Below are 72,089 nucleotides of genomic sequence, written 5' to 3'. Positions count from 1 at the left end.
TTGGTTGGTAATTGAAGTGGTAAAAGACTCTATTGGATGGGCTCGTCAACTCAAGCTACATATTAGTGGGTGCAAAAATAATACCCCCAGCTCAAGTTACGTTACTAATACCAATGGTACGTGGGTCCATTTACTCACTGATGGTAAGGTGGTCTGAGATACGGGCAATGCTACTACAGGAGGCATGGTACAAGATCAGTTTAAAAATTGGATACTAGGATTCAATTGTTACTTGGGTAATTTTTCCCCGTTTAAGGCTGAAGTATAGGGTACCCTAGATGGGATCCTTATTTTACTGAATAAAGGGTACAAACGGACTATAATTTAGACTGATAATCTTGAGATAATTCAGGCCTTGACTGATTTTAGATTAAACGATCTAGGTATTACTGTGCTTAAAAGGGCCCAACGTGTTATGAGAGTTGAAAGGCAATAAAGGATCAAACATATGCTGAGAGAAATCAAGTCTACAAGTTTTTAATGAAGTTTCTAAAAAAAATTTAGAATTTTTTATAAAAGAATAAAAGAGTAGTGCTTTTATGCAATTAATTTGATGTAACTTATCTTTTCTTTAAAAAAAAAATTGCAAATCACCAAAGACTAAAAGCACGAATTAATAATAGTTTTCAAAAGTATCATCCTATTGGTCCACTATTAATTTTTAAATATCTAAGTCTAATTGCGATTTCTTTTGAGCACCAATCTCTTCTCTCTTCTCTCTTCTCTCTATATTCTAATCCTAAATTGAAATAGCATCTCTCAATCAATTGGGGGAATTGGACAAAATTGCAATTGCATCGAGATTTTAAACCTAATGAAATTTTTTAACTTATTTTGGGGGAAAATCAAAAGGTAACATGAAAGGGACCACCAAATGAAAATTTATTATTTTTAGGAAAAAAGAAGAATCCCATTTCCCGGAACTATTATTATTCACAGAAATATGAATTCCTCCATTGGAAACAACCCCCTAAAATCCTGTCCACCACCCAAAATAAATCACCAAGGAAACTGGAAACTAGCTTCCGCCACCCTTAACACAGAGACCCAAATTCACAAAATAAGCTTTGTCATTTCCAGTTATGCCTTTTAATGCAAGCTGACAGAAGTTGTTGAAATTAGGGCCTCATGTTGAGCTCCCACTCTCTCTCTCACCGCCCTATTATTGCACCTTCTCTCTTCAAATTTCGGGTTCCCAACCGCCCCCCTACCTTTTCTTTATCGCGGATCTTTGAACGCAAACCCAGGCTCACCAAGAGCGTAAGTACAAATGCTCATGCATTTTTGCTCTTTTCATTTTTATGTTAAACTTTACCTCTGACAATCTGAAGCTGAAAAATGGGCTGCCGAGAAAATGGAGGAAATTTTAATTAAAACAAAATTGGAAATTTTAATCTCTCTACGCCTGTGTTGGTTAGTTAAACTTTTACCTAAATGGATATTTTTTTAATATTGGTTTTTGACCCTGAGCTGAATTGTAGTTAGTTTAGTTCTGCCTGGTTGCTGAGAAAAAGGAGGAAGAAAGAGTAAACTATGTATCTGGAAACTTGATCAGGCCATTTAAACCACAAAGTAGCTTTTGTTAACATGTTGGGTTTTTCTTTTTTGGTCGTTCAATTGAATATCTCCTTATTCCGGTTATGTTAATGAAATTATGTTAACTATAATATTGGTTCATAGTCATTTATGGTTAATGGTTTTGTTTTTAAATCGCAGAAATGGAAAATTTCATGCTTTAGACATGAGGGGTTTTCCCCAGAGAATCCAAAACCTGAATACATTGAACATTTTCTGCCTGAAGAATTAGTGCAAACTGAGTTATATAAGTCAAGTGCTCACAGAAGAGATTGGAAATCTACTCTTAAAGAGGTGATGTGTTCCTTTAATGTGGTTAAATTCAATGCATGGCCTACCTTCAGTTTAATCTGTATGCCCACTACTACTCTTTGGTCGATCACTGACTCTATAGCAACAAGCCCGCTGAGGCTGGACGATGGATTTATTAACCAAACTTCAATCTGAGATAGAATTTATAGGAGAATCAAGGTGTTGCTCGTTTGTTATAGGTGAACTTATTTGCAATTGTTGAGAAAATGTTATATGGCATATTTTACTAAATGCCATCTGACTCTTACCACAATACAGACTAGGTGGTTCTAGATCAAAGGTGTAGAAATAGATTCAAGGGATAAAAAATTTGAGCTTTGAAGTGCAGAGTTTGTCAATTGTGTAAACATGTTTGCTAATTTCTTTACATTTTTGTTCTCCATTCTTTCTTTTTTAACAATATGGGGAAAAATGATGAAATTATCTGGTTATAGTGCAGGCTGCTGATGCTGTCTCGAGGACTGTTGGTAGTGGGTGGACTGTACCATGGACAGCAGAGACTATTCTGCAGGTTAGTTTGTTTTACTTGGTACTCTGTAGAAATACATTTGGCATCTGCAACTGCCTTCTTAGCTTTTGTAGATGTTAAGTATGGTTTGTCTGTTAATTAGACAGAAAGATACAGCTAAGAAAGTTGAGACTTTGTCTTACATTCTTCCTAGTTTGTCACTGGTTGTAGTTTCAATATTTTCTGCTAGATAGCATGAACAAATCTTTGTTTATTGTTTCATAGCTGGCACTTGACAGTTTTTTTTTTTTTTTCTGTCCATGAGATAAGTATTGAAAATGAATTTCAGTAAATAAGTGGAACAATTTTTTATAATAGATTAAAATCATCATATCTGAAGCTAGATGTTAATGAATAAGACTAGAAACTGTAATAAATGAGGGGACTGAAGGAATGAAAGGTTGTTGTATGCCAATCTCATTGAAACTTGGATGAAGTATAAATGTGTCAATCAGTTGCATGATAATATTTTTTGTGGTTATGCAGGTTATGCTTCTTTGGGTAGCTGCATTTTGGTTCATTGGGTCTTGGATGATTCCTTTTGCAGCTCACATGGCAGGCTTCAGCAAGGAATCTCTAACATTCAAAGGACAAGCCTTGTTCAGCCTTGTGACTGATGTAACTGAAGGCATTGCTGGGATTGCAATACTACATCGGTGTCTGTCTCACTTTCATCCCCTTCCATCAGATTGGTTTAGATTTAGCTTAAGAGGGAAGTGGCTCTTTGATGTTGCTCTAGGATGCCTCATGTTCCCTTTCGTCAACCAATTATCTCAGTTCAATCTGACCTTGTTGCCCCTTATGCCTTCTACACCTGTAACCCTTTCAAGTGTTGAACAATCAATTTTAGCAAGAGATCCAGTAGCCATGGCACTATATGCGATAGTTGTTTCGATTTGTGCTCCTCTGTGGGAGGAGATAGTTTTTCGAGGTTTCCTTCTCCCTTCCTTGACCAGATACATGCCTGTATGGAGTGCAATACTGGTAAGTTCAGTTGCCTTTGCTCTGGCACATTTTAATGTACAGAGAATGTTGCCGCTTATTTTCCTAGGAATGGTGATGGGTGTTGTTTTTGCACGGTCAAGGAATCTATTGCCATCTATGCTTCTGCACAGCCTCTGGAACGGCTTTGTGTTCTTGGATTTAATGAGATAATCAATCTTGTCTTCTCATGTTAGCTTTGGCTGATCCAGTGCTAGTGAAGCACATGCGTCAGGCCAATTTTCTGGGGTATGCTTGTTACAGTATATTCTTGATTGAATAAATGTCTAGGAATTTACAGGTCTCCAACTGAATGGTACAAGCAACACGAATGCGATTCAGTTGATCCAACGTGGCTCCAGAGAACTGCTCCACTGTTTCTGTTTGTCCACTATACCGGGGACAGTAAAAGCAACCAAACGGAATGAAGATTACATGTCCATTTTGGCCAAAGGCAGCCTTCAATCTTGGAATTGTAAAACTGCAAGTTTGAATTGTTAGATGAGGACTCTCTCTTTCTTTATGGTAGATAATAATTCTTGCTTTTCCATTTGTTGCTAGGGTGTTTGAAAATTCATTCTATTTTTGTATAGACCAATGCTACTAAACCATCAATCAGATGATTTTAACAAAAAGGTCTTAAATCTTTAATTATGTCCAATAAAAACAAAAAGGGTCTCCTCTTTTCTCCTCTTTTAGTGAAAGATTAAAATAATTATTTAAAAAAAAAAAATCTTCAGGTACAGGGAATGCATGTATTTTCGCCTTGGAAATAATAGTGCGTGTACCTTCCATTTATCAATATCTCGACGGTGATTCCAGTTTCAGGCCCCAGCATTCTCTCTTTTTTTTTTAATTAATTATAAAATGCTTTTGATAAGGTTTTAATTTTTCGGTTGCATTTCATTCAAAATTTGATCCTTCCCGTTGTCAGTAATCATCATCCGCACAAAAAGCCATAAAGACCAATTACAGAGGATGCATGCAGTGCATCAAATGAGTCCTAGATTCAGGTGAAGTTGCTCTCAAATATATTCAATATTAATGGAACAACTGGAGTAACATTGATCCATTTCTTAAGCGCACGGTAGGGCAGTTGACAAAATCACATAGGTTGCACCAAACAAGCATGTTATATTTAGTGACACGAGAGCAAAGGAGCTAGTGATGCTTGTTCTCGTAAGGCCCGAAGAACTTAAAGGTGAAACTGTAAAGCCTTGCAGAAAAATAAATGTTAGTTGAAGGAAGACTATGCTAGTCAATGTCAATCGCCTAAGATGCTGGACCAAGCTTCGCTGATATGTCTACCTATCAAGACTTGCAAAATTGGCTGGAAGAATATGTGAATCCTTCAACTATTATCCATCTTTGTTTATATGGTCAAGAGTAGAGTAGGAGCACGATGCCAAGCGAGGAGAAGTACTTCTGTTCTTGTGATAATTTTTTATTACTCAACTCTCTTACAGTTGGACTTGGAGCTGCACCAACCATTTTGTAGTTTCACGCAGGATTTCCTACCATAAGCTAGTTGCAATTCTAACGCAAACCAAGATTTTACTCGTCTTTCCAAGAAAATTCCTAAGATAACAAATACTATAGGATGCACATCAGATATCTAGCAATAGGCTGCAGTTATATGTCAACAGTTAACATATGCAACAAACATACAGCAAAGTGAATCATTCAGAAAGGTATCCAGAATAATTTGAGAGAACCTTCAACCCAATGTACAATACACTACTTCACAACATGCAATATAATAACATATTGCTACATAACATATGGACCCATAAAAGGCCACAATGTATGTAGTAAAAACAAGATCTAAAAAGAGATCACATATTCATCAAATTATGAACAGTGACTATGAAAATAAAGGTATGAAAGCAGGCCTCTAGCTAATACTGGATACAATATTACTACCTTCACAAACACAGCTAGCAGATGTATGTCAGGACCTAGCAACACCAACATCTTCACCAGTAATCTAATCTTTCTTCTTCTCCTTCAATGGTCTCTTGGGAATCTTACTCAGTACTTTTGCATCAAACACTGCATACTGCTTCTTGATCTCATGCCATGCTTTCTCGGCCAATGGGTCCACCTTGTCTTCATACTTCTCATACAGAACAGGCACGGTGTGCAGTAGTACGAATACTATTTTGCAAGACCATTAAAATAAAATAAGGAAACCAAAATGTATTTAAGGGGAAGGAAGCAAAGCGTTAGAAGGTAAGTCATATACCTATGTAGAACAGTGTCAAGAAGTTGCACCAACTTCCCACAATAGACGAGACCCACAAGCCAACGATCACCTGACCAATCATAGTGCCGAATCCAATATGATGGTCAAATGCATGGTAAAATGCTAGAACATCTTTAAATAGATAAAAAGCTCAGGTAAAATTAAACTATGTAACTATTGCATCAGTATCTCAATCATAAGTCGAAGGAATAACTGCAAATAATCAACAAGAAAGCTATTCATAACAATAAAACAAGTAAAGAAAAAGAAACATACAGAGAGGAACTTCTTAAGATCTCTTCCTGATGCAATATCCCGCAGGACGGCGAAACCCCTGTTAATCTCAAACCTAAGCGCTTGGGCAAACTCTAAAACTGGGTCCTTGGGTATTTGAACTTCAGGGATGCGAGGTGGAGACCTATTCAAAACAATTTAACATCATCTCAAGCAATGAGAAACCAGTATACAAATACAGTCACTAAATTAAAGAAAAAATTCAAGAGCTTACTTGTGGATGAAAGTAGCAGCATTTGACCACAAGAAGAGTAATGCAAGAGCAAGTATCAACAAGTGACAGACTAGTGTGAGAAGGTGGTATTCGAGCAATTCAAACAAAACCCATATCACAGTTGCAACACCTAGTGTTCCTGCCGAAATCTTTTTGTTCCTCCACAGGAAAATATCAGCCTCTATTACACATACACCCAATTATAAGTATGCATTATAAACAATTATTGCCAGCCAGAAGGTAGTAGTTACTGATGACAATCAATTAAAAGTTATCAAATTGTTATCAGGGAATATTATTGATAATCAACTAACTACAAAATTATTGATGAAATAAGATAATCTCAGACATTGTTCCTTCTCATAAAGCAAAAAAGTAAACTTCAGTACAACAATTCACATCAAATCGATTAAAGATCCAAAAATTTACTTTCTTCTATAGTCAATCAGATACCAACAGATCAAAAACCTTAATTCAACTCGAACAACATCAGTTAATCAAAACCTCCATCTAAATGAGCAAGAAAATAACTCTTTACGATCACCAACAATTTTTTTTTTTTTTTTGAAAACGGATTCACGGATGCAAAACGAAAACCGAAACTTCAAAAAAAAACCCAGACTTATAAGAAGCTAAAAAACGAAGTGAACAAATTTAAGAAATGAAGAAAAGGGTTTTGTAACATACGTTTGCCTCCACCGAAAACGTCGTGAACGGGCCTTTCTCTTCCAAACAGACGAAAGACTTTGGCCTTCATGGAGGATTCTGATGGCTTGTCGTCATCGGAATCCGAGGAGGAGGAAGATAAATCATGGCCTTTGTTCTTCTCTGATATCTTCTCCAACAACGATTCCTCGTGCTTGTCTTCGTGATCAGACATTATTTTCCCACAGTATTTCTATAAGCCTAACTAAGAGTTTGAAGATCGAAAAGGAAACTCGAGAAACGGAAATTACAGTGTTCTACTTCTACTTGTGCTATTCTGTTCTACTTTTTTAAACTCCAATTCCTTTTGAGGCTAAATAGATGGTCTACAAATTAGATTTAATCTAGACCGCTTAATGTTGCGGTTTTGATCTGGACTGTTCATAGGTTTGGATTTCCGAAGCTGTAAGTTTGGAGCAAAACCGGAACCCGATGTGGAGCAGGCGTATGTAAAATGATCATACAGTAGGTTTTACAGATTCGAGGTTAACGGGCGTTAGATCTTGATGGGGACATTCATGACTAAAACGTGGAATTTTATAAACCGTCAGATTTGTTTATATTTCTTGATGTTGGAGGTAATGCGTAAGTCCTTAATTATTATATTAAATTAGTTTTATTATTTTAATTGGGAAATTAGAAGAATGATATTAATAAAAATATTAAAAGACATGATGAATTTGTAGACAAAAATAAAATATTTGAATTTTTTTGTAGACCTCATTGAAGGGACCCGCTTATAATTAAATGATTGATTTGTGGTCAATACTAAAGGAAGTCTAACTTGAAAATTATGAGTCCCTTTTCAATGTGTGATGTGTCTCTTCTAGATTTAACAAAGAAAAATAAAATAAATAGACATAATCTAGAAAGATGTTTCTAGGAAAAGGTTCATCAATATACAAATACAACTAATACCGCCTTCTCGAGTATAAAAATAAGAAAAGTTTAATTAACATGATATTGAATATATATTTACATGTTTTAAAGGAAGGTGCAGGACATGTGTCTTATTCCTTATCATTTATTACTACTCACACTTGTAATCTGATAATGCATACATCTGACAAAATGTGGGTGAAATTTGAAGCTCGATTTGCAACTAGAGGAATTTAGGCTGTGGAAGCATGCATTGTAAATTTTTGGGACTTCTTGTTAGTGGTTAAGACAATTATCTGACAGCCACAAAGGGAGTTTCCTCGTAGGGCCACAAGAGGAACAAATAAGAATATCCCAACAAATCCGTGAAAGATGTAGCCATAAAAAGCATCACAAATTCAAAAACAAACAGCAAATTCTGTCATATAACCCTTTTGAAGATTGAAATGTCTTCAGGATGGGAAGATTATTACTTATGTTGACAGATGTTGATGACCCTACATCCAGTTCCGTTCCTATGTGACCAATTCATTCAATCACGGTTAAGAACCGGCATTCAACAAATCTAAGATTTGAACCCCACAGATCCAGGAGCTAACCAGTAAACATGTATGTCTCATTGACTAGCATAGTCATAAATCAGCTCATCGAGGGAACTGTTTTGTCATGAATTAACCATAATGACCATCCTCTAGTCATAGAGGGCAACCTTTCAAGGCTTGTTAGGAATATGAAGGGCTTTGCTAATGCTATCCCTCACCCTCAGCTTCCAAAATGGCAAAACCCCAACCAAACCAAGACATATTCCCTTTTCTTCACAAGTTCAAATTATCAACATCTCTTCACAAGTTGTGTTGCGGTAGGCAGTTAAACATATAAAGGCTACCCTTTTCTTCACCCATAGACTTCCTTTTCTTCCATCTTTAGGTTTTATAATACAGAGAAAAAGAAGTATAAAGTATTGGATGACCCTACAATACGAATAAAGAAAAAAAAAACACCAATTGCTGGACAAAAGTAGAGTAGGGGTAGGAATACGTACCTCATTTGGTGCTGTAAAGATTAAAAAAAAAAGCAATCCAGAAAGAAAATATATAGCCTCCTCTAAGTGGCTTCATGATATCAGCTTGCACGCTTTCAATCAACAAAATACGGACTTGAGCTTCAAATGCTATGGTCTGCAGTCTACAATCGAAATAAGGGCACACTGCTATCATAGAAGCCAATGGCATATTGCTTTGGTTGTAAAAAGAGAACATTCCAAACTTCAACGAATATGCCTTATCTGCTTACACTTGGAAAAATTAAAAATTAAGTTCTGCAGCGCTCGTCTAGTAGTTGTGAGAAATGCCACTGTGGCCCAGTTATTGGCAAATAAAGCAGCAAGCAGGGCCAAGAATATTTTTATACTTAAAAGAAATAAGGAGAATTTTAGAACTTAAAAACAACCCAGATTGCTAGGGCCTGGGGCAATGTACTAACATTTGGATTGGGCTTAGGGAGAAACTGGTTTAAAAAGCCCAATAAACCTGAAAAGGAGAAGCAATAAAAAAGAAAAAAAAAAGTAAAGGAGCTAGAAATGGGATATGATTAAGCCTTAAACTTGAAAAGGAACAATTGTTGTTTACCACAAGAAAATGGATAAGTGATGGGCCATCCTTCATCTTCAAAAGGAGAGGAAATGGAAACAAAAATATGTAAATTCCCAATACTGATTACCCTCATAATTTTAGAGGCATTGATGTTTCTCTTTTATAGACTAGTTAACTTGTTTATGCATATCTAGTTTTCATCTTTTTTTCATCTTTTTTGTATCTTTGGATTGGGCTTATGAAGTTGAAATGTTTTTGGTTGGGTTGATTCTTAATAGTGAAGAGATAGATGTTAACACTTTGGAATGGTAATTTTTTAGTATGTCTATGCTTTGGCCATTTTGGTTGATGGTTTGATCATGAATAGGTGGTTAATGTTATGTGTTCTTCTTAGCTTGGTTGTTTGAAGGAATAACCTTTGATCATGGTGCCTTTGAAGGATATATTGGTTAAATATAGGATGAATGAAATTTTGGCATGTAATTGATGATTTGAATGTGTTTTTGAACCTAGGAAATGATCTAGATATGGCATGTCTTGTTGTGCAAGGAATGGTGCATGAAATTGCTTGTTTTAAGAGTAAAAAATGGTGCACACTGCCAGAGACACAGGCCGTCACACAGCCGTGTGTATTTATTGTTTTTAGGTGTAGTATTCACATAGCCTAGCACATGGTCATGTGATCCAAAACAGTTTGTCATGTAATGACCCAAAATTCACGAGCATCGAAAAAGTACATTATCGGGCCTCCCTCTTAGCAAAATGGGTTCGCAAATATTTATTAGGAATATTTTTTAGGCTAGTTGTGTGTTTAAATATGCTTTAATTAAGTGAATTTAGCCTAATTAAGAGAAATTAGGAAAAATGACTAAATTAAATAAGGGGTAAAAGTTGAATTATAGATTAATAGAAAGTAAAAAGGACTAAAATGGCAAATAAGCCATTTAGCATAAGTTGAGGCGGCAAGCATGTTAAAAATCTAAGATATTTTAGATTTTAATCATGTAAATATATATAATTTAATTATAAAATATATTATTAAATTAATTAATTATAAATATCATATTATGAATTAAATTAAATTAAAGCCAAGTGTATGATGATAAAAATATACAAATGTAATAATAATATGCATACATTTGTAAGATATTTATTTAATTATTTTTATTTAAGTAAATAGATATTTATTATTTATCACTATTATTATTCTATCAAATTACAATTTATATTACTAAATTATGATTATTATTATTATTATTATTATTATTATTATTAAAATAAATTAAAATAAAGACAAATGTATGGTGATTAAATTATATAAGAATAATGCATATATTTAGACATTTGTAATATATTTATTTAATTATTTTTATTTAAGTAAAAAGAATTTTATTATATTAAAATATTAAATTATATAAAATAAATAAAATAAGGACAATTGGATGGTGATGATAATAGGCAAGTGTAAAATATATGTGCATCCAATTTTAATATATATATTTGTTATTAAATAAAATATTTATTATAATAATTATTATTATTATTAAGTTAATAAAGTAAAAGAATAAAATAAATGAAATAAATAAAGAAAACAAAAGAAAGAAAGAACAACAGAAGCATTTCGAAATAGAGGAAAGAAAAGAAAGAAAGAAAATAAAAGGAGAAACTAGGGTTTGGGAGCTTAAAGCTTTAATTGCTAGCAAAGAACCCGAAGCATCGGCATCGAAAGAAAAGGGAAAAGTTATCGAGGAGTAATCAAACAAATCCAGGTTTGTATTACTATAATTCAAATTAATTTTTATTAAATGTTTTAAATAAATTTTATATTTAATAAATGAGTATAAGGTAAGTATTAATATTTGAGTTGAATGGGAATTGGATTGGATGGTAAATTTGTATGTATAATTGAATTGTATATTGATTTGAATGTGAAATTGAAACTAAATAGTGATCTTAAATTTGGTATGAAAGTGAAAACTTAATTGAGAATTGGAATACCCTATGAACTAGTTGGGCTAAGTCGGATATAGTTGGCATGCCATAGGATTTGGAAGAGTACGGGATTTATCGGCTTTGCCGATCAGGCACTTTATGTGTCGTATATCAGGCACCTCGTGTGTCATTTCAGGCACTTATGTGTCGTATACTAATCAGGTACTATGTACCGTCTTAGGCACAATGTGCCGTACTGGTGTGTTTGGGTTGGAATCCATGTATCCGTCAAAGTCCAGGTTTGTTAATAGGGTGAATAACCAAAATGGGAAAAATTAAATAAATTTGATTGATTGTACTATTGAAAATGTGAGAAAGTTGAATTGTGGATTGAAATTGAGATTGGAAATGAAAGGCATGAACTAAATGTTCATGTAGTGATTGAAATTGAGACATATGATATGTGAATGAAATTGAAGAATAGCTAAAAAAAATTATATTGTTATTGTTAATTAATGAAAGTTTAAGAATGAATTGATATTTGAAAAATTGGGTAGTTATATGCTTGATAATTATATTCCATTATTATTATTATTTGAATTATAGTAATACTACTGAGTATAAAGTACTCAGTGTACGGTTGTTTTCGTGCGCAGGTCAATAGGATTCCAGAATCCCGGTCCAGCATCCAAACGATCCTAACTCTAGCACAAAAATTTTGGTGATGTTTTCTTCCTTAAATGAAAGTGGTATGTACATAGGTGTTGTAATGGTCACTTTAAAATATTTTATTATTTTGGTTGTAATAAATGATATTTGGTGTTTTGGTACTAAGTTAAATGAAATGGTTTGACAAATTTGGTAAGTCTGGTATTAAACTTGGGAAGAAAAATGAATAAAGCTAGTTAGTAAAATTTTATATGATTTTATGAATGTAATTTGATTATATGGTTAAGTCAAAGTTATAGGCATAATTTAGGTATATTTAGTGTGCAAATGTAATGGTTGAAAGATTTGTTTTGGATTGGTATCAGTTTGAAACTTGCAAAGAAGGTTAGATATTTATAAAGGGGTTATATTGAGTTTTAAAAAAAAAATTACGAAAAGTTTCCAGAGTACCCGAACAAGTCTCGATTCGATTCTAACGTGTGATTTGGACCTCGAGGGTCCATTATAGGGACTTTATGATTAAATCAAGATATGTATGTCATTTATTTCGAATTAATTGTAAATTATCTGATATGTTCTGTAATGCCTCGTAACCTTGTTCAGGCGACGGTCTAGGGTTAAGGGGTGTTACATGTCACATGGCCTGCGACACGATCGTGTGGCCCTATTTCGAATACTCACACGAGTTGGAACACAGTCGTGTGTCCTGACTTTGAATGTTCACACGGTCTAGGCTATGTCACATGGCTTGGCCACAGGCTGTGTGTAACCCCTGTGTTGCAATTTTCAAGTTTTTCTAAAATTTTCTAATTTGTATTGATTTGATCCCAGACTGTTCTCAAACTGTTTTTAGGGTCCCGTAAGCTTGATTTAAGACCCATAAATGTAATTATATCATAAATTGATTAGTAAGTTATATGTTTGTAATTTATTTGTTTAACTATTTTGTAAAGAAGTCAAATTGTTCTATTTTGCTCGGTAACACTTCGTAATCTCTATTTCAGTAACGGAGACGGGATAGGGGTATTACATTGGGGTTTTTTTATTAGTTATATCTTTGGCCTCTTGGACACTTGCCTCCACAATATGAACATATTGAATATTTGCTCATTTCTTTTTACGATGATTTTTATTTTTGAAACCGGCTGGCCTTCTACGCTTCAGGTGTGGATTATTTTCTTTTGCACTAACAGTTCGCCCTATTGGGACATCAATTCGTATTGGAGCATTTTCAGCTTGTATGTGAGATTTCGTAATTCTCTTTAGGTTAATAAATGAATCTGATAATTGATTTGTAAAATGAATTATCTACTAAAACGAGGATCTTAGACAATGATAATTCATTTCAAGTACTTTATTCATCCAACTTTTTATTCTCTCCCCCTAATGTTGGGGAAATTATCTCATAATAATTGAAAACTCATATCATAACTAAATCTCAAGTTAATAGCTCAAAAATATTTCATTATATAAGGAGACTCTTATCAATATACATTTTCAACCTCCTATGATGGCCCATCTTTATGTGTTGTGGTGGATCAGTTGACATATATACAACATATCTAAAAATTCTAATATGGAAAATATTTGGCTCTTGACCAAAAGCCAATTGTAATAGGGAGTTTTTATTATAACTTATTGGCCTGATACACACAAGTGCTTTTGCATGCAAAATAGCATATTCTCAAGTTTGTGCCCATATTTAATAATCTGTATGGTGGATGCAAAGACCCATATTTATTTCAAAAATGTAAAATATTAAATCTCAACTTTAGCTAGTAAGTTTTTAATAATCAATATCATTGAGAACAAGCAACACATGAGAATTCTTTAAATTAAAGAAACTTTTGGTTCTTTAATAAATGTCCATATGAATTGTCAATTAATTTTCGCATCATATATGATCCAAGATGGTCTAACTGGTCACGCCTAGTAGTAAATGTATTTGTATCAGTAAATTTCTGATTTACTTTAACATGCTTTTCAATTGTACAAATAATGTCAATATAAATTTTGACAATTGATAATTTTATTATCATTCCTTTTACTTTGTATCCACATATAATCAATATTATGACATTTACTTCTAGAAATATCTAAATCAATGTGAAGTACATAATGTCATTAACTCAATAAAAGAAATATAATTTGCAAACTGTTATATGCAATATTCACTCCAAGGAATATGCCAAAATCTTCAAATGACCAAATTGACTTTAATGATCAAAAGTGATTATAAAATATTTATTGCACACATTCACTTCAAGGAATGTGCAAAAAATAATTTAGACAATAATGTAATCATATATCATATTTCTTACCAATAAGATCATATAGGTATCACCCACTTCAAGGAATGATTAATTAATATAAATCATTGATCATTCTTTATAAGAATGAACATTTAGCAACATTTCGAATCATCCATCTTCTTATTTATTTGCCAATAATCACAATAGGTTCCATTTTCATATTTGTTATGTATTGCTACATTCACTTTGGGGAACGGAGCAGAATTAGTGGAACGAATAACTCATTATTTTTTTTAGACCAAAGAGTGCATGCGATCAATTCATAATACTTTTAAAATTCTTTTCACAAGAGTTTTGCATAATCAATTAACTATTAAGAAATAGTCAAGTCATGCATGGAGTTTATTATCAACCAAATGTATGGCTAAAATTGAAATCTAAAATATCAAACCTGATATAATGGTAGTGCTAGAAAAAATCCATAAATCATTGTAGACATGCATGAAATTTACTTCAAAATAATATGTTTCATGTTTACTAAAACCTTTCCATTTATAATTGATCATATCATTTCTCTAAATAATTAACAAATTGAATAATATAAAGCGTATGAACTAGAGGTGAGCATTGGTCAGGCCACCCGGTCCAGCCTGAAGGCCTGCTTGAAATGTGAGAGGGTTTGGAAAAAAAAAATATAAGCCTGAAAAATGGGCTTGGACAAAAAAATAAGGCCCGTTTAAAAACTAACCGGGCCTAGGGTAAGGCATTTTTGGCCCGGACCCAGCTTGGCCCGAATTCACCAAAGGACAAAAAAATCTAATTTTTTAATATTATTTTCTTGTTATTTTCTCCTTATTTTGCCACCGTTTTACTATTATGTTGCTACTATTTTGTTATTATTGTTTGGATATTATAAAAACTTATTTTATTGTTAATTTTTTTATTACTTTAAGGACATTTGTTAATTTTGTTATTATTTTAGAGACATTTGCTTGTTAAGTTGCATTTATCTTAGTGTTATTTAAGTACACATATTTTTAAAATTTATTTTCAATTTTTGGGAAATATTTATTTTGATGTTTTAGTATTTTTGATGTATTATATATATTTTAAAATTATATAAAAATAATATAAAAATTAATATGGGCGGACCAGTCGGGCCGAGTTTTAGCTTTTTTATTCGAGTCGGGCTTGGAAAAATTTTAGACCCATTTTTGGATCGGGCCTAGCAAATGAGCCTGAATTTTTAGTCGAGTTCGGCCCAAACCCGACCCGGCCCAACCCATGCTCACCTCTAGTATGAACCACCTTTAACAACTCTACAAAAGTAACAAGTTTCTTAGGACTGTATAGTAGGAAAAATATAAGTCATTTACAAAATTAAACCACACGAGCTTTTCTTTTATGCTTCTTATCAAACAACAATTGGTTAATACAAGCGAGATCCATAGAAATGTCAATGGCCAAATTAGTATAATAATTTTCATTTTAAAATTTATGAAAATGTTTCTAACCAAAATAATTTAAAATTAAAAATGACAACTATTAAACTTGAAATTTTATATTAGAATAAACCCAAAATCAATTTAAACATTCCTTAAAATTGTCTTTAGAACTATGCTTGTATTAGTATTGAAAAATTTCAAATTGTATAACCAAATTAAGAAGAGACAGAGAGAGAGCGTTATCTATATTTGAACTAAATAAAATATGAATAATCATAAAATTCATTGGTTTATCAATACAAATTTACCTACTAAATATGTTTTAATCAAATATATTATTTAATTATAAAACCTATTATAGCGACAAAAATAAGTCAATCAATATTCATTTTATAAATAAATAATATGCTTAAAATAATAAGTAGCCCATGGAATCAAAACTTAAAAAAATACCATCTCAAATATTTAAATCATATATCAAGCCAATTTAATAGTTAAAGACACTATTGTTGAGGAAAAACACGTAAAGATAGAGATATAATAAGTTGATATATCTTTGTTGTTTGATATTGAGTCTTGATGAATTTATCATGAAGTAAGCAAATAAAGCTTTAGTAGTATACTTTAAACACATAAAATAATTAGTTTAATGATGACTAAGAATCGATGCAAAGTCACATAATATGATGAACCTTGGACCTTGATTAATAAAATGATTGATAAAATTATAGATTGTTATTTACAAATCTATCAATTTATAACATTAAAATTAATCTATCGTCATTCAAACATAATCACCAAGCAATTATCAAATAACATATATTAAGAAGATAAATTATGAACAAAAATCTAAGTACATATAAGCATGTGATATGTGATAAGTAAATTTACCTGAATTTTTATCTTCTACTAAAGTTTTAATAGTACGACAAGCAATCCATAAAATTTGACATAAAATTAATTTTGATCAAAATCTATATTGAGATAAATTCTTTTACCATCCTTAAAATATAGAAATAAAATAAAATAAACAAAATCATCATAATTATTCAAGACTTTAAAATAAATATCCAATATGAAACATTAAATAAAAACTCCTACAAAACTTTTTGCATCTTGTGTCTAAAGCTTCGAATGAACAATTATGGAGGGTAAGTCTGATCTTTAATGGATAAGAATTATACTTCTAAGCAAGATCGTGCTAATAACGTTTTATAGACAAATTAAGAGAATAATAAGTAAAAGGTAGATGAAAAATACATGATAATTTTCATAAATTAAACTTTCACTTACAAGGTGCTTTATCAATTCAACAAATGTAAATTAAGCGTTCTTAATTACTTCATTGAAACATCTTATGATCATAAATGAATCGGAGAGTTTTATCTCATCACTTTAATAAGGGTTTAAAGGGGTTATAGACATCTATTATTAATGTATTTATAACATCCTTCCTATTTTCTTTTTCTTAATAGTGATTAAATTTTTATCAATAATATTAACAATGAAAAGACCAAATTCAAATCAGCAAACAATGATTTTATTTAAATTAGATTACATATTTACATGACAAGAATTGCATAGGTAGTTTATACTCAATAATGTTATTTGTCATGAGTATTACAACCAATTAAACAATCAAATTCTAATTGACAAGATAAATATTTCAAGTTGTCAAATAAAATTCTATATTTAACAAATCTAAATATTTTAATTAAAAAAATATATACAAATACCAAAAACGTAAAAATAAATTAATCTCATAAATTTTAGAATCAAAACATCGAAATCCCTTTTACTGGAAAAGAAATGTCATGGAGAAAAGAACACGTAAAAATCAAATAATATTGAATGCGACTAGGTCTAATTCCAAATCTAAAACTATGTATTTATAGAACAAAATTTGCATAAGAAGGATTATAGAACAAAAGTTTCTGTAATAAATTAAAAGAGTTTTTTTTAAGTTTTTGGCAAATTCGGGTCTCGAATTTTTTAGCCATTTTTAGGCACTTTCATAACCTTTTTTTGGTCCAAGGCGTGAAATAAATTTGGCTAGATATTTTGATTATCTTCAAAATAGTATATTATGAGCATAAATCGGAATTTTGCAACTTATAATATGGTCAAAATATTGAAGTAGAGTAAGTTGAAAGTTTAACCTACAAAAATTTGCTAAAAATAATATAAGTTCACTTTTCTCCAATTATTTCATCTAATACATAAAAATTGAAATATGAGACAAAATAAAATAATTAAAGTATTCAATAACACAATTCAAAAAAGAAATTATCACAAATATTGAAAAATTTATGCTCTATTATATCTAATGTGGATTTACAAGGGATGCTTAGATGACATGGATATGAAAGTCAAATTATTAATCTTTGACAAATTAAAGGAGGGTAGTTGGTTTTTTTTACTAAAATGCTTTAAAAAAATAGATCTAGTGAAAATGTCGCTTTTTTTAAAAAAATTGACGATTTAGGCTATTTTTATATTATTTAGGAAAATAGAGGCCCATTTTTAGAGTTAAAAGTTGACGTGATAGAAAATGCGTCTTGTAAAAAATACTTTTAGACAATAGTGTATATGAATCGCACTTTTAAAAAGTACTTTATACCAAACATACTTTCTTTTAATAACTTAGTTTTTTTGTTTGGTAGGTTAAATATTTGTATTTTCTACTTATAGGTTCTAAGTTCGAATCTCTCCTATGTTGGTTTAATTGTTTTTTTATATTAATGTTTTTAAAGGCTTTTTAATTTAATTAATATTTTTAATTAATAAGCATGTTATTTTCAAGTTTTTAATTAACAAACATGTTTTAAAGTTTTTAATTTATTTTAATTAATAATTTCTTTATCTATATAGACAACATAATAAATTATATAATTATGTAATTAAAATAAATATTTTATATGTTAAATATATTTTATTTTTAAAAATATCAACTATTTTTTGATATATTTTTCTTTATATATAATTTTATGTCAAATTTTTATGGTAAATTTTAATATTATAAAATAATTATTTCAAAAATTATTATTTTTCACCTACATTGTGGATATAATAATGAAAATATATTTATATATATCATTATGTAGAATATATTTTAGTTTTAAAAACATCAACTAATTTTTATTTTTAATATATTTTTTATGTCAAATATTTGTTTTTCATTATATATAAGAATAACATATAAAAATTAATTATATATAAAATATATCAAAAACTAAATATATTCAATATAATGATATATAAATATATTGTCGTTTTATAGGTGAAAAATAATGATATTTAAAATAATTACTTTTATAATATTAAAATTTATTATATAAAAAAAATATTTGACATGAAATTTTTTTTTAAACAGAAAATTCCACTAATCCATTAATAAGGAATGCCTTTCTTTACACCTTCTGACAAAGGAATAAATGACATCTCATCCTAATTGGCCCATAAGATCGGTTCACTCTAATTAAGAAAAGCCAACAGCCACATAAATTAAAACAGTAAAACAAAAAGAAAGAAAAAAACCTAAAGCAAACATAAAACCTAAGTCTTCATTAGAGGGTAACTAAACAATTCCCATTTCTTCCCACAATCTATTCAATCAGTGGTTATTTCGACAACCCAAATCTTGCAACCTTCCATTCCAATGATCATCTTATAGTCCTAATTGCTTTCCTATTGCCGATCTGACACTCTAAGGGCTTTTTAACTTCTTTTTTTATCCTGACTTTCCTTTATAACTCCATTTCCTCCCCTCTGCATTCGCCTTTTGTCCTCTATCACCAACTCTTCCACTCTCATCGGGGCCTCTTCTATCCAGTACTTGACCGTTTCAAACCTCTTGCCTTTTTGAGCCAGTCCATGCGCTGCGACATTTGCTTCTCTAGGTATGAATCTAAACTTTATCTTTTCAAAATTTTGGGCGTTTGTTTTAATTGTTTTAATCATTGTGCTCAATATTGATTTGTCTTCGTCTTTTGATATTACTTTTTTGATTACTGTCAATGCATCTCCTTCCACCGTGATTCAACGAAAGCCCATCTCTTCTGCAAACTACACTGCTTGCTGACATGCACTCGCTTCCGCCATTGCTGGGTCCAAGACATTTTTAATCGGGTATGTGCATGCTCTCATTATTAATCCTTCATGATCTTGAATGATGATTCCTAATATTGTTGAATTTGTGATTTGTTGAAACGAAGCATCAAAGTTGATTTTTACTATCGATTCCTCTGGTGGGTGCCGTGATTTGCCTTCCATCTATTTTTTTGTCTGATGTTACATTTCTGATATCCTTGACTTTTTTGATATATGCCTTAACGTAGGATATAACACTAAAACTATTCTGACCAACATTTTCATGTAGCCCAGAAAGCCACTGTTATTGTCTTGCATTCATCTATACTTGCTTTTATAAACTCAACTGCTAACCACATTCTCCATTCTTGGTTGTTGTTGTCTGTTGTGAAGGATACTCCCAGGTCTAGAAGGACCTGCCTTGTGAACGAGCAAAATCTCGAAACCCATACTCAACAGTTTCCTCTCCAGCTCCACAAACAGGACATTGATTTGTCACTGCAAATTTCCTATTTTGTAACACTTGTAATGTAGGCATATAGTTATTAGTTGTTCTCCATAGCGTAATCTTTATATTAATAGCAATCTGTAAATTCCAAAGCTTTGTATAATAGGTTTTTAGTGTTGTAATTTGTAATGTGCTCTCTCTGTTTGTTGTGTTCGTGGCCTCTGTCATTAACCACTTGTATCTGTTCTTTGTGGTGTATACACCACTGTTGTCACCTCTCCAAACCCACCTGTCATCTTGCACACAATTGCTCAGTGGGATTGTCAAAATTCTTCTTGCATCATCTTCCTCAAACAACTCACAAATCACATCCTCTTTCCAGGTATTTTCTTCTTCATTAATTAAATCAGAAACTGTAGTATATTCCGTACTAATTCTTTGCACTTGAACTCTCTCCCTTGACCAGACCCCGGCAACCAAGCATCGTTCCATATATTGACTCTAGTTCCTCCCCCAATTCGCCACCCACAACCTTGCTCCAGCAACTTCCTAGCACTCCAGATACTTCTCCAGGTAAAAGATGGGCAAGAGCCTAAATTAGTCGTTATAAAATCACCATTCAGAAAGTATTTTGCTTTTGTAACTTTTGCCAACAAAATATTTTGATTCATTAATATTCTCCAGCCTTGCTTTGACAGCAGCGCAATTTAAATTTAGCAAGGTTCCTAACCGCCAACCCCCCTTGTGCTTTTGAGCAGCAATTTGCTTTCATTGACACCAATGAATTCCTTTATTTGTTTTTATATTGCGCCATCTGAATCTAGAAATTAATTTCTCTAATTCACGACATATATATCATGGCAATAAAAAACATTGCATCACATATACCAATATAGCCTGTAATATAGATTTAATAAATACCTCCTTACCCCCTGCTAAAAGTTGTCGTGTGCTCCAAAGTTCCATTCTTCTGACCATTTTCTTCTTCAGGCTTACGAATGCGTCTACCTTTTTCCGGCCCACCGTTGTTGGTAGTTCAAGGTTTTTCCAGGATTATTAGATATCCTTACCCCAAGCACTCGACCAATTTGATTCTTTACCACGCTTGGCACGTTTTTGCTAAAAACTAATTGACCTGATACCCCTTCATACTCCTCTATAATCCTTTAATGGCAATCACGCTTTCTTCACTTGCTTCTGCAAATAAAATGCTATCATCTACAAAGAATAAGTGTGCTACCTCTAGTCTACTACGTTCCAACTTAACCCCTTTAATCAACCCATCATTCCTTGCTAGATTAATAAGACGCGAAAAACCCTCCGCACAAATTAAAAAAAGATAGGGGCTTAACGGATCACTTTGTCTCAATCCCCTAGAAGGCCTAAATACCTTTCTTTGTTCTCCGTTAAGCACTACTGAATATGACATGGTTTTAACACAACTCATTACCATATTAATCCACCTTTTACAGAACACCGTAAATGCCATCATCTTCTCAATAAAACTCCATAATAAAACTCCATTTTACGCTGTCATATGCTTTACTCATAACTAGCTTTAATGCAATTGTTCCCTTAGCTCCCACCTTTCTTCTTTTTAGAGAATGCAACAATTCATATGAAATTAAGACATTGTCTGTAATATGCCTTTCTAGAGTAAAAGCACTTGTACCTCTTCAATGTAGTTATCTAACACTCGTCTAAATCTATTAACGACTACTTTAGAGACTATTTTGTAGATTACATTGCATAGACTAACGGGCCAGAACTGAGTCATGTTGTTAGGCATATTTATCTTTGGAATGAGGATAATATTAGCTCGATTAATCTGGGTCATATCCTCTCTATTCATTAACACATCTAAGTATTTTGAAACATCCTTTCTACCGATGTGCCAGTATTTTTGATGAAAGAGGGCTGGAAATGTATCCATACCTGAGGCTTTCAATGGAGCTACACTTTTAACCATCTCCAAAGCGTCTTCAACTGTGAATTCTGTATTAAGCTCTTCGTTCATTTCCTCTTACACATTGTTGCACTTTTGATTGTTGCACTTTTGATAACACGTGATCGCAATATTGCACTTCACTAGTTGAAAGTAACTCTTCAAAATAAGATGTCGCCACTCTCATCATTCATTTATCATCATGAGCCCATTCTCCATTTTTCTTGCACAATCCTTTAATTTGATTTTTCTTTTTCTTGTTTCGATCCCCAAAACGAAGCCAATTAGCTTTTGTTCTCTGCCCCCAAACAAAGAACTGTTGGAAAAATGGGTTTGGAAAACGTAGTGGAAAATAAATTTAGGGAAAAATCAGAATTTTAATTTTTTTTTTAATTTAGGGAAAGATTTTGGTTGTGATATTTAAGGTAATAAATACTTAATCAAAATTGTACATTTTCGATTCGTCCAAGATGAGCGCTTTGACCGAGTAGTTTTCTCCGCTATCCTCAAACTCACATCTACCGAGTATGGGTTCTCTTTGAATCAGAAAATTTTTCACAAAAATTACTAGCAGGGTAATTTTATAATTTCTCAAAACTTTTGGGTCAAATTGTAAATTAGAAAAATATCTCTATAAATTTTCTGAAATAATCTCTTTAGGAAATTTTCTGTCTGCAACTTTCTCTTGAATTTAACTCTATGTAAATAATGACCCAAGGCTCTCTTTATATAGGGAGAGTTTAGAAAGTTCAACTATGATTAAACTTAATCACTTTAATATTAAATTAATATAATATTTATTAAGATAAATATTAAATTAAATTTAATATTAAGATAATCACTTCAATATTAAATTAATAAAATATTATTAATATAAATATTTAATTTAATATAATATTAAACTACTAAAGTAATATTATTTTTGGAATACTTAATTTAAAATCAAATTTTTTAGTAGAGTCCAAATAAGAGTGTAACTCTTTCATTGCTCAACCACTGACGACCAACCAATGCCGACAATCGGGATGTCGCTATCGCAGTCACCGACACCGTTGTGTTTGGTGATGCAGGTGCGACACCCTTACAGCACCCTGAGTTGATGCAATCCTTGTCAATGACGACCTAATCGGTTCAGTCTAGCCACTGATTGGACCGTATGCCTGGTTTCACATATCGGGCTCGATTCGACCAGTTTTAGGTCTTAGTCTCGGTTTTAAGCTCTCGGGCCCAATTAACGATCTCAGGTCCAATTTTCAAGTTCAATTACTCATTTGGCCAATTGTAGGACTTGAAAATTAACTTCCAAAAATATCATATTAATTGTAACTGATTTGATTAATTTTAATTTTACTTGATCAAAATTAATTTTTTTTTAAATTACTTAGATTTTTCAAATCATTTTTTCAAGAAAATTCTTTAATTAAATTCTCTAGTTGAACAATTCTCACGACCACCTAATTTAATTCCATATCAAATAAATTGACTCAACTAAATTATTCTCAAAGTCGTAGAATTTTCGTTTGATTCAAAAGCAGTTTGATTGAGCTTTTGTTGAGCTAGCAGAGGGACCAATCAGACATATACAATTATGCTCTAGTGATTGCAATTACTTAATCATGGAGTCAGTCCATAAGAAGTACCATGATTGAAAACTCTTTATTGTATACCCTTTACGAAAGCAATTTATCCAACTGCTTTGTCCAATGACCTCGTCATGTGTGCGTTACCTTCATATGATATTCTTAACTCCTTTGAGTTAAATCTGTTCACTAAATACAATCCTATTTTATCTCATTGTCACCATTGTGTCTTCTTAATTATTAATATGATCACTGTCATTAAATGACTATGATAAATTGCTCATCGAGAACAAGTAACCCATGACCAAGTTCCATATTTATCAATTCACATAATGCCAATGAGAGGATATCATTAACTCTTTAATTGGGCTATGAATTCTACTGTTGCTAGTAAAGCCATGCTATATACAAGTCATGTACCCAACATACCAACTATGGGCTCAATCATCTTCAGAGCATAAGCCTCCACTTATATCAAAGTACATGAGTTGCATACGCATGGTCAATAGGATTTAGGTAAATCACACCATGAACATCACAATGAATTAATTAAAAAACGGGTTTAGAATTAATTCATCTTGGTCTGGTCAATGTATCATTCTGCCAATGAATATATCTATGTCTCTACTCGTGGAGTCAACTGTTTTGATAAACAAGACTAGTCATCTTCCCAATTAAAATTGTAGACGACATAATAATCTTTCTTAATATTTGAATCAAATGCTCACTTTGATTCTTTTACGGGATTATGGACTTATTTAGATTATTTACTGAAGTAAGTTTTTGTCTCACAATATAATCGTTCTTTACAATGCCACTTATTTTTAGTTTGAACTTTAGACAACTAATAAGCTAATATTTGCTTGTCACAATTTCGCTATATATCCAAAATATAAAAGATATAAATACAAAAGATATAATAGTGAAATATGGAATTAATTTTATTTATTTATTCATCGTTCAAATAAATAGAAAACAGTTACATGTTTACTACAATATGAACACATTTCCCAACAAGAACTTTCTTCTTATCTGCCTCCTAATTGATGCGAGTTTAATTTCGATTAACTCTTCCAAAGTTTCATCATCAGGTTCACCTTTATTAATTTCACTTAACCTATAATTTAGCATAGTCGTCTCGCACTTTCTATTTTTTTGATTTACTGCTGCCCACGTCGCCATCCCATGCCCAAGATTATATAACTTCTCTGGTAACCTTCCCACTACCTTCTTCTTACATCATTTTTACCTCCTCCTCCAAATATTCTTCTAAAATCCAATTTGCATTAAAACGAAACTGAGGTTGTGTTCTTTTCCTTTTTCTTCTATTGTTTCCTTCTATTTCCACCAATAATGGGTAATGATCAGATATGGAATGAGTAAGATGTTTCACACAGTATTTGGAAAAAAAAATGCTCCACCATCATTGATTCACCACTCCTCGATCTACCCTTGCTTTTATGTTATTTTTCGGTAATCAACCTCTTTCCTATATAAACCACTTCCCGAGAATCCCAAATCAACAAGTTGACAATCCTCTAGTACCGTTCTAAATACTTGCATATTATTCTCATTCCGAGTCCATCCATCTCTCTTTTCGAAAGAATATTTTATTTCATTGAAGCCCTCAACAACTAACCATGGCAAAGAACTGATACTATTTAACTGTCTGATTAAATCCTATGATTCCATTCTTTATCATTCATCCGGTGCACTATAAAAGCCTGTTAACCTCCACGGGGTCATTCCTTCCCCTTCAGAGACTTCAACATCGATATGCGACTTTGAAAAACTTCTCAGTTGAACACAATAATCACTTGTCCATCCTAAAGACAGACCTCCTCTTAATCATATGGCTTCAACCTCAATTCCATTCAAATATCCACACTTATTCCTAACCTTTTCCATTCTTTTTGTATTTAGTTTTATTTCAATGAGAAACAAAATATGGGGCTTGACCTTTCTCAGCTTATTTTTGAGACAATTTACTGCTCGTGGTTGTTCCAACCCACAAACATTCCAACTTAAGATTTTTATTTCTTCCGATTGGTCTACTTTCCAGTGATTGCCAATACATTAATACGAACTTTTAAACCTATTGAATCACTTTGTATAGAAACACTCGAATTTACATTATGTTTTCTTTGCCTTTTTTTGTTTTCTACCATCTCAATTGGTCTATCTTCCAAATCTGAACCTAACTCCATTTGTCCATCTTCCTCTAGTTTCGATGTTGATTCTGTCTTTCAGTATCGATTGAACCTCCCTTTACTAGGTTTCGATTCTTCCTCAACCTTGGCATTTGGGTAAAACCCCCTTTTTTTATTCCTCTACTGATATGACCATGGCGCTTGTCTAGATCAAAGTTTGATTCCTTCTTTGTCCTTTCTCACCTCCCTTCCCAACGAATTATCCCCCTTATTGTCCTCCCTCAGCCACTTGCTTACTTCTATTTGACCTCTTCTTGGCGTCGCCCTTAATGAAATATCCCAGCTAAATTTTACTTCTTGTGATTGCAGTGTTAACCTAATCCGACAAAAACCTTCTCCATGCCTTAATTTGCCACATAAAAATAGAATATGACAGTTTTTTGTGCTAAAAAGTCGCATATGTTGATTGGTTTGAGCCAATTGCTATTCGTTTCTTTCTTTTCAATGGCCTTCTAATATCCAACCTTACTCGTATACACATATATCTTTTAATACCTCTTGTAACTAACCCCGTGTCATATTCCATAAATTGTCCAATAAAATTTCCAAATTGGTGTGCCATTCTTTCCGACATAAGCCCCATCAGTAGATTATGTAGTTGAACCCAAAACTCCACAAATATCAACGTAACTTGTAAAGGATCTTCCCCCTGATTTAGTTGATGAAATAAAATAAGATACCTATTGAAAACCCATGGTGTTCCTTGAAGAACCCTTTTTAGGTCTAACTCATGATAAAATCGGAACAAACTTCTCTTTTTACCAATGTTTGTGATAGTAATACCATCCAATGCATGCTAAAGTTCTGCTAAAGTGCTCCTCATTGAAGGAAAATGAACCACGCTTTCTGTTAAAACCCTTCCAACCAAACATAACTAGAACTTGTCTTCCACTTCCTCGATCTCTTCTTGATTTTGCAACAAATCTTCTTCGTCATCTAACAAGTTTAGGCTAGCCAGTTCGTCTTCCATATTTCTTTTGATTTACCCTCCTATCATCATCCTAAAATCTCAAGCACATAGCGCAAAAAGGAGAAAAACATAAAAGAAACTAGAAACCCTAGATATCTTGCCAAGGTAGCAGATAGAGAAAAACTCTTGCCAAAGTGGCAGACTTATAATATAGTATAGGCCTTTAATATGCTAAAGTTGAAAAATGAAACTTATATATAAAGAAAAAAATTTAGTTGATGTTTTAAAAATAAAATGTATTCAACATAATGATATGTAAAAATATTTTTTATTATATCCACAATGTATGTGAAAATAATGATATTTGAAATAATTATTTTATAATATTAAAATTTACTATACTTACAATCTATGTATGTGAAAAATAATGATATTTGAAATAATTATTTTATAATATTAAAATTTACCATACTTACAATCTATGTGAAAGAAATAAATATTTGACATATGAAAATTATATATAAAGAAAAAATATAAAAATAGTATATATAAATTTTATTGTTATTATTAATTAAAAAAAGACAGCATATTTAGTATAAAGTGTTTTTAAAAAGCATTTTTATAGGATGTGCCTTTTGACACGTCAGTTTTTCGGTCTATTTCTTAAATAATATTTAAAAACAATTTAAATAGTTAAATATTTTTTAAAAAGGTATTTTTATTTTTTTAAAACATTATAAATGATAAATATGAAAATAAATCCGTAATTGAAGAAGTTGAGATGTTAGGAGAATAGTCTATGTCAAAGAAATTTCAATGTATAGCATTTGAGCTCGTGCTTAAAATTTGAAAAATAAAAAAAAGTGGTGCTTAAACAACAATAGAATATTAAACATTTGACCAATGATAGTCTAGGAAGCTTCAGTAGAAAGATGAACAGTCAGAATAAAAGAAGGATCTAACGTGGAAAAAGAAATTTCTTTCGCTTATGGTGTTGAAGATGATACCACTTGTACTTCATCTCATCCTTAATTCCAAATCTACATTTTCCAAATTCGCCAGTCTCGTTACAATTAACGTTTTGAAAATATTTATATTTGAGTGGATTTAAATCCATTTAATTCGGTGGAATTAATTAATTATAGTTGAGTTAAGGGTTTATTCCATAGTAATTAAGTTGGCTCACCCTCTAAAAACCTTACTAAGGATTATTCAAAAGAACATGATTAGTGTAACTAGACTTAGAGCTGTTATTCATTAAAATTAACCACTCTATGTAAAAAAAAAAAATTGTTACCAAATAAATTACATCGAAACTTGGGATGCACTTTTTTTCCTAAACTTGCAAGATATTTTCCACCCCAGATATTTGTATCATGCATTATTGAGAAATTAGTAAATAATCTTGACAAAGGATTTTGATGGGAAAACAATCATACAGGGATCCAATGGAAGGCCACAAATGATTGTAAAAGAAAATGAGTCTAGAAATCTAGTTCAGGCCTGCAACTTTCTCCGATGAACTGTCTTCCCGAGATTCTATAAGTCGTGGTACAATTTAATCTAACCACAACGCGTTTCCTTACAATTTTAAGTATTTTAACTCGACCCGAAATTGTACTGTAACTGCTTATGCTGAACGCCCCTGAATTAAGATCGCTCCTAAAGCTTGGAACGGCCTCAATTTTCTCAGGATCTAATTCCACCGTCACATTCCTCTGCAGTGTACGCCGTGCCTTGGCCTGCCCTTGGAGATGGATGGCCCCACCGATCACCCTCCCACCGTAGTAAATCAACGTTGTGCTGTTACTGAATTTGAAGGTTGCCACATTGGGGTTCTTTACTGAAACATCGGCTAAAAGTGTAACATTCACATCATTCCTGAGACTCCCGTTTATAAGCTCCAGGCGCTGGATGGTTACAGAGTTGATCTTGATCTTGGGATCGTGTATGCGAAAAAGAGTGAAAAACAGCACGAGAACTACCAACGCTAGGATTAAGGAAAGCGCAGCGATGCAACCGCAGCACTGCACATATCTTCTCTTTCTCAGATTCAATTGCGTAGACAAGGCTTCTTCCTCGTCTCTGAAGGCTGCCGGGGCTAAGGGCTTGACCTGCTCCTGCTCGGCCATGGACAAGTTTTGGAAACTTTGGTTGCTACACCAGGTGTTATATATAATGGTAGCAATTGGGATTTTAATTATATCCTGTATTTTGTCTAAATGCATATGTAAAACGCGGTTCCAAGCTTCCCACGTCTTGACTTGGGCTACTCAGTCTTTGTTTAAGAAATTCTACCTTTGTTTGAGGTTTTTTTCTACTTTCATTTGTTTTGTTCAAACTATGGACATAAAATCGTTCAAATTAAGTAGCTTCTGTGATTTTCTTTTCCTTTTGGAGAAAGACTTGTGAAATCTTATAGATTATTTTATTTGTTTTGTTCTGTACGTTATCATGATTACATAAGTATCTGTATCTACCATCTGAATAGTATGGGAATGGGACAATAAAATATGCCATATTCTCATTACTCACATTACCCTGAATTTCATGTCTATCTACAAGGAAAAGAAATGGCAACATCATTGATTCGTATTACCATTTCCCTTGTACACAAACTGATTTAGATGAATATTTTTGGATAGTAAAAAAGTTTATAAATATTGGCTGCTAAACCAATTCAAAGTCAGCTTAATGTTTTATTTGGATGATAGACAAAGATGAATGAATTAATAAATAGATATTAAAGTATGAAGTATGATGTTAAATATATAAAAAAAGAATAAATAAAATGATAAGGCATGCGTATCTGTATGACATGAGTAGTTACATACCGATGATTGTGTTTTCATTTTCATTGCCTTTTATGGCGGGCTAGCATATAGGGTAGCTGAAGGAAACTAAGAAATGTGATATGACTTCTCATATGATGTTGAAGCAGGTGATACGTAGGTCTAAGCACATTAACTTTTCGAGGAAGCTAAGTCCGTCCTCCTGTACATTAAAAAAAGTCATGAATGTTAGAGAAAATGAAACAGCTAGAACCAAAGGCAGGAAGCATAACAAAATACAATTACGGTATTCAATTGACGCAACCTCTGCATATAAGATATCTCAATGTTATTAAGACTTTGTTCAACTATACTTTTGAAACAAACTTTTTATTTTGCTGTTAATTTATTTTTTTATCCTCCATTTTTCTTCTCCCAAAACACACGGTATATTCCAATTTCTTCTTCATTTTCTCTTTCAAAGTTGATTCTCTGGTTCTCATTCCCTTTTATCAAAGTTGAGTCTCTGGTTCTCCTTCCCTTTTATTTTCTTCAATTCTTCCAAGGTTTTTGCCCCCCCCCTCTCTCTCTCTCTCTCTCTCTCTACTTCTCTAATTCCATCTTCTCATTTCAACTCCCCAAACTTTTTCATTTTTTCGCCATTTCAAGTTAAGCTATTTTTGGTTCCCCATTTCCTTTTTAATTCTTCCATCGGTGAGCTTCTTCTCTTTTACACCCACTTTTTATTCTTTTCATGTTTGATCATCAATTTGGCTGTAAATCCATCTTATTTATGCTTAGTTTTAGTCTTTTCCTGCTTTCGCTCACATGACTTTCATTAATTTTTATGTTTAGTGCTTTAAGGGAGCAAGGGAAGAGCGCTTTTACACCCATTTCTAGGGTTTTATGAATTTGGATTCTTTAAAACAGCTATGGCAGTAAAGTTAAGAGTTGCTTGGGTTCTGGGTTTTTTTGGGGTTTTAGCTTAGGACTGGAAAATACCTTTTAAATATTATGTCAACATTCTAGGGTTTCAACATAATATTGGATAATTAAAAACAGTCCTGTACATTAAAAGCTAGGGTTTACTGTTTTGGCTTGCGAAAGAATTAGGTCTTATAGCTCTTGATATTGGATAATTACAAGTCTTTTAGTATGTTCTACATTTATTCAAGTCTTGCCCGATAGTTTAGCTTCATTGTCTCTAATTTTAAAAACAGTTTTGATGCAGTAAAGTAGTAGACTTACAATATTATGTCAACATTCTTTAAGTGTTAAAGCTGATGTTTTCTAAGTGTCAAATATTTGTTACTTATTTCTTGCTAACAACTGAATCTATGGTTTGATTCTAAAACGATAAATAAGGTAGGAGAAAGGAATGCATTGAATTTAAAATCAATTATTAAGGCTCAGGGTTCTTTGGTTGGATTGATATTATAAAGTAGTTTTTACCCATAGATATAGGAGGGAGTTGTTTTTGCCTCCAATGATTATACATTGGAACCAACCTTCTGAATGTTGGTATGCTTGATATACCAATTCTTGCAACACCATTGCACTCATTCATTCTCCCAACTGCAAACACAATCACCATAGTAAGTCAAGGACTTAGAGAGCGCTTCTAAGGTGGGTCCTGGGCATGGTCTTGAACGGAGTAGTCCCTGTTCTGTCACGACATCATGATATTCGTGTCTAACACAAGCTGGAATTGATGTGCACCATAATGTAAGCGTAATTTTTCCTGGGGCTATCTGTTTGCAATCCTTCCAATTTTTTTGCCTTTCTTTTGGCATCTTTTGTTTGATTTCGCCCTTCCAAGTTGAGAGCAGAGCAATTCAACATGATAGGAATATAAACACATTGATTATAAATTAATTAAATTCATAAATAACGATCATTCCTTAAGAAAATCCTTCGTTGTTCAAAGTTGTAAAATGTCTTAAAAACACAAGGGATAGAATACCATACGACTAATCCTTTGGAGAGTGCAATCGCAGACCTTGCCAATCAAACTATGTCAATGCCCTTCACCTTAAACATATATAATCTAAATGGTTCCTATCACTTTTCATTTTTCTTGAAATTATAACCAACGCTATAATGTCAATATCATTACATTGTTGCAGTAAAGTAATATTGATTTGAATTGTCACATATGTAGATAGAAATTGATAACTCTTGAAAAGAGTTATATTTCGAGCCTCTAAACTTGATTAAATGTCTATATTTAAGTATATATATTTGTATTTTTAGGTTATTTTTAGAATATTGCATAAGAATGCTTGGATTGTGCATTGAATGTCATTCTATGTTATTTTTCCTGTTGGGAGAAAGAAAATTGGTTGTTATATATAGCAGGTGTAGGAAAGATGAAGAAAAGGAGAAAAAAGAGGAAACAAATGAAGGAAGTGAAATATTGCCATGGCAAAAGGTTGGATGGATTTCCAACATAAATGCCATGGCAATTCCAAGATAATGTTGACGCAACACTCAACTCTTGTCACTCTCAGCTAGTTGTCCTTGTATCAGATAAATCCACCTGAAAAAGAGGGAGAAAAGTGTGTGCTGAAAGAGGGGAACCGACCCTATAAAATAGGAAGGAGAAATGAAATGAAAAGAGGATTTTTGGAGAGAGGGATTAGAGACGATTTAAGGATCAATTTTCTCTCTAGAAAAAGCTGATAGAGAATTCTAGAGAAAGAAAGGGCAGCAGCTTAAGAAAGCAGAATACAGATGTAAAGAAGGGGGGAGATAGCTATCTTGGATTCACGTAAAATCTGAACATCCAAGAGAAGCTGGAGTGTGGCGAAAATTCTTTCATTTCTGCCTTTATTTTCCTAATTTTTGTTATTCGAACTTATTTGAGAATGTTGATGAATGATTTTATTTTGATGTTAACTTTTCTACCCATGAACTAAATCTTTTTTGGGTTGGGGTTATTTGGGTGAATGTTTTATCATCTTTAATGCCCATGATTTGAGATTGCCTATGTTATTATTTCATTCGATTTATGCTTATTCAAATACATGCATACAAGCTCTAGCATAATTGATTGTGATGAGTTCTTAAATGTATTTTTAATTCTGAAAAGGTTAAATATACTAGATCCTGAATAATTTGATGCAAGCGAATAATCGATAGAATATTCGTAGCACTCTAGACATAGATGTTGCGAGTTGTACAAGAAGAACGTTCATTGTAGTTATTAATCTAGAGTACTGTAGACATTAAGTAACTTAGATTTCTAGCTTAAGATCTAGCAATCGAAAGAGGCTGGTTACAGTAGTGACTCTCTAAGCAGTTGATTAGACAATATTTTTCCATGGCATTATTTTGATATGAACATTTCACCTAAATAATTCCAGCCCTATTCATTCAACAATAGAAATACTCTTGTTTTTCTCTGTAATTTGCCACAGCATTTATTTTCCATATCAATTCTTTGTTTTTAGCATTTGATTTCATTAATTCATTATACAAACATCTTATTCAACTTGAGAATGTTTCCTGCTATTTAGTATAGTATAGTCAATAGGATTGTAATAACTTACTCAATTTCTTACCAATTTCTGATCCTTGTGGAGACGATACTTACTTATCACTTTATTTCTTGAATGACGTATACACTTGCACAATTGCATTAGTTATTTACATGCAACAAAAATCAAGGGATTCTTTATTTAAATTTTGAATATCAATGAACTAATAGAATATGTACTAGTAAGTTAAGAATTGTTGGGTATTAAACTTTTGTTTATTTGTTTTTGATGATGTAGTTATGCATCAGTTGTAATTGAGGAATTTATTTGAATAAGTCATAAAAACTCATTGGTTTGGTTTTTTTAGATTTCATGATTAGGTAAAGAAATAATGGACAAAAAAATTTGTGTGTGGGATAGTTGGTTCCATTTAGATCTTGTTGGTATTGACCAAATATTGCCCATACTCACTTTTTTAACTGTGTTTGACACTGTTATTAGTTATATTCTCTTTCTTGGTTATTATTCCAGTCTTGGAAAGTTGATTTTGATTGAGAAAAAAAAAATCTTAGGATCCTATCTTGATTTTGATACACATCTCCACCATTTGGAAAAATCATGTTATCTTCAATTGTTCCTTTTAATAGTTTCAAACGTGTAAAAAATATACTTATGTGACATTTGATTTTCTTGATTACTTTACTGGTTGAAACAAATATGTTCATATACACAATAGAAGAATATTTCGGCGATTGAAGTTAGTGGTGAAAAAGTCAAAGTAATGTGGGATAAGAGATTGACAGAAATATTCCGTAATATTTGTATTAAAGAGATATTGAAAGGCAATAGACTTGGTACTCATTTCACAAAAGATGGATGGTTGAAAATAATGACCAACTTCGAGAAAGAAACAAGCAAGGCTTATTCACAAAGATAACTTAAAAATAGGTGGGATGCCTTGAAAAAAGAATGGAAGGCTTGGAAGAAACTTAAAGGCAGAATACTGGCCTAAGGTGGAATCCTATAAAAAGAGCCGTTGATGCATTAGATGATTAGTGGAAGAGTAGGCTAAAGGTACATTAATAATTCTGGATATTTTTGTTTTTACTTATTTATGATGTTATATATAATTTCTTATTAAAATACCATTTTATATGTAGATTGTGCTTGAAGCTTAACAATTTAAAACATCATGTATTGATCCTGAATTCGAAGGGAAGTTGGACCAAATATTCATAGGGGTAGTTGCAACCGGTGATAAAGCATAAGCACCTTCTTTTGGTACACTCCGTAGTGAATTTTTTGATGATGTTGACAATGATATCCTTAAAGAGAGTAAGGAAGAAAATGTGAGAAATGATGTTAACATTTCAAATGATGCTCACATTGATGGAAACGGTTGAAAAAGGAAAACACCTGAGAAATCAACTTTACATTTTAAAACTGGAAGGAAGAAATCCTCAAAACAAATTAGAGGGGTTGCAAGATTGTTTAGTCTAATAGAAAAATTATGCAATACAGCTTACAATATGAGTCGAGGCACATCTTGTTTGACTCCTATTTTGGATCCATATGGTATTTCATAAGTAGTCAAAGTGCTTCATAGCATGTCGAAGGAAGTTTCAAAAGCTAGGCCGCTATACTTTTTCTCACTGAAATTATTACTCAATAAGGAGAAGAGAATTATGTTTTTATCAATTAATCCCAAGACAAGAGCTTTGTGGCTTAAGACGGAAATGGAGTATAATTGAAAATTTCTAGTATTCTAGGGTATAGAGATATCTACTATGTGACTAAACAACAATGTTAAACTACTTTTATCAATAGTTGTTTATGTTTGGTTTTTGGATATTGAACTTGTGTATCAATAGTTGTTTATGTTTGGTTTTTGGATATTGAACTTGTGTTCTACTTATTTATGTGTAATCTAATTTTATCAATAGTTGTTTATATTTGATTTTGGATATAAAATTTGTTCACAGGTGATGAGTATGGTTAATAATTCCAACGGTGATGAAAGTGATGATGAAAGGGAAATGAAAGAAATTTTACAACGCATGGAATGTTTTAATTGATTATTTGTTGTTGCATCTTCTTCTGTACAATTATATTATAAGAAGGATATATTAAAGTAACCACGCATGGATTTAAAACAGTCAACTGAGGCATGGATTCGAGAGATCCTTAATGGTCATAGATCATGTTGTATGATTAATTTTAGGATGTCTAATATTGCATTCATAAGTTTGTTTAGTGTTTTGTAGACGAGATACAATTTGCAAATTTCAAGACATATCTTCTTATGAAATGTTGGAATTTTTTTATACATCTTAGGCACTAATGCAAAAGTTTCCAATGTCAAGAAAGATTTCAAAGGTTTGAAGCAACAATAAGTCGATACTTTGCAATTGTGCTTAAGAAAGTTTCAAGGATGGCCATTGATCTAATTGCACCCGAAGATTGTTTTTTTAGCTTAATACCCGAACAAATACGTAATGATTCTAAATATATGCTACATTTTAAGGCTAAAACTTAATATTATATTATTATATTTTAATATTTTTGGTCAATTAAAAATATGCATGGGACTAATATGATTATTTGTTTATTAGGATTGCATAGATGCAATTGATGGTACTCATATTGCCACTATTCTTCCACCAAATGAAAAAATTCCCTACATTGGAAGAAAAAGTGTCTTGACTCAAAATGTTATGACAGTGTGTGATTGTAATATGTGTTTCACCTTTGTTATGATTGGATGGGAATGATTGGCGTATGACGCTAGAATATTTCTTGATACAATTCGAGATCCAAAATATAAATTTTCGCACCCACTAAATGGTAAGATATTTCATTTATTTATTTTTTAAAACATAATAAAGTATAAATTCTTTAATTGATAATTTTAAAAAATAAACAATTCTTGAATTAATTGTTTGTTATATTATGGTATATAGGAAAATATTATCTTGTTGATTCTGGATATTCTCAAATGAAAGGTTATCTTGGACCATATAGAGGTTAGCTATATCATTTACCAGACTTTCGTAGAGATAGATCGATATCTGGTAAAAAAGAGATATTCAATTATTCACATTCATCATTATATAGTGTGATTGAGCGAACTATTGGTGTTTTGAAAATAAATGGGTCATTTTAAGTGATATGCCAAGTTATAGTTTTGAAAAGCAAACGATGATCGTTGTTGTTACAATGACGATACACAATTTTATTCGAAAACATGTCAGTCAAAATGGTGCAAATTTTATCGAATACAAAAATATTAATAGGGCATATGAGAATATTATTGATTCAGAAGATGTACATGATGGAGAAGTGACGATGATGATGGTGGGGGTGGTAGTGAGGGTGAATCAAACAATTTAAGTGGTTTTGAAATGAAATTAACAAGAGATGCTATAGCTTCTAGTTTAATGAATTCATTTTAAATTGTAAATGCTAATGTAAATTTTTTATATTTATATTTGGTATATAAATATTACCTCTTTTGAAACTTTAATCCAAATACATGTAATATTTTAATTTGTTAGGTTTATGTTTTCTATGTTACGTTAATATCTAATATGGGTTATATATTCAAATTACATTTTAAAATAAAATAATACAAATGTGTTAAAATCATTAATTAAAAATAAAAAGCATTTATTAAAATAATACAACTGTGTTAATATTTAATTACAAATATTTAATGGTTATATTTAAATATTTAAAATATAGTTTATATAATCTATTTAAATTTTATAAATAATTAAAATTAATTACTTATAAATATTTAAAATTAATATTTCATATATTAAAATATTAACAATAAGTTATAATATTTTTTTATATTTTTGCTAAAATATCATAATATTAACTAATTTGAACATTATTTAAATACATATTTGTTACTTTACAATACCAGTCTAAAATGGACATTTTATTTCTCAAAAACACTTTTCCACATTACTTTTTAAAAACATTTTTCAAAAGTAATGCTAAACTAGCCCTAAATCTGGGCCAAATCAGTCAATCAAATGGGTTAAATAAAAAATTAGCTGGTATATCGAACTGGAATAAGTATGAGAATTAGTAGAATTGTAAATCACAACCCATAAATTAGATAAACTAATAAAAAAAACCCGGTTGAATTGGCTTTTCTATTTTGGGACCAAACTTTCTAACTTATATTCATTGAAAGTAAACCCAAACCCTTAAAATTTAATAATCCCAACCCAAACACCTGACCTAAAATAATTCTATAAATAAAAATAAAGTTAAAAAAATAACCTTCAATTCCCTAATCTGCCTTATACCTAGACCTAATCATAGGTTGAGTCATTCGGCCCACACAAAAAGTGAGAGAGTTTAGACAAAAATATATGCCCAAAAAAATGGGTTTGGGAAAAAAAATGAGGCACATTCTAAATGGTTTGAGCCTCGTATAAGCTTTTTTTTGTCTAAGCTCAGCTCAAATTTGTAAAAAAAAAAACCCACTCCTTTTTGTTGTTTTTACTGTTTTTTATTATATTTTGTCACTATTTTGGTGTCATTTCACTACTATATTACTACTATTTTGTTGTTATTGTTTTATTGTTAATTTTACTACTATTTTAGAGGTATTTGCTTATTAAATTGCACATATCTTAATGTTATTTAAGTATAAATAATTTTTTAAATTTATTTTCAATTTGTTAGGAAATATTTCTTTTAATTTTTTTAACATATTTGATGTATTATATTTTTTAAATTTATTTTTATATAAAAAAATAATATAAAAATTTAATACGAACGGGTTGGACCGAACTCAAATTTTAGCATTTTTATCCAGGGCAGAGTTGGATAAAATTTCTGGCCCATTTTTTAGGCCGAGCTAAGTCAGGGCCTAAAAAAAACCTAAAATTTTATTGATACCCAACTCGGACCTAACTCTGCCCGACCCATAATCCCCTCTACTTGTACCTACTAAAACTCTAAAAGTAAAACACTTGAAGAAAAGTCTTCAACTCTATTGCTCTTTGCTTTGGCCTTTGCTCTACCGTGAGCTGACGACTACCTCTCTACTTCTCTTCAACTCTTCTCTCATCACAAGTTTCAACCTTAGTTACTGTTGATAATTGTCTTTAACCATTGCCGACCACCATTTCTTGCTTTAAAGATTATTTTGGAGAGATAAGGATATGATTTTCACCATCTTTTGTTTTTCCTCCTTCCTTTTCACTTTTTCAAGACCAATTCTATCATTGGGAATAAATAGATTATTATTTATTTGCGTTCAAGACTAATGCTTTTGAAATTTGCTTTCCAACGGGATGACTTTGGTTTTGTAAACATTGATTATTTCTTATTAATGAAAGTATTTACTTCAAAAGTTTTCTTTTTATTCACATTAGGAGTGTGGCATACAGTTAGAAGTAAATTGAGTCGTGAAAGACAAAAAGATTAAAATACTTTTTTTTCAAAATTTTCAAAATTATTTATTTTAATATTTGAATCCGTTGTACCAATAGCTGAACCAGTTAGACTAATTAAACTGAAAATTGATAATTTGATTTGTTCGACTACTGATCCAATTCCAAAAACATTGAGATATACATATGTGCACATATGTAATGTTGAATGTATACTCTATTTCGCTAAATATAAACAGAAAAATCTTTAATCAAAAAGGGTAAAGAAAAAAAGAACCTTTTTGAGGCAAACTTCTCCTTTAAGCGAACGTTAATTTATTTTTTTCAATCTTATGATTCTGATTCTAGCAATCAAATTCGGGCACTATTAGGGTAATTCATATCCATATCTCTATTCTCTATAAATATCCACTAATATTGTAATTTGTTTATATGTTTTAATTAATTTCCACTAGTGTGGGTTTCTTCTTAATTTGACAATGGTTTGATTTAATTCAGTGTACACTCCATTTGTCCTAATTATTTAAACACGTATGTCACACTCAGTTTTCACTTATGCCTCGAAATTTAAGGAAATAAGAGTTATTTGAGTAAAATGAAAAAAAATAGAGGACTCTGCTGGGAAATTCAAAAATCTTAGTGGTTAAATTGTGAATAGTTGGATTTTAATTTTGGTTTAGTTAGATTGGAACAGGTTGGCTCCTTAGTTAGAGACATAATAATTAGCAATAGATGGCTACAAAGGACTAAGGAAATCATGCAAGATTGTGATATATATACGTATGTGAGGGAGGAAGGAATTCTTTTCAATTAGTTTATAACCTTTTTATTCTTTGCACTGTCTTCTTTGGTTGTTCTGAAGAAGAGAACTTAGGAGAGCTCTGCATGGAGCAGAAGTCGTAAGAGTTGAAGTTTGGAAGTAGAGAAATTGAGAAACTAGTAAGCTTATTAATCTTCAGTGCTTGAGAATTAGGGAAAGAAGGAGGGCAAGGACTCCTAATAAGTTTCTGTAAACTGGGTTTTAGGTTTTAAGGTTTAAATGACTTCAAATTAAACCAGATAAAAAGTTGACATGCTTAGCTGCCAGGACGAATGAGGCTTTGACAATGGGACAAGCTAAGCTGACATGGAAGAAGAATTTAAGGTGAGTTTTGTTCTCTACCTTTGGGTGATTGATGTAAAATGTGTTGTGATTGTTTTGAGTTGTTTGAATCTGCTATTATGAGTAAACATAGTAAATAAGTATATTATGGATGCATACCCTTGTAAAAGTATGATTGTTGATTGTCAAATAATAATCACATGGCGATTAAACAATTGGCGTATTATGTGTTTTGTGATATACTTTACTTTGTGTGTAATGCATGTATATATTATATGTGAAGTACAGAGGGATGTACCAAGATAGGGTAGATGGAGTTAGGAATAATAGGTGAAATGAAGGATTAGATGGACTGCAATGGGTATACAAGGGAGTTTGGGTGACACCGCGAAAATGGAATTGACTGGCTCGCTAAAGCAACACCGTGATGACGGTCTATTGACTTTGTGGAGTGACACCGTGACGCCAATTATCGAATGGCTCACTACAGCGGTATTGTGATGACAATCTATCAAATTTATAGAGTGAAATCGATTCTTAGGTCCTACGGGGTGATACCTTGGAAGAGTTTATTGATTCCTCGGAATCAAAAGTCCGCCAAGACAATAAACATGAGATCATATTGTGTAAGACCATAGCTCAGCTATGGTAACATATGAAGTCCGCCAGGACAATAAACATGGGATCATATTGTGTGAGACCATAGCTCAGCTATGACAACATATGAAGTCTGCCAAGATTGTAACACCCCTTACCCATACCCGAGATCAGGACAAGGTACGAGGCATTACCGTATATAGACAGGGCATTTTCAAAACACATGAGCCATCAAATTTCATTCCAAATTAAAACCAATCAAACAAAATCATATTGTCCTTATTATGGACCTATGAGGTCCAAAACATATATTAAAAACAATCCGGGACTAATCCGAGAACTTAAGAGAATTCTAAGAAAATTTCTAGGGTTGAGCTTTACACGCCCGTGTGGAGGTAATGCCACGCCCGTGTGCTTTAGGACATGCCCGTGTCCTTTACTTGTATGGGATTTTTAAAAATTATTTTTCATTTCAAACCTACAGGGGTTTTCACACGGCTGGGCACACGCCCGTGTCCCTCACAAGGCCTAGACACGTCTGTGTCCTCACTCGTGTCCAAAAACTTGGACATTCTTTTTATGACATCATCACTTATTTAGGGGCACACGGCTATCGCAAACGCCGGTGTGCTAGGCCGTGTCCTTCACACAGTTGAGACACACGGTCGTGTCTCTACCCGTGTATTTACTACCATGCAAACTGACTTAGAAATTTTAGGTGCAAGGGACACACGACTGGGCAACACACCCAAGGGACATATGCTTGTATGTTTACCCGTGTGGACCTTTTTGGAAGCTATTTTCCAAGCTATTGGTCACCCTCAATCACTCATACATTCAAACACACTTTACAACATGCAACATGACATATTTATACACTCAAACATTCCACACCATGGCACTCTCACATCTTCATAATGTCATTTTATTGCACCCTCATTTGTTACACCATTTAGAGGCATTCCACACCCATTTCATGCATTATTAAACTTGTTACCATAACCTCAAATTGTGTATTCATGCACATAGTCATTTTAAGTCATTAGGTCATCCTTTAACCTTTAGCACTTAATCCACACTTTACCATGCATTTATCAATCAACAACATACCACATCATTATCATGTATTCACCAAGCAATAACATATCCTACCATTAAGACACTAACACATGCATGTATGGATAATTAGATTACAACCAAAATGATCAAATATGAGCCATATCACATAGCCATTACAAAAGAATCATCATCATCATATGCCTTCACAAATTAGCCAAATAACATGACACATATCACAAAATGACCAAGTTCCTATACATGCCATACTCAAAATAATAATTTCACTATACCTAATAGTCTTTTGATAGTGTGATCGAATACTCCAACAGCTTCCGATCCCTGAGTTAGCTTAGCAGAAGAGGGGAATAAGCATTAAAGCTTAATAATTCCATATAAAAATAATATGTAAAAGTAATAAACAATCAACATGTAAAAACATGGTAATATATACATAAAGATTTTTCTCTATTCAAACCTTTTTGCTTACTCATCATATGCTCATACATACTTGCTCATCTTAAATAGATCCTTATCAAAGCATTACTCATAGGTTTGGCGTACGTACCTGTACTCATCGTAGATATCGATAACCATACCTCTTTCATATGCCCTCCTCGAGACTTTTATTACAATCGTTACATTACCGATTGACCACTCGAAATACTATTGGATACGTGGAAACCTTGCACATAAGTGCTACATATACAAACGTAGCTGAAGCTACCATATAACATATAACACATCCATAATAAACTCAGATCTCTCAATGAGCTCGAATGTTACATGAATCGCATCCATCATGAACTCGGACCATTCAACGAGCTCGGATGCTCGCATTCATAATGAACTTAGACCTCTCAACGAGCTCGGATGCTACATACCTCACGAACCTAGACCACTCAACGAGTTTAGACCCCTTAGTTCCTAGTGACATGTCACTTGTATCCTAAACTATTCCTAAGGTTCAAACAGGATTTTCCTCACTTGCATATAGTTTCTCCATCGTACTTGCTCGTAACATTGTGGTTAACGACCATGATAACATTAATGCTTTCATAACAATCAATAGGCATATAACTCATAATTACAATAAAACATTTATCACATCATATTAAAGCATTAAAACATACTACAATACCACATTATTTGCACATGTACTTACCTCGGTACAAAACGATGATAATCGAGCCTAATCGTCGTATACTTTATTCTTTTCTCGATCAAGTCCCGATTCACATGTTTCTTGATCTATAATGCCAAACTTATTTATTATTCACATTATTCAAATGGGTCCATAAATCATACTCTTGCAAATTTACATTTTGACCCCTAAACTTTCACATTAGTCTCTCGGCTTGTAAAATGAAATGCATGCATTTTCTTGATTACCCAAGCTAGGCCAGACCTTTTCTATGCTAATATCAGCCCATATTTTCTTTTATTTCACATTATTACTACTCACTTTTACACTTTTACAAACAAGTCCCTTGTTTAGGTGTTTTCACTAAAAATCACTTAATAAAATATGTTCACCATGCATCAAACATTCATATTCCTCCATAAATTATCAAAATAAAAGCATATCATGCCTGGGTCAATTTTCATACATGAACCCTAGCTCAAAATATAGCTAGAAATGGGTAGATCATGTTTTCGGGACTTCAAAAATACAAAGAACATTAAAAACGGGGGTAGGGAACACTTATTATTGAGCTTGGAAATGTTAAACAAAACCCTAACTATGGTGTTTTGTGATTTTCGATAGCCAAGGAGGAAGATGGACACATTTTTGGTTTGGTTTTTCCCTTTTTATTCTTTTAATTACCTAATGACCAAAATGCCCTTAGGGTTTCTCTTTCCAATATTTTTCTATGCATGTCTATTTTTGTCCAAAATTTTATAAATTGGTCAAATTGCTAATTATGACCTTCTAATTCATAATCTAATGCAATTTCATGCTTAAAGCTTCTAGAATACAAGTTTTTCCTTTATTCAATTTGGTCCCTAACATGCAATTAGACATTTTATGCATAGAATTTCTTCATGAAGCTTTCACACAAGCATGCATTCATAACATAAACCCCATAATAATCATAAAATAATTATTTCTATCTCAGATTTATGGTTTCGAAACCACTGTTCTGACTAGGCCCTAATTCGGGATGTTACAAAGATAGTGAACTAGTAAGCTGACACGGCACAAAAATGGGGACATCGTTGGATAACTCGCGTGGTAGGTAGTATAATATGATGGATGAGGCATGTTTAAGAAAATGAATAAACGGGCTAGTAAGAGAATCTACTAACTCACGAATATAAGGAAACAAGTAGGAAAGTCTGGAAAGGCAGGTAGGCTAATAAGGGCATCTACCAAACTGCAATGTTGTGAGGAATTGGTATAAGTGGTTTTAACACGTCAGATGTAATGTAGGAGATATTGTATTAGAGGTACTTAAGTATCTGACTGGTAAGCCCGCTAGAGATTGGCGAGTAAACTAGTATTGGGTAAGATATTGAGATGAACAAATAGATACAAATCCCAAAGGTCGGGGGGGAAAAGGCAACAAGAGTTGGGTGAGTCTGCCAAGGACTATCTTTGGTAAATAATCCACCGGGATTTTAATAAATTCGTGGATGTTTGTTGAATCTAATTTGACATAGGAAAATCCTTAAGGGGCTATCTGCTATTGGAAATGTCTCAACAAATATACCGAAGGGGAAATATCCTATAGTGAAATCCTGCAGAGAGTAAGACCACAAGAAAAATGAGTGTTTACACAACCAAATGACATATATGGGGCTGCAAGAGAAGATATTAGAATTAGGCCTTCCTTAAGGAAGTGTGTATGCGAGGGCTAAAATAGAATAAGATAAGTATCAGGGTAATAATGTAACCATATGTCGAGATCAGTGTAGAATGAATGAATTAGGGCAAGGACCTACCATTGAGGCGGTGGCAATGGTCAGACCGTTGGTAGAAGTAAACAATCTGAATGAATAAAGTATGTAACTATCTTTAAATAGACAAGTCGGGAAGGGGGATATGAAGATATGTGAAGAAGTTGTATAGGGTCAAATTTTGATAGAAGTTATTTGGAAGAGTACATCTAAGTCTATACCAGGAACTAAGTCCACTAAACGAATGGCTTGGAGATTTCATGGCTTAGGATACACCTACTAGATGACGAAAATTCCTAAAGATGCACAGGGGGTTATGAATTCCATGTTTATATATATATATATATATTTCATTCTTAGAAATACAATACTTATGTTCATTGTTGTACAAGATTTCAATAAGTTTATTTGAACTTATGGTTGTACTGCTTTGGATGTAGGTTCAAGATTAATAAATTTGTAGAAGAATGGATCAAGCCAGACATTCCTAGCATTGTACGAAGGTTGCGAAAATTGTAACATGCTTATAGAGGGGCACCTTTAGAAGCCACCTTTAAAGGCCACGCCTTAGGGATCAAGCTGGATATCTCTATATTAGAATTTTTTTAATAATTTTTAGATAATTGACAGGGTTAATATGATATATATATTTCGCATAAATGTCATTAGTAGAAGTTAAATTTTTGAATCAGATATTGTCTCAGTATGTGAACAACATAGTTTAGGAATTTGTGAAGTTAATCAAGTGGTTGTAACATTCGGTACCCGGTCCTGGCAATCGGGTCAGTTAAAGGTTGTTACAAAGTACTCTACTAGTATTATAACTTTGTAGTTGTAGATTTTTATATGTCAAGTGAGATCTTTGCTTCCTAATTGTAGAAATAGAAACATATTTTTTCTCTACTATACATGGTTATGTACAAGGTAGTTCTCAGTTTCAAAAAAACAATTAGTTCTTACGTATTTTATTCTCTAAAATTGTTTCTAAGGATATATTAATGGAAAAGGTAGATTAAGATTGCAACTAGATCAACAACTATGATATTAACTCATCTGAGGGATCTTTACAATATTCTCCAAACACCAATGGGCACTAACATGTGCAAACAATGAGAATTGATAGAAGGCTACTATTCTTTTCCATTATGATGAACTGGAGGTAGTAAGTCAAGACTTTTTGCAAAGTCAATTACTATAAAATAGTAATCAAGTCATTCATCACAAAAATGAACGACCCATGACCATGTTTATTTTTCATCAACCATATAATGCCAATGAGAGGATATCATTTACCCATGTCTCAGGCTATGAATTTCACTATTGTGAATGACCCTACATACTGTAGAAGTCGTACACCAAACACACCAATTTTTGGTTCCTTATCTATTCGAACTTTGGCATTTACTTACATCAAAGTGTACAAGTCACGTATACATAATCCGTCATCCACATAGGATTTAGGTATGCCACACTATGAATGTCACAAGTGAATAAATCTATAAACGGATTCAGGATCTATTCTTCTTGGGTCCAGTTAAATGTACTGCTAGTCTAGTCAGTCATCTATGTCTCTATCTTCTAGGAGTCATCTGTTCCGATGCTCGAGATAAAATATCTCCCTAATTGGACTTGATAGACGACATATTAGTCTTTCAATTGGCTTGCTCATTTTCAACTAGACTAAGGACATGTTTAGGTTCGTCTGCTAATACAATTTGTCTTTCCGTATTATGATCTAACCACGTAATACCGTTTAGTATTAGTTTAAATGTTAGACAACCAATGAGCAACAATGGCGGCACTGAAAAACATTGGGGCAAACGTACCATTTTCATAATTAATCTATTTCCTATCCTATTTTTGTATTTAATTATATTTTTAGTATAATTTTTGAAAAAGAGCCAATATTAAATCATAATTTAATTTATTTATACCACCTATAATCGATTGGTTAAGAGAATTTCTTTTAATGAAAATAATGAGTTTTTTTTATCTAAATAATGCAAAAATAATTACAAAAAAGGGATGGGTTTAAGATTAATTACGAGAATGATATGTTTTTTATAGTAAAATTGGGTGTCGTCAACGTGTCAGGTGACACCAGTTGTAAATTATAATATTTTAATAAAAATAAAATGAAATAAAAATATTTTAATGTAAAAAGGGGTGATGCCAAAATGATAGCGGCACCCCTTTTTCTCCTTCTGACTTTTAGCTTTTCTTTTTTTAATTTGGGGTAGTAGTATAATTTTAAATTTCATACCTCTATTTTATGGAATTTAGTCCTTTTATTACCATAATTAATAAAACCATCAATTTAACCATTTATATATGGCAAATTAGAAAAGAATCAACGGTTCAAGTTTATATGTTTTTATCAACAATTGGCTTAGTTTTGATAATGTGCGAGGATTAAATTTTAAAAAATCATAGTAAAGGGATTAATTTCTCAATTTTATAAAGTACATAGATAAAATTCATAATTAGACCTTTAAAACAAACATAGCAATACTAAACATTGTATGGTTATAGAAACATATATGATACAAAAAATAATTAAAACATGAGAAAACATAAAAACATAAACTTACCAAAATTTTCTAATTTGCCACATATAAATTGTTGAATTGATGATTTTATTAATTCTTTGCATATGAATTTGATAAACACTTGATCTTGAAGTAAGTAATTTGATGATCGAGTTTAATCTTGGAGTAAGTAATTTGATGATCGAGTTTAATAGTATCAAATAATTTGACTAACTTTTTAAATTTGAAAACATACAAAGGCCAAATTTTGACAATTGAAAATAAAAGGATTTACTTCTAATTATTATAAAATTGAATTATGAAATTCAAAATTATACCATAACCACTTCATTAAAAAAGACAAAACTAAAAGTCGGAAGGAGAAAAATAAGTGACGAGAGACATTTTGGCAGCACCCCTTTTTACATTAAAATATTATTTTTAATTTATTAATTTATTTATTTATTGAAAATATTATTTTTATAGTTGGTGCCACCTAACACGTTGGAGGCACCCAATTTTATTGTAGGAAACATACCATTCTCGTAATTAATCTACAACCTATCTTTTTTTTATTATTTAGGTAAAAAACTTTAGATTTTTATAACTTTTATTTAAAAAATGGATTAGGAGTTTAAAAAGCCTTCAAACTTTTTTTAAAAAAAAAGGCAATTATATAACACCCTTAACCCATATCCGTCACTGAAACTGGAATACACCCGTATCCGTCACTGAAACTGGAATACGTAGTATTACCGGACAAACGAAATAGTAAAATATTCAAATCATACATTAATATAAACATAATCAAATTTCATTCAAATACATTCATAATGTCCCTTAATAGAGCTCTCGAGACCCTAAAAATACTATAGAAACAATTCGGGACTAAACTGAAAATATTTGGAAATTCTAGGAAAAAGCTAAAAAAATTTGGACTGTAAGGGTCACACGGCTGTGTGACCAGGCTGTGTGACTCACAAGGCTGAGACACAAGACCATGTGATCAGGTTGTGAGACTCACACGGCTAAGACACACGCCTGTGTCTCATGCTGTGTGGATATTCAGAATAGGGACACACGACTGTGTCCCAGCCCGTGTCCATACCCGTGTAACTCACTAACTTGGGTTACACAACCAAGCCACACACCCGTGTGCCAGGTTGTGTACCTCTGATATGACCTCACACGCCTGTGTGCCAGGCTGTTTAACTGCCTGACTTGTAAGCCTTGAACCTACAAGGGGCACATGGCTGTGTCGCATGACTGTACGTCATACACGGGTGAGACATACGCCCGTGTCTCAAGCCATGTGGCCCCAAAATGAACCTTAAAACACAAGTTTACCATTTCAAGTTGCTTGACCTTAATAAACCCAAATACCAACTAAAATACCAACTCAAAGTGATATTAATCGAGCCAAAAACACATCAAAACCAACCTAATAAGTGTCTAACCAATGTACCATAGTTGGTACCCCAAGTATATACAATTTTACAACAAAATAAACATTAATTCAATTTTTCAACTCATTCAAGTAATACCAAATCAATATACCTAACAAAGTTACCACAATCACAATAATTCAAATATATATATACCACACATACTAATATAACAAATATACCTCATTCTCATACAATATGCAAGTTGGTTATTTGCACAAAATATCATTCATAATATTTACATAAGCCAAACATTGACCAAAACTGCACAAAAGCCTATACATGCCATATAATCCGAATTAAACGTTCAAAAACTACCGAGATAAGCTGGATAGTGTGACTTGGGTGCCAATCCAATCGTCCAACCTTTTGAAAATCTACAATGACGTTAAATAACACAAGTAAGCCTAATGAGCTAAGTAAGTTCAACGAATTAAATGATAAATTTTACCGAACTAATTATAATAATTCAAACAATAATAACCATTCAAAAGAAACCTGTCATTCACAACTTCAATCGATAATTCATCTATATTCAGATTAATATGAAATAAACAACATATCTTTCAAATTCATTAAATGAACTACCTTATTGAGATTTTCCATTTGAAGAACGAATTACGAGTAAGAGTACATCATCAACAGAAGCTCATAAGAGTTGGTCCTCCTGACCACGTTAACAGAAGCTCGTAAGAGCTTATCCAACCGAATCATGCCAAACAGAAAGTATAATGCGAAAGTTCACAACAAATGCTGAACCTCAGTTTACTTGGGTAATATGCCGATATCTCCCTCTAATACCATCTCCACTCCAAACCCCCATCATACACAAAACATGAATGCACTGAAATCCCGTATTCAATCCAAACCGAGTATTAACATCAATAATATAATATCAACAATAATTCATTTCCAATAATAGAACATATATATATATAATATCAATCATCAATTTATAAAAATGTTAAATTTTAACCATACGGACTTACTTGGACTAAATTGTAGTCGTTGTAGAAGTTCAGAGACTATTCCACTATTTTTCTTTTTTCACGAGTATCTACGAGATTTGGACCTAAAATGTAAAATTTTTCATTATTAGAACATATTTTATTTCCAAACTATTTTACAATTAATACTATTTTATTTTTAAAATTACACAATTACCCTAAACTTTTACCCTTTTTGCATTTAGTCTCTTAACCCAAAATTCATCAAATTAACCATTTTTCTCAAGTAAATATTTTATCAAAATATAATAGGCTCTCAAAAATCCTCTCATAAACATCAAATTCACTATTAAACCCTAAAATTTTGACATTTTCACAATTTAATCCTAAAATCAAAATCTAACAAAAATCACTTTACAAATTCATCAAATAGTATAATCAAAGCTCCAAATACATGTTATTCATCAAGAACATTCAATACTCAACAATGGTAACTTCCAAAATTTTTAACAGTATAAAAACGAAGGTACAGACTAGTTGGACTTAGTTGCAATGATCTCAAAAACATAAAAATTACAAGAAAACGATTCAATTTCCTTACCATGCAAAGACAAAATATAAACAAAGCTTCCTAGATTATCAATGGTGAGGTTCGGCCAAGAAGAAGAGAAAAATGAGAAAAATAAAGCTTTTATTTCAAATTGTTTCTTTAATTTTGAATAAATTACAAAATTGCCATTAAAACATTTTATTTTGTCATTTTCTTTTAATTAGCTCTCCCACTATTTAAATTAAGGCTTAATTCCTTCCTAAAATACTAATTAACCATTTAATCACCTAAATGCATTAATTAACAAGTTTTGCACCTTTTTCAATTTGATCTTTTTTCTCTTAATTAACTATTTAAACGTTAATATTTCTAAACCAAATTTTAATACGACTATAATGACTCTATAAATATTCTAAAAGTAATATTTACAAGTTGATACAACGAAAATTTGTGGGCCTGAAGCCACTATTCCGCCACAACTAAAAATCGGACTGTTACAAATTAAGCTCCTATTTTTTTTTTGCGCACAATTGGGTACTTGAACTTTCAAAATACACCGAAAAGGCCTTCAAACTTAAAAATAAAATAAAATTAAGCCTCTACTTTTTTTTACACTCAATTAGATACTTGAACTATCAAAATGCATCAAAAAAATCTTTTGACCATTAATTTTAACAGTTAATCGTTAAAGTTAATTGCTCTAATTTTTTTCAGTTAAAGCCACCACGGCATGACACGTGGCAAAAGAAATATAAAAATAAAAATCAATAAAAGTTATAAATATTATTAAATTTTAATAAAATAAAAATAATTAAAATTTATTAAAATTAGAATTTTTAAAATTATAAAAATCATAAAATAATTATAAAATACATAAAAAAGCCCTTTAACCATTAACTTTAACTATTGATGTTGAAGTTAAAGAACCCAATTTTTTCAGTTAAAGCCATCACGTGTCGTAACACATCATGACATGTGGCGAAAATGATAAAAAAATAAAAATCAATAAAATTTTATAGAAATATTATAAAATACTTCTTTTGGCACGATAGTTTTGAGAATTTTTACATTTTTTTATAATTTTCTTACCACTTTATAAAATTTTTATTTTTTATATTTCTATATATTTTATAATTAATTTTATAATTTTTATAAAATTTACAATTTTATATTTTTTCGATTTTATACTTTTTATATATTTTTATTAAAATATAATAATTTTTATAAATTTTATTGATTTTATTTTTATTATTTTTGTCACATGTTACACTGTGGTTGTGACACTTGGTGGCTTTAATTGAAAAAGATTAGGAACGATTAATTTTAACTGTCAAATGGCCTTTTTGATGCATTTTTGTAATTCGACTATCCAATCAAGTGAAAAAAAAAAACGAAGCAAGAACATAGTTGCTCCTTAAAAAAATTTAAGATCTATAATTTAAAAATTCAAATACTGAATTGAGTATAGAAAAAATTAATTATTATTTTTAAATAGTTTGAGAGCACTTACACCCTTAAACCTAAAAAAAATTAACTGAAAAATAACAGGAATTATAATATACTCGTTACAATGTGAAAGCGAGCAACCAAATTGTATGATATTCGATAGCCTAAACTTAGTCGGTAAGTAGCCCACTAAATAAACTAGTTAGGCCCAACGTCTTTTTATATTAAAGGAACTTGAACAAGGCAACGCAAGCACCAGTCTTCAAATTTTCAAAACCTACTTTCCTCTTTTATATCTCATTCATCTCAGTATCTGTAATGATTTTCTTTCTTACTCGCGTTATGCTGTTCCTGTAACAATTCCGCTGAATTTTAGTTTGTTTATTAATTTAATTTCATTGTTTGCAGCTAAATCTTAAAAAGCCATAGGATTTATTTCATTTTGGAGATTGAGATGAGTGAAGTTTTACAAATTACCAGCCCCTCTGTTTCGAAAGCACAAAAGGTATTTGCTTTAATCTGTCTGACCTAAGCTGTTTTTTGTTTCTTTTTTCGTATTGATTCTTTGATTGATTTGGTTTCCTTTACTTATGGGGGCACTAGAGAGAATATGATAACATAAATGAACTACCAGATGAACTTTTGATTTCGATTCTGGCTCGTATGCCAATGAAAGAAGCAGCGAGAACTAGTGTCCTTTCACGCCGATGGAAAAAGCTTTGGACTTCCCATCCATATCTAGTCTTTGACGGTTCAAACTCATTGCGTGGCATTCATTACAGGTCGGAGCAAGTTTTAGAATCAGAACAGTTTAAGTACTTAAATTGGGTGAACGATGTCTTAGAATCTCATCATGATGCAGCCATTGATGAATTCAAAATTCGCTTTTATCTCGACCAATGTTATCAAAGTGACATTGATGACTGGGTCAGGTTTGCATTTGGAAAGAAAGTTCAAAGATTCGAACTGGATTTGTCCAGTTCTTGAGTCATCTCTCATGTTCAAGATTCTGGTTGCGAGTTATATTTACACACTCTTCATTTTCAAACTCCTCTTTCACTCATATCCCTTGTACTAAAGCAAGTACGTGTGAGTGGGGAAGTTCTCGAAAACCTTCTATCCAATAGCCCTTTTCTCGAACGCCTATGCATTGGAGCTTCGACCTCTCTTGTCCATCTGAGAGTGGCTGGTCCATCACTTTGCTTGACATACTTGGAGATAACTGCCTGTGCAAGAATGAAAATTCTAGAAGTTGATGCCCCCAATCTATTATCACTGAAATATTCTGGACAAAGTATAGAAATTCGCTTCATCGGGGTTCCAAACCTTGCTGAATTATTTATCGGAGGCATGTTTGTGGAAACCTGTACTCGTAGCTATTTATTGCCTCTGGTTCCAACATTTGCCTCTCTACTCCGGAAGCTTGTACTAGAGATGAGAGTTGATGAGGTCAGTCTGCGGAATTTTGGTTCATTGGTTGTAGTTAGATTGGTTCTTTAGTTTCTAACTCCTGGTTTGGTAATTCAGAGGAAAATGAAGTTGTTTGAATACCCCATATTGAGTCAACTCAAGGAATTGGAGCTGCAGGTTAGAGCACGTGATCATGATAGCCTTCTTTGTCTCACTTCGTTGATAAATGCCTCTCTTTCCTTGAACCGACTTTCATTGGAGGTAAGCTGTTATTGCTTTGAATTAAATAATGGTTATTTTTGTAGTAGGCACGAGGCATGAATTTAGATAAGGTGTGAGATGATGGAATACATGTGTGGAATACTGTGTTATGCGCCTTGGCGTAAGATCTAGTCACAGGTCTAGACGAGAAAGTATCCTTACTTCGACCTATGGTTACTCAAAGGCAGATTCGTCTTTGACTGAACCCCCTTCCCAAACTAACGTTTGTGATAAAAAATAAAACCCCCCTTTTATTTCATATTGGCAGCCTTTTATAGACTGTTAATGACAAAGGAAAGAGTACTAATTGACATAAAATAGAATTCCTAACTTAGAGTTTATGAAGGAAATAAAAACCTAATATAATAGATAAGTAAAACTAAAACTCTTAATAAAACCTGATATATAATAAATAAATAAAACTAAAAACTCCTATTGCAATTAAAGTGTCCATATCATAATGCAGCTGAGTTGGTCAAAATCGTATACGAGGAGGAGAGAGATGAAAGTGAAGAGGCATCATTATAACCTGAAGGAGGTGGAAATTAGGGGGTTTGTAGGGGGAATAGTTGATTCAGAATTTTGCATCTACTTGGTGGAGAATGCAATATTGCTGGAGAAGATGAGTATAGATCCTTTTACTAAAAATGAGAAAGGAGGGGGAAACTGCTTCAAGGCAGAGAGAGCGAGAGCAGCTAGAGTGCATGCTGAGTATCTCAGTTCCAAATATGGTGTTGAAGATAAGTTGGTAATTCTATGATGTTGATAATTAGAGTTGGATGCCAAACTTTTGTCTGAAGAATAGTTGCATGAATTAGTTAACGCCAATTAGCCTTAGTAGTAGTATTAATAATAGTTTTAAGGCTAGTTTAACATTGCTTTTGAAAATTGAAAAGTGCTTTTGAGAAATATTTTTGAAAAGTTTAGTTTAAGATTTAAATATTTAGTATTGTTGTCAAAAATTGTTTTTAAAAATAAAATGTCCATTTTAGAAATGATATTATAAAGTAACAAATATACATTTAAATAATATTTAAATTAATTAATATTATAATATTTTAGCATGAATATAAAAATAATTTATTATAACTTATTGTTAATATTTTAATATATAAAATATTAATTTTAAATATTTTAAGTAATTAATATTATTTATAAAATTTAATTAGAATATAAAATTATATTTCAAATATTTAAATATAATCATTAAAATTTATAATTAGAACAAGAAAATATGGGAAGCAATAGAGAATGTATTTTATTAGCCAATAGAATCATTATAATGCTTGAGTCTCTATTTATAGACATAGGAAGTATAAAAGAAATAGATATCTAATTTTAATAACTATTAGAATTTATAATATATTAAAATTTCATCTTGATTATAATAGACATCTATTTAATAAGATATTCATAACACTCTTCTTTAGATATCTATTGGTAGATAATGTGCCTCGATAAAATTATATTAGGAAAAACTTTATGGGATAAAAACCTCGATTAAGGAAAAAATAGTGCAACGTGTATTTACTCCCTTTCATAAAAACATCATATATTTTTTTATATTTTATGTATTCAATCTTGAATATTAGTTTTACAAATGATTATTTGAATGTATTTGTTAAGCATTTATATTATCATTCTTTTAAAGTCATGAGTTAGGAAAATTTGGGAAATATATTTTAATTTCTTTTGGAGATTAAACAATAATCATAACAAACTTTAATCATGATTATTTTATAAAAACACAAATAGATATTTTAGATTATTTTATAATCCCCTTCAATTACTATTCATCGAGTCAAATTTACTACGTATGTTTAAATTAATTCAATTCATATAAATAAACAATTTCTCAAGAATTTTAATATGCTTATAGCGTCTTAAATCTTTTAAAGATTTTAATATAAACTTTACTATATAGTGATTTATAAAAGGTTGTAACAATAATATTAGACATAAGTTAAATCTTTTATGAATTGTCAATTTAATAATATATTTAAAGGTTATTGTATCCACCACAAAAGAATATTATATCTTTTCATAATCAATGTCAAGACTTAGCGAAAAATTTCATATTTTTAATCTGTTTTTGCAAAAGTATTTCAATTGTATCTCACCGGCTTTATACATTTATATATTTAGGTTATTGGTCTAAAACTCTATGAATTTAATTGTATTTGAGTTGTGTATTTTATTTTAATCAATTTATTTCATATCTATATTTCTCAATAGATTTATTCAAGATATTCATTTTATTTCATTATTTCAATAATAATATTACATGCAAAATTATTATTGATCACTTTTATTTTCGGTTTCATATTTTTCGAATTGACATAATTTATCGAGATATCTTATTTTTATTATTTTAAAATTTAGTTTCAGGTATCTGAATCTGTTCTGAAGTTTTACTTATTAGTTATGTCTTAGGTCTCTTCTAGAGCACTCGCTTCTAGTATATGACTATTTAAAAGAATTTTCATCTTTGGAACCGATCAATCTATTATTTATTCTAACTGATTGTCTTATTAGGACTTGGATTCAAATTAAAATATTATATGGTATGTAATATTTGGTTATTCTGTTTAAGTTTATAAATATATCTAACAATTAACTTGTAATGAGTTATTCTTATTGAACTTCTGGTTCAAATTACTCTCTCCCTAACTTATTACAAATTATTTCTCTCCCTCTAATGTCGGGAAAACTATCGAATCAAAATTGTAATTACAAATCATGTCATAATTGAATCTTGAATACATTCAAAACATCTAATAGTATAAAGAAACTTGTAATTAATATATATTCTCAATTTTTTTGAGGATTCATTCATCTTTGTGTATCGTGGTGGAGCAATTGGAATATATATGCACATATAAAAATTCAAATATGAGAAATATTTAACTCTTGATCAAAATTAATTATAATGGAGAGTATTTATAACTTATTGGTTTGATCGTACAACACGTAAATCAACATAATCTCATGTTGAAATAGGAAGTTTAGTTCTTATAAGTAATTGTTTAGACTTTAATCGAGGTGTTTAATCAATAATTTTTCTAAATTATTATTTGCATAAATAACAAACTTTTACAAAAATTTTCAAACTCAATAAATAAAAATTGAGATATAAACGCATCAATATTAACAAGATGAATTGTTTTAATTTCATGATTTGAAATTAATTATTTAAATAAGTAATCTTGAAAACAACATGTTGTAAATTGATAACATATGTGATTATGTTGTAAATGCATCTACCAAAATTATATAATATCAAAACCATCCACATGGTGGATGACTAGGTCCATATTCGTTTAAGGAATATAAGACATTAAAATCTCAATTTTAGCTAATGAGTTTCTAATAATCAATTTTCATTGAGAATAAGAAACATATGAAAATTCTTTTATATTAAAGAATCTTATGATTCCTTAATGAATGATCATATAAATTCTTAATTAATTTTTGTATCATATATGATCCAAGATAGTTTAACTGGTCACACTAAGTAGTAAATGCATTTGTAATAGTAAACTTCGGTTTACTTTAACATGTATTCTAATTGTACTAAATTTGTAATAAATTAATAATTTTATTATCATTCCTTTTACTTTGAATTCACATATAAGTGTTATTATGACATTTACTACTAAAATGACTAAATCAATGTTATTATTATAATGTCACCAAGTCAACAAAATAAATATAATTTCTAAACAATTTTATGTAATATTTACTCGGGAAAATGCCAAAATCTTCAAATATCTAAAAAAAATTGTAACTTCATGTGCATCCAACTATAACGAGCTTTAGATAGAATTACTATATTTTATTGCTCATAAATAGATCTTTCAGAGTCAAATATTTTGCTTCCAACTCCTTAATGGGGATGATGACAAAAGAATATCACAAAGATTATAAAATAAATATAAATTAATAACCCAATCCTCACTTTTCATCCTTTCAAAATAGATATTTATAGCAATAGTGATTTATATGAAATATAATATTTTCTTCATTCACAATCTCAATATAAGATCCATTATAAATATATTTTAAAACCAATGGATTAATCATAACAAGATATTAATATATTAACTCTTTTAGAACTTTCGACTAATTTTGTATTATCAAATATTTGAATAATATTTATTTGGTTTAGTATTAAATAAGATAAATACTTTCTATTTATAATGATAGAATTTATTATTACATTCTCATATCTTTCTTCAAAAATATTAATAGAAACAAAATATTTAGGCATATACCACATATATGGCCAATAATTTTCACTTCACATTGATAACATAAGTTATCTTTACCCTTTGAAGAGTTATCTTAAAAATTCTCATTGTTCTCTTATTTATTCTGTGTTATCAATTTTAGTGATCCATGATTATATCTTTTATTTTCTTTATATTTGCATTCACTTCAAGGAATGTAATAAATCTAGTAGGATAAACTTTTAAACGCCTCCATTGATTCTTTATTTCATAATCACCATCGCAAAACATGCGTGGATTTCAAATCAAAATCCATCTATTTATGTTGTCATAATTAGTCTCCAAACACATCCTCAATTACAAGAATAATGATGATCTCTATATTTTTATTTTTCATAAATGTTATGTATTATTACGTTTACTTCAGGGAATGAAGCAAAATTAATGGAAAGAATTTTATAGTTTTTCATTAGTAATTTATTATTTTGCTTAAGCACTAGAAGGTATGAGATCTTTCATACATATTGTTAAAGTCATTTTCACAATATTATTACTGAGGAGCACATTAGATATTTCAATCATATAGTATAGTATATTCATTCGGGAATATATATAATACAAATACATGAGTATCTCATGTTATTTATATATATGGTTTTAATGTAAAACACATGAAGGTTTTATTCAACATATATTTCTTGATTTGAAAAATAATATTATATTTTATAAAATTTTGTATTACAAGGAGCTAAAATATAAGCTCTTAAAGAGCTTTTTATAGTATGATACAATATTAGCTATTCAGGAGCATATAATCATTTTATTGTATAACTTTAATGAATGATTAATTTATTTTAAATAAAATTTTATTTAGTCATATAAAAATAAAATGAATAGGTATAAATAAAATATATATTAAACGTAACAAATAATAAATTCATGTCACTAATAAATCATTGTGGCTAGATCATATATATTTTATATATCATACCACAACAAAATACAAAATATTATAATGTCAAATTAAAATAACTTTACAGTTATAAAAGTTTAAACATAAACATTTTCTAACCTTCATTTTTATGACATAATTTCATCTTAAATTTTACAATGATATGAAATTATCATAGGTAAGGTGAATATTTCAAAGTTGATGACAAGTAAGTAGTTTTACTCACATTCGCAATAATCACATATCTTAATCAAAATCAAAATTAAACAAATCAATTCTATTAAATATGAAAATATATTTATCTCCACATAAAAAACCCAATAACTAATTGCGTGAAGGGCTTTATAAACTTTTACGGCACGTTTGGTTGGGGGGAATAGAATAGAGCTGTAATGTAATAGAGTTGTAATAGAGTTGTAATAGAATGAAGCTATAATCAATAATTCAATTGTTTGGTTAAATGGAATGGAATAGAGTAGTAATAATATTCTTGTGTTTGGTTGAATGGAATAGATGTTGTAATGGCATAAGGAAAAAGACTTAAATGACCAAAATACTCTTAGTAAAATTTTTTGATAGATGATTATTATTTTAAATTTTAATAAAATTATTATTAAATATAATTTAATAAAATAAAATAAATAATTTAATCATATTTTAACGTAATTATTATTAAATATAATTTAATAAAATAATATATAATTTAATAACATTCTTAATATTATTATTAAAATATGGATTAATAAAAATCATAGTATATAATATTTAAAAATAATATATAACTACTTTATTATTTTTAAACATGTATTTAATGTGCTAAATGTTCCATTATCCATTTATTTTTTCCTTGCACTATTTTTCTTCCTTTAATAAATTTCTTTTATCTTTTATATAATAAAATCAAATTTATATAATCTTCAATTGAATTAATTAGAAGATCCATCTACAACCATGGCTGAATCAATAGACTATCATTTTTATAAACATATCATTTATATTTTTATATAGTTAAATTAAAACACTTGTTCCTTATCAAACTGTAAAGAAAGTTACTCCAAACTAAGGTGCTATACTGTAAAAAAGCATCAAAATAGCACATAAAATATATATTTCAAAGTTTCATCTCAAATTGGATTATCCTACACATTCATGCAACCAAGCATTGCAAACGACACACATTCTACATTCTGATCAACTATAGGTTGTAAGAATACTCAGTAGCGGTACTTTGTCGAGTTATGTAACAGGGCTTCTATCAGCTGGCTCAAGCTCAAAGTCCTTTTCTGTAACAGGGCTTCTATCAGTTGGCTCAAGCTCATCATCAACGTCATCCTTAACGAGAAGAGGAGATTTGTGATCCATGCTTTCAACAGATTCCTCATGGGAATGGGTATCACTTAACTTGTCCCGTTTACCTCGACTAGGTGTCATGTGAGGGGATCTCTCACGTGCTCTTCCCTGCCTATGCCTGCATGAAGAAGAGAGTTAGGGCACTTATCCATGCATATGTAGCATGACCACCTAACTAACAAACTAAGACTTAAACCTAATGGAAACCATAAAACTAAACAAAGACAATGAAGAAATCCTTGCTCAAAGTCAAATGCAGCCTTTCACACCAGCTTCTATCTTTCACTTCAAAATTATGAGATTGATTATGACGGCATGGAATTCATCTATGTAATCGGCTTATTAGCAAACAAGAAAGAGTCAATGATAACATCAACATAGATAATTTCTCATCACAGCAAAACATTCTAGAGAGTAACGCGTCTGCTTAAAGAAAACCAACTATGATGAAAACTGCACAATGACATCAGTTTACATAGGACAATTTTGATTGCACAATGACATCAGTTTACGTTATGGCCATCTTGATTCCCATTTATTTTCCTTTTCCCTTCAGATAAATAAAAACTAACACATCATCATTTTTGATAACTCCCAACATCCATCAAGTTCATTCATAGCTTCTCAGGGCATGAGAAAGCAGGTTTAGGCGTATTTCTTAACAATTAACATAGCAACTTATCCATTCCATTGTAATGAATAATCAGTTTATCCCAACTATATCTTGCTTATATTTTTCCACATGAATTATGCAAACAGAAAAGTAAAAAAATTAGAACAGAACCAGAACTAAGCAAATGTCAGGTCATGTTTGAAGCAGACAACATCATGCTACATGAAGCAGTGCAGAATCAGAAAAAACCAACACAATAGATTATATTAGATAATATTATTAAGCCAAATAAAATGACAATAAATTAATAAAAGATTAATACCTCTCATCACGAGGACTGCCAAAGTTTCCGTTATGATACATAGGACTCTGGCTCCTAAATCCAGGACCATATGGGCGTGATATTTCCCCACAGAAGGGCAAAATGCCATCATCTTCAGGCACATTAGTCTGAATAGAGTTCATAGTTCTTTCAACTAGTTCCCTCTTTCGGCTGCTATAAGCATCTGGAAAACCATTAACATATTCAGTATCTTCATGCGCAATATCAGCTTCAGATGCAAGATCTCCTCGAAGATCCTCCATTTGACCTTCCAAGATTAGCAGTATCAGCTGAAGTCTCTTGCCCAGTTGCTGCTGCCAATTCTGGAGGCAAATCTGGATCATAACCCTAGAAGAAACCAAGACAATTTTACCCTTATTAGCAATAGCAGAACAACAGAAATCATGGCGTTAATCCAAGTACTCAACAATCAAAGGGAAACAATTTTTTAGATATGCATAAGCACCTAATTTATCTGCTCTGTTTGCCCATTTTCATAAACACGAATTTTGCTTTGCATAGTTGTCTCCAAGCGACGTTGTTCCTAGAAGATTTCAACATTGAACGTTCCAAGATCTTAGTTCCGACAAGAACTAAATATAAAGAATCACTGTAGTAATTACCAGTTGTTTGCAATAATCTTTCCAGCTCTCCTCATTTAGACCAAAGTTAAAGAAGCCTGAAAGATCAACACCAGGATATTTCCACGGCTTTTATTCAAAATTGTCAATGTCAACATCAAATATTGTTCTAGCTTCACATAGGGAACAAAAAAATTGTCAGACAAAACAAGCAAAGAAGTTAAAGAGTTTGCAAACGATATTTGAAGAATGAAATACAACAATTTCTGGAAGAAGGCAAAATTATCCTGCAATAAGCAATTTATCTCCATATTCAGCTTCTACAAGCCAAATTTTTTTTTTTCATTCTACTATAAAAAGTGCAGTACACAACAGATGATTAGAACCTTGACATGTAAAAGAGATTGCTATAAACTTTCCATTCAATAACACATTTAAGAAAAATACCAACATTAGCATCATGTAACGAAACGCTAATTGTATTGTAAAAGAGATTGCTAAATCAGAATCTCTTTATAGCAAGTACGACAACATATACAAACAAAAAGCAAGGGCACATACACTGAAACCAAAATATCAATTATAATAAGAATCTCAAGCTGGAAATAACTTGACTTTTATGCCAATAAACCTAATTGAAAATTTTTGCGAAATCAAAATTTCCCCCTAAAGAGGAAAATTTCTTCCACAGGAATTTAGAATCAAAACTAAAATTTGAAAGATCAGAAGGTATTTCTCTAAATCCAATAAAAAAGAACAATCCAAAATCAGCATTAAGAAACCAGAAAGAAAATAGAGGAAGAAAAGTAATGGGAAATTGGAAAGATTAGAAAGAGGTACCCTTGGACATTCTTGAGGATTTGATTAAACCTGGAATCAAGGCTTTCTTTGTTACGCTGATCTTCTTCGCCATGGCTGCTTCTGCTGTTCTTTCAAACCCCTCTTCCTGCTCACTCCAAACGTTCTACACGGGTATATTGGGGGAATGGTGAGAGTAAAGAGAAAGTAAAAGAAGAGAAAGTTTATATAAAAAAGAGAAATTTCATACTCGCATAATCTTTAAAATTTGTTGAAAAAATCTCATATGGGAGTTGGGAGTTCAAAATGATGTGAGATGGGTAGAAAAGGAAAGAAAAATAATTTTGTATATTACTGAAAGCTTTGAATAACTATTCAGAGGAGGTGGCATTGAATAGCTATTCACAGGTTTTGAGGAATCAGGCTGTAATGGCTGTTCAAACTGTAATGGTTATTTAAAGGAATAGGTTTACAGCCAACCAAACCCCTGAAAAGTTTTATTGTATTGAATAAGTGGGAGAATGGCCAAGCCATTAATGTGAACCACGTAAAGCATTAGAGATCCCGATAGTGAATTATATAAATTTAACTTTTTAATAGAAATCAAATTAAATTTTAGAATAAGTTGATTAGATTGGCTTACATTACCATGGATAAGAAGTAGTGATTATAAATCTCCTTTTGTAATGAAAAAAAGAGATCATCCCCAAACAAATATTAAAAAGTAAACTTTGAGGGTGAATTTTACTTCTTGATTTCATATAGGTAATGGTATCAAATCTTTCACCATCCTTAAGAACAAAAAGTAAAACAAGTTAATCAAAACAACGATAACGTATAATGAAAGAAGAATGAAAAATAATAATCAGATGTGAAATATTAAATAAAAGAAACTTTTTGTAAAAAAATTTGTATTTTATCGTCAAAGATATTGAAAATCATGAAGGATAAATTTGATCGTCGACAAAAGGAACTATCACTTTGAGAAAGATCTTGCTGATAATGTGTTATAAAATAAAGAGAGATAGAGAGAGTAAAGAACAAAGAAAATATGAGAAGTAATAGATAATGTATTTCATTGATCAATGGGATGATTACAATACTTCATCAAAGTCTCTATTTCTAGGCATAAGAAGTATAAAAGAAGTAGAGATCTAATTCTAATAACTATTAGAATTTAAAGTAAATCAAAATTTTACCTTGATCATGATGAACATCTACTTAATAAGATATTCATAACATTTTTAAAATTTTTAATTAACTAAGAAAAAATTGTTACTGTGAAAAATTATGAGGACAAAAAGGTAATTAACTAACTAAAAGCACTTTTGGCCTAGAAAAAAGTTAAAAATTTCAACTTTTTCAATGGAAGAAAAAGGACTTGTTAAACGGGCTTTTTAAGTTGAACTGGAGTTTGTTCAGTAAATAATTTAAGGGAAAAACACTTTTTTGATGAAAGTTCTTTTGGAAGCACAAATAAACAAGCCCTTACAAGTTGTAAAAAGGTCTTCTTTTCCATGGCCAACCGTTATTTGGCCTACCATTTATTAATATCCTATTATTATTAGGGTAAAAGGTCAAAATTTTCTTTATGGAAAGGTAAAATATATATATATATATATATATATATATATATATATTTACTTAAGTTTGGTTTCCACATATAAATTGGTACATATGTCTTTTTAAATATAATGATAAATTTAGCCCTTAACAGTTATATTTTTATCAATTTGACTATTATTTTTTAGTTAAATTCAATCCTCGATCTTTTAAAAGGAGAAATTGGACCAATCTTTCAAAAGAGTATTTGCTTTTTTAATGGAAATACATTAAAATTCTAAATTTTTAAACATGGTAGCTTACATGATAATCTATGTGTACTTTATGCTTTTTTGAAATTTTTATGAAATATTTATAATTTTAATGAACTCTATGTATTTTGATTTTGAATTTTTTTATTTTATGAACATTTTGAATTTTTATTTATTTATTGATGTGGAGTATATAACAAATGGTACCATGTTAGTATGATGTACACGTAGACTATCACATAGGTTGTCAAGTCAATATCATTAGAAGTTTAATGTTTTAATTAACATTTTATAAAGGTTGAGGTTAAATTTAGTTCAAAAAGAATAAAAACCAAATTAATAAAAAAAATACAAATATTGAATGCTAAATTATGGACTAATCAAGTTTGGACATGCTACATCATTAATTGATGTACTAACCATAAAAACTATGTCTGTCTGAACCAAAATCATGAGAAATTAAAAAAAAATTAAAAATTCTTAAAAAAAATTCAAGTATTTGTCTTACGTTACCTATGTCACCGCAACAGGACTCCTTGGAATAATTAGGACACTGTCAGATGTTAGACATGCCCTAACTTAAAGAAAAACCTCATATTCTTAGAAATTTTGGATTCGAATGATTGTAGAATTAACATCGAGTCCAGCGACATTAAGGTATTTCGTGAGACTCTTGTTTTGATGAAAGGTAAAAAGATTGATAGTCTTTATGTTCTGGAGGGATCAATGGTGTTCGGTGAAATAGGCCGTCCATGTCTGTTAAGGAGTTGAAGTTGACTCATTTGAAGTGGAAACAACTTGGTCATTAAAGGGAAAAAGGTATGACCGTTTCGTATAAGATGTTCTCTTTTGGATGTAGGTTTTGAAAAGATAGGACACTGTGTTTATGGAAATCAGACTCGAGTCAGTTTTGATTTGACAATGCACAAGTCGAAGGTTAGAAGTCTTTCAACTTCTAAGCACAACTTCATTTCAGTTAATATCCTGCATAGTTCGAGATAAGCTCGTGACGGGCTTTGACAAAGAAGTCATGAAAATACGAGTCAAGGTGGAGATTTGTGGAGTTATGCCTCGTATTTTTTAACTTTTCTTCTTCCAGTTAAATTTTGTTTTTAGTTTCTCACTTAAATTCTGATTAGTATGGGTTATTTTAATATTATTTGACTTACAAATTTAGCCTATAAATAGATTATTTTTTTACCTTCGAAAAATAACCAATTACACATTTAGGTATTAGATTTTACTAGCTTTCAAAAAATATTGTGTTTACGTTTTGAGGGTTTTTATTTCGAGTTTCTGGGCTTAGTTTTATCTCTGTCTTTTGTACTCTTTGTTTTTGTCGTTTTAGTGAAATTATTTTTGCTTTTTATCCTCTTTAGAGAGATTTTTCCATATAAAATATTTGTGTTTGATCTTTTCAATTTCTTCGTTATTTTACTTGTTCGTTGCTTAAATCGGGTTTATCCCTAACAAAGTATTTAGTATTGCTGTCAAAAAGTGCTTTTAAGAAATAAAATGTTCATTTTAGACATGCTATTATAAAGTAACAAATATACATTTAAATAATGTTCACATTAGTTAATATTATGATATTTTAGTCGAATATAAAAATAATTTATCGAACTTGTTGTTAATATTTTAATATATGAAATATAAATTTTAAATATTTTTAAACAATTAATATGAACTATTTATAAAATTTAATTAGAATATATAACCTATATTTTAAATATTTAAATATAACCATTAAATTTTTAATTAAATATTAGCACATTTGTATTATTTTAAAAATAATATTACAAAATAACAAGTTTCTTCCTTCTCTGCAGAAAAAAAAAAAGAAAAAAGAAGGAAAATGGATGAGGGATGAAAAAGTAATTAAGCACTTAAAAGTGTTTTTGGGAGAAGAAAAGCTAAAAATTTTAGCTTTTCCATTTGGTCAAAAGTGCTTTTGAAAAATTAAAAATTTCAATCGAAACTTGCTTATTTAACACAATTTTTCTTCCAAAAGTGTTTCTCCACAACATTGCTAAGCACAACCTTAGTGTTGACATGCTTTTGTAATGGTCACACGATCGTTTGTATTGCATTTCTAGACCCTGCACAAGTTTTTAACACCTTTTATCTGAACTAACGAAAATTTCCAATAAACAATTTTATATTTTGTGTCCATAGACATTTTTTATCTACTGTTTGCTTAATTTCATCTTTAGAACATCTAATTTAAACATTTAAAACTCATTTTTAAGAGAAATGATTGTATGAAACAGTGATATAATCCCTTTCCAATAGTTTAATGTCATATTAGTAATTTTATCATGAATTTTAGTATTTTTATTTGGATTTAGGTATCCCACACTATGAACGTTACAAGTGAATAAATCTATAAACGGATTCAGGATCTATTCTTCTTGGGTCTAGCCTAATGTACTACCAATCCATTCACTCACATTTATGTTTCTATCTTTTGGGAGTCATTTACTCCGATGCCCAAGACAAAACATCTCCCCAACTGGTCTTGATAGATGACATATTAGTATTTCAATCGGTTTGCTCATTTTCGGTTAGATTAAGGACATATTTAGGTTCATCTACAAATATAAATTATCTTTTCGTATTATGATTTGACCACGTAATGCCGCTTAGTATTAGTTTAAACATTAGACAGCTAATGAACAACATTTGCTAACATTTTACTTTGCGTGCAAAAATCATATAAGAGCAATCATACAAAGTATATTGATGTAATTCATGAACTTGTTTTATTATTCAATCTGTTCGAAAAATTACAAGTTTACAAATGAATATACTACACTAAAGACACCAGATCCATAGCCTCTCCACCTTTAATTATCCCAAAATTTGTCATTTTAACCATAAGGAAAATTTTCTCTTTTCCTATTTGTAATTTTCACTTGTATCTTTTGTAGTGAAATATATTTGGTAGTGTCTGAGGACGTAGGTGTAATTTGCCAAAACTCATTAAAATTTTCGTATTCTTTATTGTTTTTCTTTCAATATTTTGTAGGGTATATTTGTAGTGATATATTGTGTTATTAGATTACATTAGAGAAAGATTTTGTCTAGAAAGTTAGGTTTTAAAAGGTACCATTTGTGACCCTTTCAATCTTTTTTGGGAATTGAACTTAGTGTGGCTTTTTAGTATATTAAATTATTCTCTTTTACCTTATTCACACAATAAGTGGTATCAGAGTCAAAGGTTATTCAAAGTATGCTCTGTAGTTGTTGTTTAAACACATCTTCCACATTAAAAAAATCTTTCTTGGGTATATTGAAAGATTATGTTTGAAATGGTAGACAATCCAAGAGCTCCAACATCGTCTATGTGGGCGAGATCGACAATGGAAAATATGAGATTTGCAGTGGAGATATTTGATGGCGTAGGTTATTTTGACGTGTGGCAAAATTAGGTTCTATATGCTCTCTTTCAGCAAGGTTTAGACGTTTCCATTGATGATAAAAAATCAGATGATATAGAGGAGAAAGATTGGAAGACTATTAATCGTTTTTCATGTGGTACAATTCGGTCGTGCCTTTCTCAAGAACAGAGGTATGCTTTCTTAGAGGATAATTTTGCAAATATATTGTGGTTGACATTAGAAGAATTTTTTACAGTCATAATAAACTTCACATAAACAAAAGGTTGTTTGGCTTCACTTATGTTTCGGGTGCCACTATGAATTATCACGTCACTAGTTTTAATCAATTAGTCATTAATTTGGTGAATATGGATGAGATATTCAAAGATGAATATTTGACTTTGATATTGTTGAGGTTACTTTCTGAAGAGTTTGAGTTCCTTGAAACAACGCTACTTCACAAGAAGTGTAACACCCTTCGCCTATCTCTAACATCGAATTAGGGTTATGGGATGCTACAACAATTCACCAATAAAGAATATGCAATTTCAACTCAAAATTCAATTTAATCATTCATTAATAGATAAATATTCAATAATCATGCTAATCATACAAAAACGAGACTTAAATCGAGCATATGCCTCTAGGTCACTATGAAGGAAAACAGTCTTTACATCTAACTGTTCTAACTCAAGATTGTTTAATGCAACAAGATTCAAAAGTGCTCGAATGGATGTATGTTTCACAACAAGGGAGAAAACATCATTAAAATCAACTCGCTCCACTTGATTGTATCCTTTTGCAACCAATCTTGTTTTGTATCTAGTTTTGTTTGGACCTGAACATTCCTTCTTCTTAAACACCCATTTGCAGCCAACTATTTTCTTACCGATGGGTGGTTTTATTTATCGTTAAGTCTCATTCTTTTGAAATAATTTCATGTTTTCTTCCGTAACAACGAGCTATTTGCTAGAATCAGAGGCCTCAACTGCCTCAGAATAGCATGAAGTATTGTTCGAATCAGTGCTCTCTACAACACTTAAAGAATATGCCACTAGGTTTCCTTCATAGTACTTCTGTGGTGGTTAGATTTCTGGAATTTTTCTATCACGAGCCAACTTATAATTAGTTAATTGAGATGATAAGGATACTTGAGGGTCGAATGAAGTCCTAAACTAATCCGAAACAACTTTAGTTTCGTAAGAATCGGGATTTTGTCGTATCATTGTGATGTCGCTTGCTTCCTCGTCAGGGTGACGACCCTATTCATCATGATGTCACCCTTATTTTGGCTTTTGACTCTACCTTTCTCGAGACACTCTGAATTGTTATGTCTTTAAAAATAAGTGACCCTTTTTTTGATCGAAACATGGTAGATTCATTGAACATGACATCTCCACTAACAATAGTTTTGTTGGTTTTTGGATACCACAGTTCGAAACCTTTCGTACTGGTTGAGTAATCTAGATAAATGCACTTTACGACCCTTGGATCGAGCTTTCCCTGGCTAACTTTAGCATAAACATGGCAATAAAAAATTCTAGTATTAGAATAATCGGAAGAATTACCTGATCATATCTCTTTTGGAATTTTACTGTTCAATTCTCAATGTAAAGATAGTTTTACCAAATAGCTTGCCAAATTTACAGCTTTAGCCCAAAACTCCGTCCCTAGTCCTACTTTTGAAAGTATGCATCAGGCTTTTCCAACAAGGTTCTGTTTATTCTTTCTACAATTTCATTCTATTGTGGAGTATCTATAATGGTGCAATATCTCTCTATCCCTTCCCGTTTGCAGTAGTCATTAAACTCGGATGAATAGAACTCAAGTCTATTGTTTGTTCTAAACCATTTCACGGACTTCCCAATTTATTTTTCTAACAGTGTTTTCCATTGCTTTAAGATTCTAAAGGCTTCGCTTTTTTGTTTCAGAAATAAACCCAAACTTTCCTGGAATGATCATAAATAAAAGTTAAGAAACATTTATTACCTTCTTTTGAGATTTCAGGAGTCAAACCTCTTAAATCAAAATAGTCGTAGTCAAGAGTCCTTTTTCTTTTGTGCATTGTTGGACTGAAACTTACTGGCGTCTGCTTTCCGTTAGTTCAATGTTTGTAGAAACTTAACTTACCAATTCCAGTGTCTTCAAGAAGACATTGCTTGCACAATGTTGTTATACCTTTCTTGCTTATATGACCGAGTCAAATGTACCAGAGTTTAGTTGAATTGGAATTTGTAGAGAAAGAATCATGTCGCGTCGTAGAGATGTCATATTGATTTTCATCACATTTTGGTGATTATTTTGGCTCCTCTTCGATAATTGCAGCCGCATCAGTAACCGTTTACCCTTACAGATGCATAAGTTACCGTTTTTCTGTCATCTTATTACAAAGAGAGCTCCACGAGGAACTTTTAAGCCATTTGACTCAATGACTATCCTACAACCGTTAAAATTCAAAATTCCCAACAAGATGAGGTTTTTCTTTAAGTTGGGTACATACATGACATCTGACAGTGTTCAAATAATTTCATCATGTATCCTAATTTGTATAGTTCTTATTTTGGTTATCTTACATGGGGAGTAATTCCTCATTAGCACAACTCCACCTTCAACAACTATACGTGGATAATCAATCTAGTTGGGGCACATGTGATAGGAGCACACTGGATTCAAGATCCATTCGAAAGTAAGCTTAGAGCTTTCGTGCGTCGACACTAACAAGAAATCATCGCCTCTATCTTTGGTTACACTAGCATTAGCAATTTCAGTTTTTTGCTTATGTTTCTCGTCATTTTCGGCATCCTTTTTAATCTTATTATGAAGTTTGTAACATGTCGACTGGATGTGACCCTTCTTGTAATAGCCATATTATTAATCTCGGTTTTTGGATTCAAATCTCGCCCAGGAACTATTTTTATTTAGCTTTCTGGATTGTTGTCTGCCCCTTGTAACTAGAACTGAGGCTTGCCCGTATGATCTTTTGTTTGGGCCTAACTCATTTTCGATTTTATCCTTGCTCAATAGATTCTCCTTCACATCCTCAAATGAGAGGTGATCTCTTTCATAGATTAGAGTTTCCCTAAAATTTTTTTAAAGAGGGCAAAGAACATAACAATAACATAGTCTGGTCCTCGGCGCTAATTTTTACTTTGAAATTCTTTAGGTCATTTAGAAGGATAACAAACTCACTATATAAGCTTTAATAGACTCAATTTCAGCCATTTTGAACGTGTAAAGATGTTGTTTTAACACTAACCTATTGGCCAAAGATTTCGTCATGTACAAAGCTTCCATTTTCTTTAATGTAAACGTTGTTTTCTCCTTCAAAAACCTCCGGTAACACATTATTTGTTAGACATAATTGAATTGTGGATAGAACTTTTTTATCTAGCCTATCCCCTTTTAACTGATCCATGTCTGCGAGCTTCTTATCTGTAAAGATACTCTCAAGATTACTTTGAATCAGTATGGCTGACATACGAACTTGCCACAGATTGAAATTTGTGATGCAGTCAAACTTATGAATATCAAACATTGATGTTTCCATCTTTGAACGGGTTGAATATGGTAATCGAACTAGCTCAGATATCGGTTTGTAGGGAACTAACCCATGTATGCAACAAACAAGTAAATAAAGTAGAATAAAAAAGATCGAACACACAAATTCTAATATGGAAAAACTCATTCGAAGAGGATAAAAAATCACATGTAAAAGGAGATTTCACTATAAAAAAATGATAGTACAAATGATGAAGAGAATCAATAGAAAAACCCGAAGCCCCAAAAAAAAAACCTTTCAAAATAAAGAACAAAATTCTCTCAATCTAAATATTTTTGTTATGTAAAACATAGAGTAAGTAAGGCTTATTTATAGGTTGAAATTCTTAGTATATATGACTAAAATAACCCTAGGTTAATCAAAGTTTAAGTGGGAAACTAAAACAGAGTTTAACTAAGAGAAGAAAACCAAGAAACTTGAGAAACACGTTAGCATGTCGTGACATGGCATTCGCGACGTCGAGACGAAGGGGACATCGCATCGTCGGGATGAAAGCTTTCTTTCCATTGTGATGTCGGTTGTTCGTCAGGACGAAGAACAGTTCCTCATTGTGACATCACACTCTGTTTGGTCCAAAAATGCGAGGCATAACTCCATATTCTTTTTAATTTTTTTGACACAAATTTTATAAATTTTAACATATATCTAGAAATATAAAATTAAGTATATTCTTATCAATTATAAATTTTGACATATGACATGGCAAGTTGACTTCGAGCGTTAACTGATCAATTCCAGTCAATAGCGATCAACGTCTAGGGTCAAGGTGTCGCATCATCAATTTCAAAATTTATTTATATAATATATAACAATATTCTTATAACAACTATCAAAATCTCTCAACTATTACTGATTTCCCTATTGGAAACCAAAATCTCTCAAATTATCACTAAATTTTCTATTGGAAACCAAAATCTCTCAACTATCACTAAATTTTCTATTGGAAAATCAATTTTGTAACAAAATACTAAAATTTCTATTGAAAACCAAAATCTTTCAACTATTCCTAAAATTCTTATTGAAAAATGATTTTTTATAACCAAATACTAAAATTCCTATTGGAAACACACGTTTGTGACTAGGTACTTGGTAAAAATTCCTTGAAAAATCATAAAAATTGTTAATTAAAATTCTAGAAATTATAATGTCAAAATTTAATTTTATAATTTGTAAAATTGTTTTATAATTTTCATAAATTTTTTATGATTTTATATAATACAACTCAAATCTAACAAAAATAAAATTACCGTGAAGTTTTAAAGCAAAAATCACAATTTCAAACATAATAATAATAGAATATTAGTGGTATGTGTTACCAATTTGAACTGATGCAGCTCTAGGAAAAACCTAAAAATCAAGGAAGAGATAAGAGTAAAGTAATTTTTGAGAAAAAAGTAATGTAAAAGTTGAGTGGTTGAGTGGGGTAAAATTGAAATAAATAGTATTTAAAATTGGCTAAAACACATGTGATATTGAAAATCTATTTTGATATAATTATCACTCATTTTTATCTAAAAAATCATGTGACCTCATTATTTATAAAACCAATCAAATACCTTTTTATTTGATAATTATGTAATAAACGAGCTACAATATCAGTTTCAAGTAAATCAAACCGACTTAATGTTGTGGCTATCAATGGGATAAACCACCTTCCTGTACTATATTTATAGTGCTAGAGTTTTATGGATGTAGGAGGGGACTTAGCCAACTTTACTTGATTTGGACCCTTGCTAAAATGTCCATTATCATTTAGGCTCTACACTTATGATATTATTTTTAAACTTAGATCTATTTCT

General features: G+C 31.1%; 4 protein-coding genes, 1 long non-coding RNA gene and 1 pseudogene across 8 annotated transcripts; 3 read left to right on the top strand and 3 right to left on the bottom strand.

The window, feature by feature from the left end:
* The first annotated feature begins 687 nt into the window (after positions 1–687).
* LOC108467718 (uncharacterized) lies at positions 688–4,011 on the top strand. Of its 3 annotated transcripts, none has more exons than XM_017768464.2 (5): positions 688–1,260; positions 1,717–1,869; positions 2,327–2,398; positions 2,882–3,379; positions 3,678–4,011. In XM_017768464.2, exons 1-5 carry the CDS (start codon positions 1,129–1,131, stop codon positions 3,687–3,689), a joined length of 867 nt encoding a protein of 288 aa, XP_017623953.1. In that variant the 5' UTR covers positions 688–1,128; the 3' UTR covers positions 3,690–4,011. The 3 variants fall into 3 exon arrangements, with proteins under 3 accessions (XP_017623953.1, XP_017623952.1, XP_052887772.1); XM_053031812.1 differs by having other exon boundaries at positions 692–1,260; positions 3,668–4,011; XM_017768463.2 differs by having other exon boundaries at positions 2,882–3,912.
* A 1,044-nt stretch (positions 4,012–5,055) lies between these two features.
* On the bottom strand, positions 5,056–8,987 carry LOC108470292 (reticulon-like protein B3). Its single transcript, XM_017771591.2, has 5 exons — positions 6,817–8,987; positions 6,130–6,310; positions 5,898–6,039; positions 5,622–5,691; positions 5,056–5,533 (listed from the first exon to the last, which is right to left on the bottom strand). Exons 1-5 carry the CDS (start codon positions 7,007–7,009, stop codon positions 5,364–5,366), a joined length of 756 nt encoding a protein of 251 aa, XP_017627080.1. The 5' UTR covers positions 7,010–8,987; the 3' UTR covers positions 5,056–5,363.
* A 19,150-nt stretch (positions 8,988–28,137) lies between these two features.
* LOC108468276 (uncharacterized) lies at positions 28,138–28,965 on the bottom strand. Its single transcript, XM_017769167.2, has one exon. The coding sequence runs from the start codon at positions 28,915–28,917 to the stop codon at positions 28,270–28,272; it is 648 nt and encodes a 215-aa protein (XP_017624656.1). The 5' UTR covers positions 28,918–28,965; the 3' UTR covers positions 28,138–28,269.
* Positions 28,966–29,725: 760 nt separating this feature from the next.
* Positions 29,726–35,343, top strand: LOC128279447 (uncharacterized). Its single transcript, XR_008269634.1, has 2 exons — positions 29,726–30,270; positions 35,018–35,343. It is a non-coding gene; the product is annotated as an uncharacterized LOC128279447 (long non-coding RNA).
* Positions 35,344–51,212: 15,869 nt separating this feature from the next.
* Positions 51,213–53,632, top strand: LOC108470019 (F-box/FBD/LRR-repeat protein At1g13570-like; annotated as a pseudogene).
* A 5,215-nt stretch (positions 53,633–58,847) lies between these two features.
* On the bottom strand, positions 58,848–62,069 carry LOC108470018 (uncharacterized). 2 transcript variants are annotated; one of them, XM_053018231.1, is made up of 6 exons: positions 61,788–62,069; positions 61,580–61,703; positions 60,782–60,912; positions 60,625–60,702; positions 60,159–60,506; positions 58,848–59,341 (listed from the first exon to the last, which is right to left on the bottom strand). In XM_053018231.1, exons 5-6 carry the CDS (start codon positions 60,500–60,502, stop codon positions 59,110–59,112), a joined length of 576 nt encoding a protein of 191 aa, XP_052874191.1. In that variant the 5' UTR covers positions 60,503–60,506; positions 60,625–60,702; positions 60,782–60,912; positions 61,580–61,703; positions 61,788–62,069; the 3' UTR covers positions 58,848–59,109. The 2 variants fall into 2 exon arrangements, with proteins under 2 accessions (XP_052874191.1, XP_017626686.1); XM_017771197.2 differs by having other exon boundaries at positions 60,625–60,912; positions 61,580–62,069.
* Positions 62,070–72,089: the final 10,020 nt, after the last annotated feature.

Source organism: Gossypium arboreum, chromosome 8 (assembly GCF_025698485.1).
Source record: "Gossypium arboreum isolate Shixiya-1 chromosome 8, ASM2569848v2, whole genome shotgun sequence".
Classification (NCBI taxonomy): Eukaryota; Viridiplantae; Streptophyta; class Magnoliopsida; order Malvales; family Malvaceae; genus Gossypium; species Gossypium arboreum.
Note: the sequence above shows the minus strand (reverse complement) of the source record. Positions and strands in the feature narration are given on the sequence as shown.

Excerpts from the sequence above, each read along its gene's own strand:
- LOC108467718 (XM_053031812.1), top strand. The coding sequence starts at position 1,129 with ATGTTGAGCTCCCACTCTCTCTCTCACCGCCCTATTATTGCACCTTCT. Across the intron at positions 2,399-2,881 it reads CAGCAGAGACTATTCTGCAG|GTTATGCTTCTTTGGGTAGC; the intron begins GTTAGTTTGTTT and ends GTGGTTATGCAG. Across the intron at positions 3,380-3,667 it reads CTGTATGGAGTGCAATACTG|GAATTTACAGGTCTCCAACT; the intron begins GTAAGTTCAGTT and ends ATAAATGTCTAG.
- LOC108470292 (XM_017771591.2), bottom strand. The coding sequence starts at position 7,009 with ATGTCTGATCACGAAGACAAGCACGAGGAATCGTTGTTGGAGAAGATA. Across the intron at positions 5,692-5,897 it reads ATCTTAAGAAGTTCCTCTCT|GTGATCGTTGGCTTGTGGGT; the intron begins GTATGTTTCTTT and ends ATGATTGGTCAG. Across the intron at positions 5,534-5,621 it reads CTTGACACTGTTCTACATAG|TATTCGTACTACTGCACACC; the intron begins GTATATGACTTA and ends CTTGCAAAATAG.
- LOC108468276 (XM_017769167.2), bottom strand. The coding sequence starts at position 28,917 with ATGGCCGAGCAGGAGCAGGTCAAGCCCTTAGCCCCGGCAGCCTTCAGA.
- LOC108470018 (XM_017771197.2), bottom strand. The coding sequence starts at position 60,502 with ATGATCCAGATTTGCCTCCAGAATTGGCAGCAGCAACTGGGCAAGAGA. Across the intron at positions 59,342-60,158 it reads GGCAGTCCTCGTGATGAGAG|GCATAGGCAGGGAAGAGCAC; the intron begins GTATTAATCTTT and ends TTCTTCATGCAG.